The 69,945-nt window shown below is 41.0% G+C and overlaps 1 protein-coding gene across 8 annotated transcripts; it reads right to left on the bottom strand.

Annotated features, from left to right (window-relative positions):
- Nucleotides 1-20,907: 20,907 nt before the first annotated feature.
- Nucleotides 20,908-40,559, bottom strand: sema6dl (sema domain, transmembrane domain (TM), and cytoplasmic domain, (semaphorin) 6D, like). 8 transcript variants are annotated; one of them, XM_058089817.1, is made up of 21 exons: nucleotides 39,740-39,937; nucleotides 39,612-39,638; nucleotides 34,295-34,463; nucleotides 33,426-33,537; nucleotides 31,515-31,575; nucleotides 31,283-31,345; nucleotides 31,072-31,173; nucleotides 30,858-30,948; nucleotides 30,510-30,629; nucleotides 30,130-30,218; nucleotides 28,958-29,175; nucleotides 28,719-28,850; nucleotides 27,985-28,140; nucleotides 27,510-27,683; nucleotides 27,061-27,201; nucleotides 26,763-26,840; nucleotides 26,630-26,688; nucleotides 26,043-26,099; nucleotides 25,391-25,573; nucleotides 24,379-24,620; nucleotides 20,908-24,285 (listed from the first exon to the last, which is right to left on the bottom strand). In XM_058089817.1, exons 3-21 carry the CDS (start codon nucleotides 34,413-34,415, stop codon nucleotides 23,170-23,172), a joined length of 3,315 nt encoding a protein of 1,104 aa, XP_057945800.1. In that variant the 5' UTR covers nucleotides 34,416-34,463; nucleotides 39,612-39,638; nucleotides 39,740-39,937; the 3' UTR covers nucleotides 20,908-23,169. The 8 variants fall into 8 exon arrangements, with proteins under 8 accessions (XP_057945800.1, XP_057945798.1, XP_057945801.1 ...); XM_058089815.1 differs by lacking the exons at nucleotides 39,612-39,638; nucleotides 39,740-39,937 and adding an exon at nucleotides 40,269-40,559; XM_058089818.1 differs by lacking the exons at nucleotides 39,612-39,638; nucleotides 39,740-39,937 and adding an exon at nucleotides 39,944-39,998.
- Nucleotides 40,560-69,945: the final 29,386 nt, after the last annotated feature.

Genomic DNA, 69,945 nt, shown 5'->3' with positions numbered 1-69,945 from the left:
TCATTGTGCTGAACACGGTTCCCTGACCGCAGCACGCGTTGACAAAAGTCACCCAGTCACAGTGACCATCTGTCATGGCTGCAGTTTGTCCACAAGCTGTGGCTGCCATTTTGCTACCCAATAAATGTCACATGGAGCTTTGTCCTAATTATTGTACACCAGCAAGAGTCAGTACTTGGACGTGGCTCAGCTACAGTGGGAGTTTACTAAAAACATTGTTTTGTGAAGTAATTATATTGAAAATATACAATTTGTATTGTCTATTTTGATATCGTTCCAACGCTAATCTAATTAAAGAAATATTTTGAATAAGATCTGAATAAGCTCATGTTCATTTGAAGCAGTAACTCGAATAAGTTGTAAGTAGAGACATGTATACACCTTATTTGCGCTCTATTGAGCAGCATTTCCTTACAGTATTTTTGGCCAAAAGCTGGAGGGTACATTTCTATTCTTCTTCTTCATTGGTGTTTAATGACAGTTCGCAAGAGAATTTTCAATTGGATTGCAAAACAAGATGACAAAAAGAAGATACACTTCTAGCCTGAGGGAGAAATGATAGTTTTTCAGCATGTTTTAGGACAAATTGAAACAATGAAGTTCTGGAAGTGATCGTCATATTTACAGTACATGGAATAGGAACTCTGTGTGTGTGTGTGTGTGCCCGCCTGCAAGAGTCAAAAATCATCATTTTAAAATCTGTTTTGCAACACTTTAATCGCTATATATAATAATTTGTCTGCCTTTTTGTTTGAATACAAACTGTAAACAAAGTAAAAGAAGTTAGTATTTCTAGCAATGAAATGTACCTCAAATTATTCATGATGAGATTGGTCACATGCCCAAAATGCTATTCCTAACTATCTATCTACTATCTACTAACTATCAACCATATAAGGAAGTCCTCTGTGACATCACAAAGGGGCAGTTTTACCACACCTTTTGAAATGGAGCATTTTGAGACATCCCAAACTTCTTTCAGGACTCACTTCCAAATGTGCAAACCTCATTATATGAAACTTTGGCATCGTTTAACACAAGAATACAACATTCTAACTACATTTATAGGTCAGAAAAGTGGAAAAAGCATAATAAGTCCTGTTTAAATAGTTTGTGAAATGTGTAAAAAGGATAAAGGTGGTTTAGATTTGAAAAAGATATATGACCTTATCTATACCTGAGCTGTCACAAATTACTAATAAATGCTGGATGTGTATTCTCTTTTGTGGTAGAGGACAAAAAAGTGTTGTTGTTAGGCTAGAATGGCAGGCTTTGTCTCCATTTTCTATATGTGCAAGCCTGAGTTACATCCCAGTGGAGCTTCTTTTGTCCTGGCTTGGAGGAGAGCTGGTGTGTGGCTGATGCGAGGCCTACGCTGGGCAGCGAGGAAGTGAAACTGTGAAATAGATAGGACTCTGGCCTCAGGTGGGGTCACTCAGAACACCACGTGACACTTTGTAAAAACAAAGACGATTTTGGCCTCAAGCTGTATTGGGACTATGACACGAGACACACTGAAAGAGTTTGTTATTGTTCGACTTCCCTAAACCGCAGACGGGGCTCTTTGTGAGACTTTATTGGAAGCTTCAGACTGTTTTGGGATTTGTGGTTGAGGTGAGACTAGGATGCCACTTTGGGAAAAGCATAGAAGACCTTTTTCTTGCACCTTTCAATCAAGCTTAATTAGTGGTTTTTCATTAATTGACTGTAACTAAAAACTCATTTTGCGGTTATGTTTTCGATAAAACTTGACTAATACTTGTGCTAAGTACCATTGCCAGGCCAGTACCAGTTGGTACTCCAAGCATGACAACATGACATGTACATGACTTGTGTGAGGCGCCCAAAGTATGGCATGATCCCCTCTTCTGGCACCATTGGATGAGGTGGTCTCATCCAATGATTGACATGATGACATGTCCAATGTCATCCAATGACATGATTTCATGCACATGAACGAGTGTAGTGTAGCGTCAGAGTCATAGATTTATTTAATAGACACAATTTATAACAAAAATAATAGTCTCAAAATCACTCTAGAGTGACCAGAAACAAAAACAACTCTTGATCACCTGCAACTACGTCATAAAACTTTATCATTGACATCTGGTTCTGGTTCCCATTTTTTTTTAGGTAGCTAATACGATGCTAACAAGGAAGGACGTTTTGTAATAAAAATACATTAATGTTCATGTTCATGTTAAACAATGCCAAAGTTTCATATAATGAGGTTTGTGCATTTGGAAGTGAGCCCTGAAAGAAGTTTGGGATAGCTCAAAATGCGCGGTTTCAGAAGGTGTAGTAAAAATGCCCCTTTGTGATGTCACAGAGGAGCAGCCTTCCTTATATGGGCGTGGCTGTAAGCCAGATAAACTCTCGGCCCTCTACCAGCTCTGCTTCCCCCGCCCTTCCCCGAGCATTCACCTTCATTTCACAGTTCAACATCTTACTGTTACTCTGACTCAGACTCTGATGATAATATTTTATAACTGTAATGTTGATGATGAATGAAGAATCAAAAGGGAGGAATTCTAATTGAAATTTGTTGATTTCTTCGTCTTACTCCCTTTCTGTAAGTTAATTCTGAAAAGTTCTTTGTATTTATACTCTCTTACTTCCCCCACCATAATTTTAATTTGAAAAAGCCTCTGTATTTGCATGTCTGCCCCTCAACCCCCACTGATATTATAATGTAAAAGGTCTCTCCTTCCTCCACTGAAAAACAACAAAAATGAAATACATGTCTGGTGGAGAAGGAATCAGATCCTGTGGCAGACAGGAGTCGCCCAAAGCTCCAAGGCCTTTTGTCTTAACAAAGGAAGGACAGACATCCCCCACACCCCCCGAGAGAGTTCAAAAGACCTTTCTCGATTTCATTCTTCACCAGGAACGAAGAATTTCCACAACAGCATGTGCATGTGCTAAAATTTTCCTACAATGCGTAGCTTTCACGCTACACCCCTTCATGCACTTCCTTCTATCTGTCGAGTGTGCTAATACATGCAAATAATCCATGACGAGCTCTTAAGTGCACTTCTGCCACCTTGTGGCTCTTTAAAAGGCTTAAAACTGCTCTAAAAGTGACATCCATCCTTGTGCAGTTGCATCATCACCTCTTCAAACAAAAACACAGAAAATATGTCTAACTACATATTCATTCATTCATTCATTCATTCATTCATTCATTCATTTTCTACCGCTTTTTCATCACGAGAGTCGTGGGGGTGCTGGAGCCTATCCCAGCTGTCTTTGGGCGAGAGGCGGGGTACACCCTGGACTGGTCGCCAGCCAATCACAGGGCACATAGAGACAAAAAACCATTCACACTCGCATTCATACCTATGGACAATTTGGAGTCGCCAATTAACCAAGCATGTTTTTGGAATGTAGGAGGAAACCGGAGTACCCGGAGAAAACCCACGCATGCATGGGGAGAACATGCAAACTCCACACAGAGATGGCCGAGGGTGGAATTGAACCCTGGTCTCCTAGCCTAACTACATATTAAAATGTATAAATATGTCTTTGGTATTGGATGAGTTAAGCATGCATGGAGTCGGCCATGGCATGTCCGACATTTAGTGTGGAAGTGGTACATTTCAGCAACAAATATGACACATTTTGCTCCACTTTTGAGAGAAAAGGTGCTCGGTTCTGAGGTTGTGGGTGTTTATGATGTTAAATCTCAAAACCCTCCTTCTTTGTGGACATCATACCGCCTCTGACTGTCCCCCAAACACTTCACGTTGCTTTAAAAAGCGGGCTTCGCTACACAACTTAAAATAAAGTCTGTAGCTCTATGCCAATTATCCGTCAGTCGGCTACAGATGTAAGAGCTGGAAGTTTTATGGTTGTGTTATAATGTTAGCACTGTAAGCTCACTACTTGTCACGGTCGAGCTTCATTGCTTTAAGGTTCGACCCCAGGAAGCAGAGAACAGGACCAAATGCCGGTTTCCTCCCACATTCCAAAAACATGCTAGGTTAATTGGCGACTCCAAATTGTCCATAGGTATGAATGTGAGTGTGAATGGTTGTTTGTCTATATGTGCCCTGTGATTGGCTGGTGACCAGTCCAGGGTGTACCCCGCCTCTCGCCCGAAGACAGCTGGGATAGGCTCCAGCACCCCCGCGACCCTGGTGAGGAAAAGCGGTAGAAAATGAATGAATGAGTGTCCAAAACGGAAACCAAAACCCAGACAGGAAACACAAGCAAACTGTCACATGGGAACCCACACAGGGCGTGACACTACTACTACTACTACTACTACTACGACTACTACTACTGAGATTGCTGCCCCCTTTGGACACCCCTGGTCTAAATCTCTATCATTTTATAAGCCATCTAGCTGGTCATAAACGAGTGCAGTGCTGCTAATGATTTCAGCTGTCTTCACCTGATGGTTCCATGAGCTGTTAGAAGAGAAGTAATCCCCAAGCAGGTGCTTAAAAGAAGGCGATAGCATCTTGGTTTGACCACGCACAACACCAATGTACACTGATGAACCACCCACATGAACGCATTTCCCTCTCTCTCTTGACCATCCTACGTAAATAAAAGTAATTTACTGCCCCTGAGCACAATGGTGCCTCGCAGTTTCTGCACGGGAAATTCAACTTAATCAGTGCCGAATGCTGCTTGTGACAGCAGCTTGATCACAGAGGAGCGGTGTGGAATACGAGATTGGAAAGATGGCACACAACGAGGCAGGACACACTTATTTTCTGCTACATGCATGAATACACACCTACACAAATGCATCAACGCTAGTCTCCAACAACACATGCATTAAAAAAATATTCATGGATCTCCACACTTTTTTTTTTATTGCTTAGTTCAGATCTCAGCAGGGCAAGGATAATGCAAGGATAATGTTGTTTAGCAGTGAATAGGAAACAAAGCTTCTGGTCACACTGTTTCTTCACACATTTGCATTCATTTCCTGTCCTCATAATTATTTATTTCTCTGCATCTACTTCCCTTGGGAGCATATATGTGTGCCTTTTTTGCACCAAGGGGTATGGAAACCTTTTTCCTCAGGGATTAATCTAATAAATGAGCCAGTGTGCACGACATGATGTGTGAGACAGGTAACTGCAGGCTCTGATGGGATGTTTTCTTGTGATTTGTCCAACACGTCATTTGGCTCTGGTTTATGTTTCTTTGCCCTTTGAGTCATAATTGTTTGTACGTGTGATGTATTAACCCTGTTGATGTGTGTGTCTGTGTGTGTTGTATGAAGGTTGAAATGGGTCTGTCAGAAGTGAATGATCAGACTAATCAGGCGGAACACAGCAGACGGCAGGATTAAGATACACTAGAAGGAGAAAGCCCAAATATAGTCAAGGCCGCTATTTACCCCATGCTATTGTGTGATGTTGTCTTGTGATGTCCCGGGACAGGCAATTTTTCCGTTCAATTACATTACACTATGAAGAAAATTCATCATAAAACTTTGTTTGGTCGTGAGGCATACACCTACACCGTCTATTGCAGGGGTCTCAAACTCAATTTACCTGGGGGCCACTGGAGCTAGGGTCTGGGCAAGGCTGGGTCGCATCAGGTTTTCCAAAAAAAAACAAAAAAATAACGCATTTATTAAAAACAGAAAAATATACAAACTTTTTCAGTACTTTGGTGCCGATTTTCTACAATAAAAGCTCTGATAAAACATTCCACTGTTCTCAAATATCTTATTTTTTATTTTTCTGCACAAAATAAGATGAAAAATGAACAAATCAAGAATAAAGAAAATCAATCAATCAGTAATAAATAAATATAATAATAATAATAAAACTGCAAATAATAAAAACTCAAGAAACCACATATAGTTGGTGGGTAGACAAATTATTTTTTTCAGATTAAAATTAACAAAGCATTATTAGAGCCCTGTAGACATGACAAAACACGACTATAGTCACATTTATACTCTTTATTTACAACATATTGCGCAACTGCAGGGTCTTGAGACACATGCTAACTCGCAAACTAGAGCGCTAGCGACCTAAACGGTAGCCTTCAAGTTATTTCCTTTAAAATTAAATAGCCGAAAACTTGCCACTTCCACGCGGATAGGGAGGATAACCATTAACAGTTATTTAACTTTTAACATGAACATTAATCAATCGTAATATTTTTTTCTGGGTACATGATACCATACAGCATCCATATCAAACTTGCGCGGGCCGCACTAACATTAAACTTTCATATCAAGGCGGGGGCCTCAAACTAGTGTCCTGCGGGCCACATGTGGCCCGCGGGCCGCGTGTTTGAGACTCCTGGTCTATTGTATTCAAACTTACCAGTAGGCCTTAATAACATTAACTGTTAAGCAACATGAATCCGGCCTGACTCCTTGTTTACCTCCCATTCCAAATCTGACATAATGGAGCCCAAACGGACAGAACATGTGCAGAGGAGATTGTGTTTATCGCCTCCATCTATCCATTTAGTGATCCAATTACTGATAAATGTCCTTTGTTACAATCATTCCCTTTGACAAATATTGATGTTGCTTTGGGTTGGAAACAACTACCAGAATTAATGGAGATAATGCTCTTGTTCATTATCGTCTGTTGTTTACCTAATTTGATTGGACGATCACCTTGACAAAGGTATAACATGCCCCCACCCTGCCCACACTCGTGTTGTTGACGTGCGTGCAAAGGGTTGAAACAGCGGACGGTAATTGCCCTGAAAGGTGAATACACTCTGTGAAAGTTTAACATAGTGTTCTAAATTGTATTTCTTATCAAGATGCTGTGTATCACACCAGAGATAACAAAAGTATTATTGCATCTTCATCAAAAAGAGGTAGTTGTAAATCTTAATTTGTCATAATAAGTAGGGATACTCTGATCGATCGGCCACTGTTCAGTATTGGTCGATTTCTGTGAAAAATCAGCATATGCCGATAAATGCCTTTCAATGGTAATCACAAAAGCTTTTCTTCACGCTGCAAAACAAAAGCAATCATATCTGTCGTGTGGAACTTAACTGTCAACACATGCCATGAAAACTAGTATCCTGTTGGGGTAGCATGTTAAAAAGCAGTACTTTAATACAGCATTTGAAAAACAAATCTGTAATTATGACTGTATTATGACTTTTCAAGGCTCATGGTAGGATCATCAGTCAGACCAGCGCGAATGCAGTCTTGCCCGTATGTGCGTGACAGTCAAAAGGCTAAACAAATAACTAAATAAAATAATTAAATTAATTAGACCGGTAACCAGCTTTTCTCAGCTCGTGCTAGTGGTTTTCCAATGTACTCGCACATCCTTAAAGAAGACGTAAAATATGTTTTTATCTAAATTAAGGAGAATTTATGGTTCCTTTTTTCATGTCATATAGCCATTAGCAGGTGTGCAGCCTGGAATTCTGAATTCATGAAAAGAAATCATGTTGCCACCTCAGCCCCCCTCAACCCTAATTTTCTTAGTAATTGCCTATTTTTTGTGCCTTTTGCCAAAAAAAATTGCTCTGACTTTTCTCCAAAATGTATACTGAATCCATGTGATTGGAAAATTTCAGGCCTGGGTGATCGATATCGGAATCAAAAAATCCTGTTCGCACCATCCCTAATATTAAGACCTTTTGAGATTAACTAGAATAACTAGAATAAATTGAGTTTGCAATAATTGGTTGTTGATGATAAAACAAAGAAAGGTGGTGATTTACTCATACTCATTTAAAAACATTATCTAAATACATCAAAATACAACAACCATTACAATACAATACAATAAAATACAATGTAAACAAACTCAGATTAGGCACATCAAGTGAATATTGGGGCTGGAGCTGGTCATCGGTTTGAGCACAGACCTAAAACCTTGCTTTTTAATGCACAACACTAGACACACACAAACTAAAAAGCACGTCTAAAAACCTCAGGAAGGGCTTAACAAGAAGAAACTGATGTTTGGGTTGGTCACCTGTCCAGACACAGTCTCAAGTTCTTGTTTTTTAATGCACAAGATTAGACAATCCAGACAATGATATGTAAATGTTACACTTAGGGGGAAAATTTCAGAAAACAACAGATGGAATGATACAGCACTCTACAAGAAGCAATGAAGCCTGTAAAATTAAATAATTAAAAAAAAAATCCCCAAATTTCCAACTATAATGATGAAAATGGTAATATTAATGATGGTAATAATGATAAAGATTATAACAATAATGATAATAATGATAATATAATAACAATAACAATATTACAATGATAATAATAACAAGGGAAAACAAGACAGTGGCATGAACATGATCATATCTTGCAAAAAGGGGTAGGCATTTATAAGCTTTTGCTTCAGCCTACTCCTTTTGGGCTTGTGATCAGAAAGCTGAATACAAATGTAAATAATGGAAAGTTATATTTTGATTGATGTAAGAAATGCACTGTAATGTTTCATATATTTGCCCAAATAAAAAAAAAAGAATTAACCTTTTTGGGATTAACAACAATAGAGATGGTCAGTCAGCAGGACCTCTGTCAAATCCAATATCAGTACTTTAAACCTCACGAATCCAAAGTCACCCCAAACACTCCAACATTTTCACCAGGAAGCTGCAAAGGAAGTCCACATTTTTACATCCTGTTAGTGTAATGTGCAGGTGTCCATACAGTGTGTCATATCATGTTATCTTATGATGGCTGTAATAATGACATGATTAATTATTGATTAACTGTGTGGGATTGATTATTGATTAATTTTGTCTTTAAGTACTTGAGTCGAAATGGAATGCAGTATTTGGCTGCAACCAGCAGAGGTGCTGTTGAGTCAGTCTCAACTAGTTTGTGGTTTATAGAAGAACAATGTGATGTCTGCTATGGGTTGTTGAGCTACATCCATTCAGACCTTCCACACAGCATTAGTCTGTAATAGGAGTTCAGAACATTCAGCCAGGACTTCTCTTATCCCATTAAAATAGTTGATCAGTTGACTGTTAATTTTTATGTCACTCACTGAGATTTGTGTTGCATTGCAAGGCATTTTCCTTTCATGATTAGGATTTTATCACTCATCTTCTTCTCATTTTGTTCCTTGTCGCTCATATGGGTTCCTCTCTTCCTTGTCTTTGCTTCCTTCTGGAGAGCCGCTCTAATTGAACACGGGGTCGGTGGTGGTACAGAATCTTCCAGCTGAGTAGAGGAGAAAGGCTTTAATTCCAGCTCTCAGGATGGGACTGTGGCATACAATGGCCCTGCCATCCTCTCTGCCCCCCCATAGATTCCCTGCTGAAAGCCTTCTCCTCAGGCAGCTTTTTAATAGGCCTCCTCTAACCCCACACTGACGTTCATATGCACATACACACACATGTATCGACGCACACAGATACACGTGCACCTTTGGAACAAGACCCATGTACCCAGTACACACACACACCCGCACACACATTGAAGTCATTGACCCCCGTGTGTGTCTGTCACTTGTGCTGCAGCTCACGCTGCTTCGGACTGTTTGAAGAGCTCCTAAGGCTAGATGACAGCCTTTTAACTCTCCACATCATGCAGAGGCGGAGCTGCTAAGCAAAGGCTACTTGCTCCGACCAGCCAACATTGTAAGAAAAGCACTCAATAGTAGACTTTATGTGACTAAAGGTTTTTGGACTCGTTCTTCTCTGCCTTTTAAAAGCACTTGATGCGTGCTGATTTAGTAGCAGCTGGGTAGTTCCTGATTTGGAACTAACATCATTTCTGTCAGAAAAGTGTATTTGAGGTCAGCTGGTACTTATTTTAATGCTATATTTGTGTGTTTTGTCATTTGCTATACATTCATTCATTTTCTACCGCTTTTCCTCACGAGGTTTGCGGGGGGTGCTGGAGCCTATCCCAGCTGTCTTCGGGCGAGAGGTCGGGTACACCCTGGACTGGTCGCCAGCCAATCACAGGGCACATATAGACAAACAACCATTCACACTCTCAATCATACCTATGGACAATTTGGAGTTACCAATTAAGCTAGCATGTTTTTGGAATGTGGGAGGAAACCGGAGAACCCGGAGAAAACCCACGGGGAAACCCACCCATGCACGGGGAGAACATGCAAACTACACAAAGAGATGGGCGAGGGTGGAATTGAACCCTGGTCTTCTAGTTGTGAGGTCTGCGCGCTAACCACTCGTCCACCGTGCCGCCACATTTGCTGTACATGTCAAGCTAAATTGTGTCATGTCAATATATGTTTGCTCACTCTACAAGTGATTAAACAATGACGTTTGCGAATTATTAGGTTATGATATCCATGTTAACATGTCAGCATGTCAGTTAACTTATATAAGACTGGGATAGGCTCCAGCATGCCCGCCACCCTCGTGAGAATAAGCGGTATAGAAAATGAATGAATTGTTATGCGCTTATATATCCGTTTGGTATGAAACGGATATGAAATACACACTAAATCCACACGGGATGCAAATCTTTATAAAGGCACATGTCACAACGGCATACGTTGGCCCTGTCCACATCGAAACATTCCTGTTTTTTTGGCTCATCCACATTGTGCTGAATTAGTAAATAGTTGCATCCAGACAGGAACGGATCACTGAGTTAAAACGATGTAATACACAAGGCACACCAAACAATAGAAGAGGAAAGAACGGCTTGTATAGACTTAGAAGAAAAAATAATTACTTTTTTGGAGTACAAGACAAAATACTGTATCTACTTTTTAACTTTTATTTGCAATAAAAGTACAGTATGTGCAACCAACATTTCAACAATAAGTTGGCCTGCTACTTCTGCTTTTGTTTGTCAACATAAATGTAATACAATATTAATATCAAAATAAGGTGCAACCAACATCTCTTCAGGTGGAATTAACAGTAGGTTTACATACTTGCTACTGCAGGAGTTGCCTGGATGGTCAACGTGTGAAATCCCACGGCACCTTAGTAGGTGGTTGGTGAGATTTCTTATGTTGTCATGGTTTAAACCTGAAGTGTTTCCACACACTGAACCGCAATGGTGGCTTAATTATTTCTCGCTCACTGACTTATCTCCTGGTGTGTGGAGATGATGTCACAGACTGGCAAACATATCTTTAAAGCCGGGCTTAAATCTGTACATTATTTTAAGTCTGAAATTGATTTGGATTGATCAAAAGTTGCAATATGTATTCTTTATTATATATGTGTATGTGTGGAAGTGATCCTTGAGACTTTATTCTTTAAAGGGGACTTATTTTACACTTTTCTGACCTATAAATGTAGTTAGAATGCTGTATTCACATGCTAAATGATGCCAAAGTTTCATATAATGAGGTTTGTGCATTTGGAAGTGAGCCCTGAAAGAAGTTTGGGATGGCTCAAAACGCTTGGTTTCAAAAGGCGTGGTAAAAGTGCCCCTTTGTGATGTCACAGAGGGGCAGACTTCCTTATACGGGCATGGCTGTAAGCCAGCAAAGCTCTCTGCTTTCCCTCAAGCTCTGCTCCTCTGTTTACTTGCTAGCAATGGCTCGGTTGATGCCACCAAGTGGCGGATTTCCTTACATGGTTCATAGTTAGGAGGCAATATGGGGGTGTGACCAATCACAGCAGAGTGGGCATGCCCGGAGGTGGGCCGTGGGTGGAATAAATGTGTGACAGATTGGTTGCAAGCTGAAAAAATTAACAAAGAATATTGGAATTGTATATGAAAGGGATCTGTCAGTGAGGGAAATGACTGCGTGGGATGTAGGGAACTATTGGCCATGTTCTTAACTACATTTTAATATGCAAATTCTTAACATATATTCTCTTAGCAGTGTTGCTAAATGTGGCAACATATGCCCTCTTGGTATCATAAAAAGCAACTAGCGACAAATCTAGTGACGTTTTCTATAGTTGTTGGTGATTTTTCGGGTATTTGGGGTCGTAAAAGTGAAAGCATGTATTGATCTGCAGCTTCTCACTGAACAGAACAGGGGGTTGAGCGGCCCAACTCCCCAAAGCAGTTACAAGCCACCAGTGCATTGTCAGCTTGAGAGCATACTGGGTTCTTCACAACCATGATTCATTGCAACCACGAGGCGAAATAGCGCCGTGGTGGATCTCGCTGTTTTATAGAGTACGATCTAAAATGTAATAGTTTCTTCATCTTCTTCATCTCAATCTTCATTAAGTTACTACTCATACACTCAAGCTTCATTCGGAACTCGGTCACTTACCCATCAGTGTGTCAGAACGTGGTGGAAGAAAGATATGTGATCAATAAAACCAGTAGTCCTTATTGGATGTAATTATTACGTTGACGCTTACATTAAGAGGTGATGGACCAGATAAAATATTAAAACAATTTTATTTTGAGAAAGTGATGGCCAATTTGAAATTAACAAACCAAGAATCAATTAGCTGATTATATCATCTGACAACTACTTTTCTTACTGAGAAGTTGCTAACAGTGTCCCTTACATTACACGTTGAGGAGAATATGAATAAAGCAGTCATTGCAAGATTGTTGAGGCTTTTTATTCATTTTGTGCTTAAAAAAACAAAACAGCTTCATCTAATGCAGGGGTCTCAAACACGCGGCCCGCGGGCCAAATGTGGCCCGCACGACACTAGTTTGAGGCCCCCGCCTTGATATGAAAGGTTAACGTTAGTGCGGCCCGCGCACGTTTGATATAGATGCTGTATGGTATCATGTACCCAGAAAAAATTATTACGTTTGATTAATGTTCATGTTAAAGGTTAAATAACTGTTAATAGTTATCCTCCCTATCCGTGTGGAAGTGGTAAGTTTTTGGCTATTTAAGTTTAAAGGATTTAGGTTTAGGTTGCTAGCTCTCTAGTTTGCGAGTTAGCATGTGTCTCAAGACCCTGCAGCTGCTGTAAATAAAAAGAGTATAAATGTGACTATAGTCGTGTTTTGTCATGTCTACAGGGCTCTAATAATGCTTTGTTAATTTTAATCTGAAAAAAATATAATTTGTCTACCCACCAACTATATGTGGTTTCTTAAGTTTTTATTATTTGCCGTTTTATTGTTATTATTATATTTATTTATTTGTCACTGATTGATTTTCTTTATTCTTGATTTGTTTATTTATTTTTCATCTTATTTTGTGTATAAAAATAAAAATTAAGATATTTGAGAACAGTGGAATGTTTTATCAGAGCTTTTCTTGTAAAAAATCGAAACCAAAGCAAAGTTTATTCATTTTTCTGTTTTTAATAAGTGCGTTTTTTTTTTTTTTTTTGGAAAACCTGATGCAGCCCAGTCTCGCCCCGACTCTAGCTCCAGTGGCCCCCAAGTAAATTGAGTTTGAAACCCCTGATCTAATGCATTTGAAGACCAATGTGCATGTTTTTAAATACTAATTAGCCACATACAGTATCATGCACATGTGTTTCTTTTAAATAATATGTGAGTTTGTGCTCCTGGCAACAGAGGTGATGCGGTGCCGTATCCTTTCAGCCAAGGCTATTGGATCTTTGTTGTTGTGCTTTTGCCCTGAATAATAATTCTGCCTGCTGCAAAGAGTAGGGGTTGTTGTGCAACATCTTGGCATTCATCTCTTCCCTCCTCTCCGTGCCATCGTCACCCTCTGGTCCGGACTCCTCTATTTCCTCCCAGTCACTGTCTTCCAATCCCTCCGGCCTAGACATGTGCCTCGGCGACATAAAGGGACAGTGTTCAGTCGGGATTGGAAGCAGAAGAGACAGCTTATCTGCTCGGTGTGATGCCTATTTGCTATTGATCTTGACAGTGTGTAAGGCAGCAAGGCCACCTTTCTGTCTGTAACCATCTAGAGGAAAAGCAGGGAAACACACAAGAGTTTGTTGTTGCCGTTCTATTGGCCTCAGCATCCTGATCTGATTGATAAACAAGGTCGTTTCTGGGATGCTATACAGGCAGAAAATGAGGCGGCTGATGCAGCAGCCTGCTTGCAAACTGGCTCCATTTGTCAATGTGTATAGTGCATATGACCATTGATCTGCAGGGAGAATTAATTTGCTGTGGCACCAACGCAGGGGTGAGCTAACTTTATGTGGTTAGCTTGTGTCAGATCCAAGCAATGTTCAATGTTCCTGCTAACCGAGGCGAAAAGTGTAGCACACTTCCAAGAGTTTGACAACCCGATTGGCACACTTGCCTGCACTACAATCACAGTTCTTCTGAGTGAACTAAGTTTTGTGCATTGAAGTAACACTTTCAGTCCTGTTAATGAAATCTTGTACAGTGCAGGAGTCTGTCCAATGATTTATGTTAAAGCAATAATCAAAGAAACAACACTGACATAATAATGCGAAGGTCGTTGCTAGGACAAATCTGGATTATCTACTTTTGTGGTCTAAAACTGAAGCCTGGACCCCTCTTATTGGTGATAACTTTACTGTTTGGTCTACATAATGGCACCTTGTCAGTTTCAAGACAGTGGGCACGATCGTATATCAGTCACTGACGGTGTTTTTTTTTTCTGTCTGCTTGCTTCAGCTGGTGTTATAAAGTCTGGTAGTACTGAATGCAGTGCTTTTGATAAAAATACAGTCAATAAGGCTGATAGATTATTTCCCTGTTTGCATGAATCACTAACTTTACACAGCTCTTTAAAATAATAACAGTCTCAAGGATCACTTACACACATACACAGTACTTATATAGCTGAATAATAAACAATACATATAGCAACTTCTGATCAATCCATGTCAATTTCAAACTTATAATATAAATAATAATAAATAATATACAGATGCAAGCCCTGCCCATTTCTGGTTAAACCACACCCACTCCGGGTACTGATAAGGATACAGATCATTTAGATGAATGGCTGCATGGCAGAAGAGTGGTTAGCTCGCAGGCTTCACAGCTCACAGCTAGGAGACCCGAGTTCAATTCCACCCTAAGCCATCTCAACCGTGCATGCGTGGGTTTTCTCCCACATTCCAAAAACATGCTAGGTTAATTGGTGACTCCAAATTGTCCATAGGTATGAATGTGAGTGTGAATGGTTGTTTGTCTATATGTGCCCTGTGACCGGGCGACCAGTCCAGGATGTACCTCTTGCCCAAAAGACAGCTGGGATAGGCTCCAGCACAGATGTTACTCAAGTGATATAATCCACTTGAATTACATTGTATGCAGTGTATGCCACTACTGTTTCTCATGGTTGTGTATCATGTGACAAATAATGCCGTCCCGGTGCAACTTAATATGAGATCATGTTTGTTTGTGATGATGGAGGTGTTTTGGAATATGTATACACTAAATACAGTGGGGAAAAAAACGTAACATAATGCAGTTCACCTCTATTACATCCAAAGGAACTGCTGATTTATGTTAAATAGCTTGTTGTTAGCTGAAACATATTTATCACTGCGGTGATTATCCAATACAAGCCTATTTACTTCATTAAGTTGATCTCTGTGTTTTTGTGGCCTATGTGGGTCGTTTCCGAGAATTTTATAAGTCACATCTGAACTGTAATTAAAAGGGTCTTATGAAGGGTATTGCTCCGAGTGATGCAAGTGTTTTATCATTATTACACAGCCCTGCTCATCCTGCCACACTATTTGCCCTGAGGCCGGCCCATGTGCTTGTCTGTGTTTGACAATGAGGGGCTCTCCTAGGCTCCGGGCCCTGCAGGTAATGAGGACCCGTCTGCTGAAATGTGCATTTTCCCATCGTCCCTCAGGGAGGGGGTGTGTATATGAGAGGGTGTGGCCCGGCGTGTGTGTCTGCAAAGATGCGATTTCACACTGACAAAGCACTGTAATAGTAGGCTTTAGCCATGAAGGACTAGGGATAATCCATCGGTTAACCAACAAAGCTCCAAGAACACCGACACTCCAAACCTTCTAAAGGTTTTAAAGAGTTGGTGAGAGTGGAAAGAATAGAAAAATATGTTTTTTTTTACTAGATAATTTAATTTGAGGGCTTCATAGATTTTAAATTGACATAATCCTTTACCTTAGCATGTGATGCTCTTTGGGTGAGACAGTCCCTGGAAGAATTGTGTCTGCTAAGCTTGTTTTTTCTTGCTCAAACTCACTCCCTCCCCCCCAAAAAACACTCTTTCCACACCCACAGTGCGGAGTGAGCAGATGAAATCTTAGTGATAAATGCCCTTGCTTGCTGATGCTGGAGCCATGCCGGTGCATCTTAAAGAACCAGCTTGGACAGATACTCATCTCACTTTCTTCTGCTGATGCTTTATCTGGGTCTCTCACACTGGCCTGTCATTGGCACGGTTGATGCCATGCATTGCAGTCAATACACCAAATTTATTGAACCACCTTACCACCTCTCTGCATGTTAATATGGGACTTGATCCTCATGAAAAATATAGCAACTTTAAGGGGATATTTATTTAAATTGACAATACAGGCTCAAACTGCATCGTTGTACAGTATATTATATATAAGTGAATATTAGGTACAAATGTTTGTTGTGTTTTTATAAAGATGACAAAGTTGCAGTTGCCCTCCAAAAAAAGGCTGGTGATGTCACTTTACTGTAGAGCAGCTGCTTGTCCTCCTTTTGAATCAATTATATTGTAAAACAAATGACCATTTTTAATGTTTTTTTTAAAGTATGCAATCTGTTAATAATATTTAACTTTTGAAAGGCAACGTTCATTAATTTTCTATCACTTATCCTCACGAGGGTCGAGGGTGTGCTGGAGCCTATCCCAGCTGTCTTCGGGCGAGAGGCGGGGTACACCCTGGACTGGTCGCCAGCCAATCACAGGGCACATATAGACAAACAACCATTCACACTCACATTCATACCTATGGACAATTTGGAGTCGCCAATTAACCTAGCATGTTTTTGGAATGTGGGAGGAAACCCACGCATGCACGAGGAGAACATGCAAACTCCACACAGATATGGCAGAGGGTGGAATTGAACTCGGGTGTCCCAGCTGTGAGGCCTGTGCACTAACCACTAGACCGCCGTGCGATGCAAAGGCAACATATGTGATAATACATCCAAAGCCTAACTATGTTAGGTTACTTAGGAGCGGATTACAAGGAAAAAACACGTGCATTACTAGGTATATTAGTGTATTCAAATACTGGGGGTTAAAAAAAAGAGCAAGCCATGTATAGTATGTACATTCTAATGCAGAAGTAGTTGTTGTGAGGCAGGAGTGTGCATGGCTGTGAATCGTAGATTTGATATTAAGCTCTGGTCCTCACCGCAGAATATAATGTATGATATGACTTTCTTTATTCCACTACAATGATAATAGTACTTCCTGATAAATTGCAGGTGGCATCTGTGCATGTTGAAGGCACAGAAGCGGGCGGTCATGTTGTTTTGTCGAGGTTATCTGGAAACCCATTCACAGCAGGGGGGGAGTCTTAAACATTACATTATATAATAAAGCAATGAATCCGAGCGGCTGTAGCCTCATTCTGTCGCTACACTATCTCGCTCTTTTTGCATCAACGCAGCTGATTGGAGACCCTGGCTGAGCTTCAATAAAGTGAATGAATTGGAAAAAGTCCCCTGGATATGCTGTGCTGTTTTACTCCATTAAGCTCTTTTGCTTATAGTTTATCCACACCGCAAATGTTTGCATCTGCTGATGAAGTCACACCAGGCCATTTATGTCTGCAGTTTCATTCCACTGAATTGCAACAATGTCTCTCTCTCTCTCTCACTCTCTCGTCCTTGCTTTTAAAATCTTTTTTTCAAAGCAGTGTCTTCCATTCTCCAGCTGTCAACTCAAGTGCGCTTGGCACGTGGAGGAGCTCAAACCTTTTTTCACGCCATCTCACCATAAAAACTTGCCTTGTTATGTTATTTAATTATCCTATCAAATGAACATTGTCAGATTCTAATGCATCACAGAAAGCATATGTACTTGCTTTCTAAGCACCTTTCCATGAGGGAGTAATTGCTGGTTTCACCCTCCGGCTTTTAGGAAAAGAGGACAGGAAGAAGTACTGATTGATGGCTATTAGTCTAAAAACCATTCTCACATTTCTAAAGAGGGTGTCGGAGAAAGCCAATTAACAGAAATGGTCCAGGTCACTCTTGGTTTGTGTTAGCATGTAATATGTTGGACGTGTATGTTGGTGTGGTTGTGGATTTTACCGCATGCGGAAGCTGCCTGCTCGTGAATTTCAACTTTAGCAATGTACTTTTCATCTTCAGCATCCAAAGAAATGACCTCACTTTTCCACTTAATGTATGAGCTTAGCATCCACTTCATTTGTCCCTCGAGACGTGGAATAAGCACACACACAAGTCCTCGTCGGAATGACAACAAACTTTTTTTGTGCAGGAACAGTCTGTGCTGGTAATGAGACCAAGTGTGGCCAGGCGGCTGGACAAATGCATGAAACAGCTACAGAATCACTGACTGTTTGATTTGCCTTCACTAATTGAAAGAGACCATCTGATAAATTGAGAGGATGGGATGTACATCAGAATAGCAAGAGGCACCTCTTTGTTGTTGCCCATTGCCAAGCAAATCACACCCCAGCCTGTGTTGGAACACCCAGAGGGGAGAGTGTTTCCTGTGTGTGTGTGTGTGTGTGTGTGAGTGTAAGAGAGAGAGCTGGGTTGCCAGGACGTGTGCAAGCAGCCCCGCTGAAAGCAAATGAAGGAGTACTTGTGTCAGCATTCTCACAGCAGCGATGAGCCAACAGCTACAACGCTGCCCTTTTTTTTTCTTTCTGTGCAGATTAGTGAGACCACACCCCTTTCTTTATCCATTTATTTGACTTTACACGTGGCTCCTTTTGCAGTGGAATTGCTATGGTAAGAAATGTGGGGAAAAGATGGGGCCTTTATTTCACATTTTGACAGCCAGAAAGAATTGAACTTGTTTTTTTACACTATGCAAACATGCTGGTGCTGATGACATCACAGTACTGGTAGACGCTATAAAACTTAAATAACATGGCATTATGTTTTTTTGTATGAACTGCCAGACAGAAATATAAATGAGGTTACACTGCAGCAGATGTGCACCAAAAATATATATGAGGCAGTTCAAATGTGGAAAAAAATGTTTGTATGTATGTATATCTATTTGTAAACATATGTAACATCAAAATTCTCTAAATTTTAAAATAGGATTTGTGTAACTGTGCAATATCTGATCAACCTCCATGTGCAATATTAAGGGCTCTAAATGCAATATACTAAGTTCTATGTGAAGTATTTCCATAATGCCTCATATTAACTCACTAGCAAGATCTCAGTGTATAGACTGGTCATATATCTCATCTCGTTTCATATTATCTACATACTGTATTGTATATAACTCTGGAAAAACTGTTGATTTTGTTAATACTTGGGTTGTTTATGTTGTTTATTTTTCTATATTGTGTATTTTTGTACTGCTTAACTGATTCTGTACTCTTGCTGCTGTGCAATGCAAATTTCCCCACTGAGGGACGAATAAAGGCATATCTTATCTTATCTTATCTTATCTTAACATGACTGGGGATGTCACCTTTTCCATCAACCAGAACTATAATCATAATCATAATCATGTCCTTTCTATTAAAATTCAATTACCAAGATATCTATAGATACCTCTGCCATATATTGTTATGATTGATTAAAGATCTGACTATACAGTATTACTAACATATGATTTACTTTTACTTCTTCAGAATGCTGGCTGTCACATGGATGTTGCTCCATTCCACAATTGCTGTCTTTGTTGTGTGAAGTTGAAAAGGTAAGCTTGACCACATTTGTATTTTTATACATTTTTACATGTAGATTTTGGCTGCGCGGCAGACACACAGGCCACACAGCTAGGAGACCCAGGTTCGATTCCACCTTCGGCTATCTCTGTGTGTGGAGTTTGCATGTTCTCCTTGTGCATGCGTGGGATTTCTCCGATTTCCTCCCACATTCCAAAAACATGCTAGGTTAATTGGTGACTCCAAATTGTCCATAGGTATGAATGTGATTGTGAATGGTTGTTTGTCTATATGTGCCCTGTGATTGGCTGGCGACCAGTCCAGGGTGTTCCCCGCCTCTCGCCCCAGGAGAATTAAGGCATTACTAGATAACAATGGTGCTCACACAAAAAAACTGTATTGTTGTAATATGGGGAATTTACACACAAAGATCATTAAATAAAGATGTGCCCAGGCAAAGAATCCGCATGTTATCTTTTTACACCAGATCCTATTATTTTTAAACTACCTTCTCCATACTGTAAATTTGATTTCAAATTCCCAATTTGAATTAATATTCCTGCCTCTTCTGAAAACTGACATAATATTATACACCTTTTATCCAGCACCAAGGTGTAATGATTCTAGTTTTGCATAATCATGCCCACAAAAACATCTTATATATACACTATACTGTACAGTTATGCTCATGCCCATGTCCTAATGGTGTGGAATGGGTTTTAATTGTAACATACCATCCTTTAACACGACAATACATTATAACTACATTTATAGGTCAGAAAAGTGGAAAAAGTTCAATAGGTCCTCACATTGGAACGATTGAGATTATCATGTGATCTACACCCTTTTATTTTCCCCTTTGTTGTTGACATCTTACATCTTATCTATACTTCAATGTATTGTTTAGATGTTTATGTTGTATGCATCTAAATGTCTGCATGTCCTAGTGTGTATGCATTCCTTCACAGCTCATTAGTGGCTTAGATCTTTTACTGTGAGCAGTAGTTCGTCCAGATGTTTGGTGTCTGCAGAAACATTCTATTTTGGACAATTTCCCACATCCTTTTTGGTGTGGTTGAGCCTCTGCTTGCCCTAAACTTCAAAACAACCCCGCTCTAAAAATAGACAGAGGCTCGTAATCATTTTAAAGACTCTTGATGTTTTTGATGCGGTGATGCTCATTCAAGATAGAAGAGACCATACCTTGAGTCCATATTTATGTTAGAAAATCCAAACCTGGTAAGGTCATTTTGGACTCAAAAATATACCTAGAAACACCCATTAATGATTAGAAAATGATTAACAAATGTCTTCTGTGCAGTAATGTTTAATTTCAACTATACATGCCGTGTTAAAAAAAAAAATTCAACAAAAAATATGAAACAAAGAACATCCTTATTTACACTTTCACAGTACATCTTTACAACATTATCTACACGCTCAAATACTCTGGAGATAGTATATACTAGTATACAGCTGGCCTTGCATCGCCACATTGCGCAGTACTGTATTTAAATCAAAACAACATGACCAAAAACCTGGTTTTCTGCACGTAAGAGCTTCAACTGAATTTTAAAGGCTTCAATTTAGATTGCAACTGAAAATTGACACTTCATATTGCAATGTACAAGGCAAAGTTAAGCAGTGTATGTTGTATGTCTATGTTGTATGATGTATGTCACGCACAAAACAGAGCCCCAAATACTGCTTGAAGTCTTTACATACAATCATTACTTGTAAACAAAATGTGGCTTTGGGCTGAACAGGCAGCTGAGACTCAAGACAAAATTGCATGTGTCACCAAAGTGCACTGCAAAGTGATATCATCCCTCAATTCATCCCTACTGGCCAATAAAAACAAAATTTCGCCACTGTAATTGAGGGGAGTTGGAAATCATAACCACAACTAAGTTCCAAAAGATGCCCTTCGTGTGAGAGCTGTGTTAGTTAATACATTGGCTGTGGGCAGGATGTGCTGCATTGAGCCGACTGGTCCACAGTGCACGGTCGAAACAGCCTACATCCCACTGTCAAAAAATACATTCACTGTATGGCACGTCAATGCGGTAGATCAACACCATTCTTGTCAATACTAGCTTTGCCCATTAAAAAAAAAAAATTGTGTACTGTTGTCATTCACAATCGGAATCACTTGTTTTTTCTCATCACGTTTTTGATTAGGTAGTTAATTTTTAACACTTTTTGGCCCTATATAAAATTATTCATATAGTCAATGACAATAAAATACCAACAACCAATGACATCGCCAATATTATATACTGTGGTAGACAATTTTGAGAATAAGGCACACAATGCACAGATTCATGTTCACTCGCCAAAAAATATGTTTACTCCTTTATAGTATTTTAATATGTACACTAACTTGTCATTTCCAGCATGACTCATTCGGACACATTGGTAAATATTGTGTTGATTGTACACTTGACCACTCACAGGAAATATTTCATGGGAACTTGTGGCTTTAAAACCAATACAGAAAGCAAAGTCAGCTCTTACAGCCATGTATTTGTTCTAGGGTCAGACAAATTTAACCGATATGAGAGCACTATAAGTATTATTTGCTACATTGCGCCACCATTATGATTCCAAAAGGATAGTAGAGGTTAGAATTTTAGGTACTTTGTCAGTCTTAGCGGTGTTTGGTTGTGGAAAAACTTCACCTTTTGGCTACTGTTTGCATAAAAAAACAAGATGTGCATACCCACCTTTGGGTCATCCCACTCTGGTCCACAACAAAATGCATCAAACAGCTATGTCTAAAAACAATAGCAGCACATATTCTGAGAAAAATTTCCCAGTGAGTTAAGGAGTCCTTGTCCGAGTATATAAACCAGTGACCAACTTAATAGCCCAACCATATCACCTTGAAACACTCCCAAAAAGTTTGAAATCAGCCCCTACACAGACCAAAGTGACATATTTCAACTAGAGACAGCGTCTTGGGTCTTAGATGGATTTTAGGGTGCTGTGTCTGTATGGCACCGCTCTTTAGTGCAAAGGCTGAACACACGTTTTGCCTTTACACAACTCCCCCTGCTAACACACACAGTCCTTAACACACATATGTAGGCTTTCCATCCTTGTCTTTGTTGTATCTTAACCTAATAGAAATTAGCTTTGCTCTCCTCTGCCAGCACCGGCTTACTAACAAAAGAACGGCTACCTCTCTGTTCAGTTCACATTAGTGGGAAGACAGTGCTCAAAGGCAGTGAAAAATGCAACCCATTCTTCAAGTACGTATTCCACCGTTTCTACCCTGGTACCTCGGTGGCTTCAACTGGGCCAGATGTACCGTTGTCCACTGTTCATACTCACGACAAGCAGGATGGAAATCATGAGAATGAAAAAAACATCAGAGGAGTATCTTTGGCCGCATATGTGAATTTCCCTTTTCACTGAAGTGTGAGTCAATATGCATATCATTTAAAGGGGGAACACACCTCACGTTGATACACAACACTCGCTGGGGTCAACCCAATCTGTAGCCAAGCCGTCAGGGCTCAAGGCTATACTGTCAAGGCAAAGAGCTCACAGCAAATTGTCCATGCTCTTTTAATAGCTGTACTTATTGACCACTCTCATCTGTGGAGTCTGTGGTGAAAAGCCATTAGGTTTTGGGGGCACATCTGGCTTTAGCGATGGAGTCCTTTTAAGTCCTGTACGAGGGAGTGAGCCATGCCCACTGTAGCTGCTTTGTCGGGATAAAGATGGAGGATTGGCTGAGTGCATTCCTGCCCCCATCATTCCACAATGGGAGTCAAGTCTGGAAGGGGGTGTTGGGGGCATGTACCCCACTCTGTTCATACTGTGCTGGCGAGACACAGATACCCCCATAGTCACCGCATTGGTGGATAAAGAGTGCCTGTGTGAGGCACTCCGCTGGAGCTGGTAGCCCCCTCTTGGTCTCTCCAGGGTGCCACCCATACTGCTCGTTGGTGTGGTGGGAGTGGTGGACAGGGGGACATCCACCCGCTTAGTGGGGCTGTGCCTTGGCAGGGACGAAGAAGGAGAGTACAATGAGGCTTCGCGACTGGGCACCTTTGGGGGTAGTTCTGTTAATTCCTCCATAGGTTCCAGTGTCAGGTGTTGCCTTGGTCGGGGCCCCGTTCCCTCGTGAAAAATGGCCTTAGGGTTGGCCACAGAGTCATTGAGATGTTTCAAAAGGTCATTTAGTGTATTTCTCGCATCCACCGACCGCTTCTGGTCTTTCCTACTTCCTTTACCATCTGAATTCTTGAGCTTCTTTTCAGACTGATGTGGCAGGGTGTCATCTCCGCTGTCGAGATTTGGGTGGTCATGTGTGGCATTGGGTAGAACCACAGCACTGGGGATGTGTGAATGTCCTAAGGCAAGGTGAGGGTGGTGAGAGTTGGATTTGGGAGGACCAGGTGAAGACAGAAGAAGCTGAGGACTCTTGGCTGTTGAGTTGGGTTCTTTGCGGGGACCGCTGATCTTCCTGTGATCCCTATCCCATTGGTTCTTGATGGGCTGCAGGCCTTTCTGCTGAAGAACTGGAGTAGACTCTGGTGTTGGCAGAGCAGCCAACTCAGGGGGTGGACAATTATCCCGCAGGATCATGGTCTTGGTGTCACCATTGGGTGGGTTCATGTCTTTACTCAGCAGGTTGGTGGTGTACAGCTTAGAGGAGTCCCCGTTGGTCTGGTACTCCTGTGTACATGGACCAAACAACAGTAAGAATTAGTTTACTATACTTCAGTGAAGCCTCATGGGCCTCCCCTGTGCCAATGTTAAGAATCGTACCTTTACAGGGCTGTCGAAGAGACCGTTGAGCTTGACGAAGCTTCCAACAGAGTCTGAGCAGGATGGAGCAGATTCTGCATCCTTGTGGACGCGTCTTTGCTTTCGGAGGAATGATTCTCGATTACAGAAGACAATCAAACCAGCCAGCAGGGCACCCATGAGAAAAGCACCAAACACACATGTGATGAGGATGTTCATGTGGACCATCTGGCTGGTTTCACTTGCTTGGATATCCCACACACCTACAAACAAACAATGAAACACTGGTTAACCCCCTAGTGAGACAAGTCAAGTGTTCAGTGAACCGTTTCCCCTCCCCCAAATCACCAGCAGAAATGTGCATGTTTGTGTTGGAACACAACCATGCATGACTTTCTTAGACCTCCCCTCAAACAATGTACCCAGTCAATTGCAAATAGATCAGATAAGAAAAGTGGTTATTGGTAGAAGTGATTAGTCATTTGTATACATAACACCATCCATTTTGGAGATTGCATTGCAGTTTTGTTAAATAAGGTAGACTGCAACTGTTTCCTTTTATCCATGCGAAGCAACGGGTTAGAGCATCTTAAGAGTGACAGGCAAATTAATGAATGAACCTGCAGGAAGTTGCTCCAAGAATCAATGGGAACCATGTTTGCATTCGACACGTTGGAAGAGTCACTGCTCGACAGGTTTGTTAGTAACCACAGACATTGAAAAGTTAGTTCATCCATTGTGCGGCCACCAATTGGTTTGCTGCAGTGCAAGGCCCAGCCAATGATCTACCAGCCATGGTAAACTATTACTAGTGCTAGTGTTAGCTATAGACTACTCTGCAGAGAAAATCAGAGAAGAAGAAAAAATAAAGCAAATCATAATTTCAGAAAGGAAGAAAAACAGTGACACAATTATAGTGTAAAAGAAAAGGACTACTGATTAGATAACAAATTAGACAAAATGTATTTTTTTGGTTGGCAGTTCTCAAGATAGAATCAATGCAGCATGCTGGCTGCCTCCCTGTGGGCCTTACCCTCTTGGCCCCCTGGGATAGAGTCTAATGAATGAGAGGTGGCTGGGTCATCCTGCAGCACAAAGCCTGAGCCGTAGAGCTCTGGACCAGGCCCAGAGCTGGGGCTCTGAGTGGGAATGAGTACTGGGGGGGGAATGGGCCCACTGGGCAGTACAGTGACTGGCGCTGATGAAAACTCCATGTCTGTGGTGACAAACAAATTGTTAATAAAATGGACAAGACGTTGGTAAAGTCCTGTCATCATCCCAGTTAGTAGGCATGAGAAATGAGGATTTTGTAAGGTTAGTGATTCAATCATGATAAGGTTTAGACATTTTTGAGCAAACAATTTGGTAGGGACAAAAGAGAGGATACAGAGGTTCAAGAAGAGTTTGTACGCCACAATACATATACTAAGATGGGTGGACATGCAAGAGGGAGTGATCAGTTCAAACAGGAAGTGATGGGTGGAAAGGGAGTGAACCTCTCATGTGGTCTAGCAGATGGGTTTGTTTGTGACAGGTAAAATGAAGCGGGTAACGTTTTGTATTCAAGGTGTGTTTTGGTTGGTAAGATGATGATGACAAATGAGCGGCAGCAGTGGTGGGAAGACAGGGCTGGAGATGCTGAACTCAAGGAAAAATAAACCATTTGAGTAAAAGATCAAACTAACCAGAGGTAGGGTCGCCAAATGATTTGTAATCTGGCGCTGATGTAGTGCCCAAAAATGCTAAAAGAATTCAAAAGGACAATACATTATTATGAGGGAATTCATAAGTCAAAACAAAACAAAACAAAAAAACTGGTAAGAGTGCACTTGAGTAAAGATATGGAGCACTCACGAGCAGTATCCTTTTGTTGTAAAATAACGTCCTCTGGTGCTGATCAATACTGAGGTTCAGCTTGGGTCATGTTCAGTTGGTACATTTGAAGAGGCATCTATTTCAAAGCAATTTAAAATTTCAGGTCATTCCCCAAATATGATAAGGCCTCTACCATTTGCACCAGCTGAACATGACCCTTGAATGTACATGTCCATGTTTGCGCCTCACATGTGGCATTAGTTACCGGTGGCCATGGACGCACTTGTATGTAATGTGTGTGTTAATACCAAACATAGACTCATGTGGGGGGGCAAGTTACTGGAGTGGATACTGGTGTGAGTGTGCAGACATATGATGTGTGTGTGAGTTTGTATTGTTTTCCAAAATGTGTGTATATGTAAGAGGAAAGATGGACTGGTATGAAGATGACTCTTACCCTGACAGTCTCCCAAGTGGGCAGTGTTTCCTATTTCAATGTCCTGCTCATAGCTCGTTCTGAAAATGAAACAAGCGATGAAGGGGACTGCGCCATTTAATTTGTCTTTGTGTTAAACTTAGTTTGAACTCACAAATCACCAGTCTGTATTCTCTCACAGGCTCCGTGAGGTCTCCAGCCACAGTAAGGATCTCGTGATGCAATGCAAGACCTTGTACGAAACAAACAAACCAATCAAGTGAACATTGAGCTTAATTATTCTGGGAAGAGCACAGTCATTTGTGACTTGGTGAACATTAACCATGGTATTCGTGTGAAATGGTAACCATCATTATAGGACACTCAGTGGACAAAACAAAACTATTGAGTCACAAAGCTACAGTATGTACGACCACAGAAAGCACATATGAGTGCATTAATGCATGGCTTACTTGTGGCAGGAAGAATGCCTCTCACAGCGGCTCAGGGGAATGCGGATGACGCAACTTGAAAAGGCAACATAAAGGCTGTGCGCGTCTTGATCCACGTGCAGCGAGAGGACACGCTTATCATCTTCGTGATTAGACAAGCACCTGAAAAATGACCAAAGGTTTATTTTATTAGATACGTGTCTACTTTTCCAGTTAGGATTTAATCACTTACTGATGGAGAAGCTCAATTTCATAACTTAACAGGCTTTTAACACCTTCCACAAGTGTGAATGTGAAAATCCAGAAATAAGTAATTGCCAAAACAAACTACATGCACAGAAAACCGACAGACACTTCCATCAGTGAGAGGAAGCTCAAGTTAATAGTTGCAGACTCCTGAGCCAAAAGGCAGATAGGGAGAGAGAAAGCAAAATAAAATCAAGACAGTGGGAAAGTGCATTATGTCTTACTTGGCCTTGTTGAAGACGTCTATCTCCTCCAGAAGCAGACTGTCGTTCAGAAGCATGGTCGAGGTCTTGGCCAAAACCTTGAGGACAACTCCTGACTCAGAGCCGATGAAAACCATTGTGTAATTCTTGTGGGGGCCTGCTTCATTGTCCACAGCCAAGGCAGTCAGCCTGTACCTAAAAGAGAGACATCCATGCAAGTACTTAGTAACTTGTAATCAAACAGTTGTATTGTAGGCATATTAGTATTTTTGTTGTTGTATTTTTTTCTCTCAGCTAATATCTCCCACGGCCTACTTATTTGCGCTGTAGCTGCGTCACCTCTATTAGAAGGTGTGATTGTTACAAAGACCGATCAAAACAAGAAGTTTCCAGTAACAAGGTCAGCTCAAATGTTACAGTTTTTTTTAATTACATTGAATATGTGAGAAAAACAAAATAAAACACACAGTACAAACCCCGTTTTTAGGATAGTTACCTGACACGTGTCTTGGTGTACCAAGGCTCGTCCCCAATGGAAGGCACAGCTGTGTCCATTAGAGGGTGGGACTTAATGAACTGCAGCGTCTCATCCGGGAATTCTATGGAGCTCTTAAAGGATGCAGCTGGACCATGACCTGCACAGCACCCGGGTCTAGAATGCAGGATGCACATGCACAAAAGGGCAATAGGTCAAAAAGCAGTCCATATGATCAATGCACACCGGAAGGGGGATAATCGTCATACGAGATGGAATTAATGGAAAGTGAAATAAAAGGGCTGGGGAGCAGGTGCTTATTAGGATCACAAAAAAGAAGCCTCAGCTGGAAACATTAAATATGCATAATGTACGTGGTTATCTGCCATTAATAATTCACCAGGGCAATGAGGTGTTTTGTGCATTTTTTAAAAAATCTTGGACATAGGTCATGCCTTGAAATATACTGTATGTTGGATTAGCAGGTTAAAAATGCATTGTGTATAATTATGCCAAATGAATGATTTAACAATCAGCAGATGGTTGATGTGTGTGTTGGGTCATATCTAATAACCTGGTCTTTGACTGGTGGAACATATTTGATTTCACTGGACCAAGAAATAGGGTTAAGGAGAAATGAGCGCGTAGTTAGCAGCTGTTGGCCATGGAATAGTCGTGTTTATTGTCCCATTTCTAATGTTTAATGTATTTTAGGAGCATTTTGACACTGAAGGATTCTGAAGAGAGATCCATACCGAGGTTTGGGTAGCTTCTCCTCTGGAAATGGTGTCCATATTGAGTCAGCCGTCTTCTGCTCTTTAAATCGACCGTGGAAGACTTTCTCAATGTCAGCCATGGAGAAAGCACACACTGCTGATCCCGGAATACTGTTGTGGAACAGCACAGTGATTAAAGGCTATACTTTGTCTCGACATTACATTGCTGCCATTTTTGCAATTGGTCAATCCATCAGCCATAAACAATGGTAGCCCACCTGTTCATCTGTGTGGTGAACACACCCACCACGGATGGGACGCCGTTGATGTTGATGATGTCAGTGATGGACTGGAGCACGTCAAAGTAGAAGAAGGAGTCCCCCGGCACTGAGCAGTTCAGTCTGGCCTTCACAAAGGAAGTCCAATGTTTCTCTAAAACTCGCTGTGACCCACCAACGTCATTCTTGCAGATCCGGGCCACACGAGAGTATACGACCTAAAAGATGAGAGGGTTTAAGAGAGGACATTAGCTGGAAGAAGTGGAAGGCAGCCGAGTGAACGTTGCTAAAAACACTTCAGAGCACTAAATAATACATCCCTCCATTCTGTAGCAGCTCAGCGCGGACAGCGAGAATACACACTTTTACTTTGGCTTTACGAGAGCATGCTTTGAGGTCACCTATTAAAAAACACATCAAATGACTGTGACCGGCCTTATGCCACTAAGTGAATACGTCTGCTTCATTTGTACAGAAAAAAGCTATTTTGTGCCTTTTTTCACAGACGATTCAAACACGATAAAAAAGAGCAAGGCTTGCTTTCGACTATCGGCAAGTTTAAAAAAAATTTGGTGTTAGTACATTGCTTCAAAGCATTTCTTCAGCGTCTGATAAGACTGCAGTGATGTCATCACTTATACTACTCACTGCCAACTAGGGAAAATATTTTTTTCCAGGGACTGCCATGATATGCTGTGCACAGTTTCTAGTATTTACATTCCGTATTAGCAGTGTCATTTCATGATTTACCAGAGCAAACCATGCATCAAACAAAGTTGAGGTGTCACCCTTAATATTTGCAGGATGTTGGCCTCCTGAACCTTAGCCAGACCAGCTCGGGATGAGACTTGGTCAAATCGGAAGCTGGCATCAAACACGGAACATCCTTGCATTAGCATTTAGAGAGAGGCAGACACTGACTGTGCCAGCTCTGGGAGACAAATCCTCTCACTGTGTAATGGTTTTACATCAGGCAAACATTCCCAGCAAAACCTTGCTGTTGAAATTTCTGCTGTATTCTAATGCGGTGCACTGTAATCGTCTGAATGGGCACTGCCACTTAGGCCATTTGTGTCAAAAATGAATGCAATTGAGGGGGTTTAAAGCCTTTTTGGATACAGCATCTGTTCGGGAAATGTAGTGCATTAAACGCAGCCTTTATACTGTCTTACCTTGCCCAGATTGCTGTGCTCCACTGCAATCTCTCGGTAGAAAAAGTACACATAATTCCCATACTCAGCTGCGTGCAGGAAATGAGGTTCTGAAGGAGAGACAGAAGCAGAGAGATTGAAGTATATTTTTGCTTCGTCACCACCAGTGTGCATGTTGAATATTTCAGGGATTTGTACAAGGCTGTGTATGACTGGGGGTGACCTAGATTGCCTGAGAGGGAGCTGGCCATATCCCCTAAGGAGTTTGGCAAGACAGGAGAGCTCTCTATCACAAGCTAACCGTTCTAACACACACGATGCCTAGTGGCACCATGGCTATTTAGTTATGAACAGGTAGACCTGTACCTACAGCAAGGAAAGAACAAAAGGCACTTTCTTACCTTTGAGCCACTTGGAGTCGTATTTTATGGTCCTCAAGGCAGATCCATCACCCATACTGCGATAAATGACAGAATCGCTGGCCTGAAAGTCAGCAACTGTAGCAGAATAAAGTTTCCCCTCTACAAAACAAAAACAACATGTCAAAAAAAGCGCTACAGAGGTATTCATCTTTGGCTATTTTTCTCATTGAAAAGCTTTAATTGGCCAACTTGCTAGAGCTGCAGGCATATTTGTACCATGGCAGAAACACAGAGGTGATAATGAGTGCATAAGTAGGAACATATTCGTTCTGCAGCAAGACTGTGTGTTTCTGTGTGTGTGTAGGCGGCTGTGAGTTTGACCCTCACCGGCAAAAAGGGCAACGTTGGTTTGCTTGGAGTCAAATGGGCACCGTGCCAGTCCATTGATCTCTTCTCCATCAAACTCGAGGTTATCCAGCTGAAGGAAGCGCCATAAGCACACACATTTAACAAAGATGGTTGCATAGATATGTTCAATAATGTGTCCGGTGTATATACATCAACTCTAGACGATATATGTGTGTGTATGGTTGATACTAACCCTGTAGTATCTGCACATGGGGTTAAAGCCATTGGTGCCACAGATGAAGACCAGATCGTCATTTCTGGGAACCAGCACTTTGATGAAGTTATGGCACTCATCCTATAAACAAGTGTGTTGAGAGCCAACCATTGTTTTTTTGTTGTTTTTTTAAATATAAATATAAAGTAGCACTAAAGGAAAGTGAGAGGTTAATCATAGTTGCACTTACTCTGTGTTTCCCCTTGACTGCGCACATTTCTCTGTCAGCTTGGCCTGATCTCCACGTCAGCTTCTATGGAAGCAAACACACACTGTATCCCTGCATGCTACATACATCACACACATGCTTCTCTTGTTTCAACTCTCTCATTTTACAACCAGCCTAGTTTGTGATGAATGGCTCTGTTTTTTTTGTGTGCACTTTTGTGGTTTAGGGGAGCTGCTTGTGGCGAGAATCTTACCCGGTAAGGGATGATCTCATTCCTGTAGGATTCTCTCAAACTTACAAGGTACACCTGGTCTCTGTAGATGGACACAGAAGCATGATGTCAATATAACAGAAAAAGCATTGATACAATTTAAATGTGCAACAATTTGAATGCGCAACGGTAAACAATATAATGAAACATGGCCATTTGACCTGGTTTTCCACTCTTTTTCAGAGACACTAATGCATAATCATAAGCTCATCTGCATTGTTTTCCTGATTTTGTTTAGAGCTGAGCTCATCCCAGGAAAATCACATCTGTTGTAGATTCAAATAGCACTCACTTGCCTCTCAAAACACAACTTCTGGTTTTGTGGTAACATGACCTCTTCAGATTAAACAAAACCTTTGCCGGCAATGATGAGCACAATTTTTACTGTGTGTAAACAGGGTACTTTCTCAGTAAATTCTTATTTTTCCTAACCTGGCTACAGTTTCTGCTACATTTAATGAATCATGGAGCAGCACCACAGTAAAAAAAGACAACACAGTGGAAATTCTTATTTTTTTTAACATGAAAACTATGTTAAGTATATAAGGGATGCCCGTTGCAGTGATTGCAGAGGTAGTGCAAGCTGCATGTCACCGCATCACAACCTCGCTTTGTGGACGTCATATGACATCAGTCAGCTGACATTAAGCCCCCAAAACAGATGTCAACAACCACACATGGTTAATGCAACTTTCATCTTTATTATTCCAATTACGGATAAGCTGCCTATATCTAGAATACAAGTTATTATATAGCAGCTAGTTATGTAGAAAACAAGCTAATTGTTTCATGACTGAACACCATTACAAAAATGTGTGTTTTCTCCAAGTTTGTTTGCCAAGCTATTATATCATGATGAACTAATTGCTGATCGCTTTGTAATATGTTACCTTGACTTTGCATAATCCTTTTAATTTCTCAGTTGCTCACTTTATATATATACAGATATTAAGAAATTAGGTGGAATTAAATTTCTTGTCATTGTTTTAAATTGTGAATTACTGAATGTTATGAGTCCATAGGAAAAAATTCAAAAAGAACTTCTCCTAGACAACTTTATGAGCTCTGTGTGACACCAAACTGAGGCTCAGGTTTATTTCTCCTGTGTCTTTTTTTTTTCTCCATGGCAATAAGATGCACCAATTCTCAATTCTACAGTTACTATTACAACAAAGTACAATATCAGCCCTGTGTGTTTGTCACTTAAAAATAATACTGCTACCACCATAGCGGACACATTTGGAATAAATAAAACCACACTTTTGACATGCGCATTGTGCAAATGTATTTTTACAAAATGCCAACAAAACCATTTTAACAAGCTGTTATGCTGAACACCTCAAAATATATTTAAAAAATGATAGGAGAAACTCAGTCAAATTTAGAATTACCTACTTAGGATGACATCATTTCTTGTTTTGATGATGTGATGACATCCACAGTATATACCCAACTGGGAACAATAATTTCCTACACTTTCAGCCAACCCATTTGAACACCTACAACTGGCAGTATGATTTATCTGACATCAGTACTACATATGGATGTGATTACAGAGGCAGGAGGTTTTATACAGTAGATGTCAAGGTGATTTCTTGCTACAATACTGCTGGCTGGAGGTAAGATTAATCCCAATTCTCATAAATACTTAAAATACATGGAGAGATGCCAAGAAATCCCTGACAGAGCATCTGACCGGGTTGATGGACGGTTTTGCAGGATCAATAGCGACCATATACATCAGATGGCAGCCTAGAAGCCACAGAACCAATAACACTAAGAGCTGCCCCCCCTCCTCCTTGTGTCACTGTTTACCTGCCAAGATGTGAGTTAGTGAATTGGAGTGGGGGATGTGTAAAGGAGAAATAAGACATCTGCGCATGTTGAGTATACCTTCCAGCGATGAAGAGCGTGTCTTGTATCTTGGTCATCAGCTGAAAGTCAAGCCGATGCTGCGACTCGTTACCAGAGGGCCTGCCTCTAAACACAGGGTATCTCCGTGAAACTGCCAACACAAACATGCACACAATGCTCAGTACAGAGGTGGACACTCATGCAAAAGTGAATCATACACACTCGCTTGCTAGATTTAGAGTGCAGATTAGACATTAGTGGTATAACAGTGCATGCATTTATAATCTGATTTTGTGTGTAAGTGTCTCTATTTTGGGGGTTAAAGCTAACAGTCTCTGCAAAAGACAATGTTATAATTAATACTAATTATGTTTTCAATACTGCTGAATAGACCAATAATGCATAGTTCATTTTCTCAAAACGTTGAGAGAGGTGGGGTATGAGTCTATTGTGGCATCAATCTAGCGCAGGCTTGTATGTTACTCGATTGGAGCTTTTTCATGGAATGTCTATTTATTCCAAGTGCATAATACATTAATCTTAATGACAGCTTTCAGGCTCCTGAAGGAGGCGAGCGTCTATGAAGAGAGGTCGATCCAAATGATGACTGGTCAACCTTGACTGAGGTCTGTGCTCTACTGAGTGCCACTCTACTTACACAATGCACTTGCTTGACCGCTGTGAATAAAATTGAATTCAAGTAAGGTTATTATTCAGAGTGGTAGCATTTTGAGTCACTGTTTTGTTTGCACAGTGTGTCTCAATCTCGCAATTATTTTGGACGTCAAAACAAAAACTGCTCATTTTATAAATAGTTTCTGGTAAAAGCAAATACGAGTGGTGGGTGTTGGGTTTTCAGAGAGTTACTGAGATATCTACTGACTGTGTGTGTGTGTGTGTAAACTCACAGTGTGCGTCAACGACATCCAGGGGTGCGATGTCCTCAGGGAAGCTAACTGCGAGGAGGGTATGTGAGGCTGTTAGCATCAGCAGCAGCTCACTGAGCAGAAGAGTAGCTCTGTGGCCCATGGCTGCTCACAGACGACACTTCCTGTTTCACACTAGTGGAGATGCTACCTGGAGACAAAAAAAAACATTCCTTTGTTACTAAAACTGCCAGACATACTGTATAATATGGCTGCAGTCCTTCCAGCGTTTTCTCATATTTTTCCTTGTGTTGCACACCGAAATATTAAAAACATCACAACCTATCTGTTAAGACTTATTTTGATAGCTCATGTATTAGATGTCATTAGACTGTGCACGTTGTGTCTGGTGGCCGAACAAGCACACACATTGCTCCCCTCTTGCAATTTGATAACTGACAGAGCAGGACATTTTCCTCCTAGCTCCTCCTGCATCTGCTAACTAACGAAGGTCAGCCAACGGTCTGGTGGGGTGTCTCAGTGTGTGTTGGATGCTACGGAAGTTCACTCTGTTAGAGGCATGGCGGCCCTGCTGCCTCTGTACATCTGTGCTCTGATTGGTTTGCGTGGGGGCAAGCTCAACACCGATCAGCTCATTGCAACTTCATCACCATCACCAGTGCACCATCTCATGTAACCTTAGCTGACTTCTATTAGCGCCTTTGTTAGTTCTTACTGCTGCAGTATCTCCTTGGGGCCAAAGCACTTTATTGCACTGCAGTGATTCACTCCATCTTTGTGTTATGAGGACAAAGCCACGCTCCGTTGTTTTGACATTGTAGTAATTATGCAGTTTTTTTTGTTGTTTTGTTTTTTTTACAGCATGTGAATGTCACTATGATACGGGAAAGTGCAGGATATAATTTAGTGTGAGAGTGGCAGGAGTTTAGGTAGTATGCATGTGTGTGGAGGTGGGCTTTAGAGGCAGGCTGTGCCTCTAAATGATTGGTGTACATTTCAAATATTTATAAGGCAAACAAATTATTCATGTGGGCAAAGCCTGAACGGATATAAACAATTTACTGGGAGACGTCATACAGGCAAAGGCATGGATTAGCTGGGAGCATGCTGGGGTCCATGCACTCATTGGGAGCACATACATCAACATGCTTTCACATTATGTATCGCCAAGGCCGATACATGTGCACCCACACAAACAGTAATGATTCATTTTTCAATTAGCCCCAAAGCACACCTGCTCCAGTGTGTCTGTGAGCCCCGTCTGCCAAGCCATTAGTGCTTTGATTGATCCACACAGGAAGCAGGGCAGACCATATCGCCGCTACACTGCAGTGGTGTGGAAAATGTTAAAAATCTGGTGACTTTTCACTGACTTATTTCTTTTAAACTTAATACAATGCCATAGCCAAAATCACTATAAATGCACAAAACCATCTGCATGCCGGATTTTTGTTAAGTTTACGCCTGCCTGGTGGTCACGTCATCTAAATGCTGACACAAACTACCTCAAAGCCAACATGTTCATATTAAGCGAATGACATTTTTCCACTCCCTAATAATCCAATTCCCAGTCTGAATGGTAACCTTATAGTGTGTCACTTGGGACTGATTGAAGTGATGCTGAAATGGAACCAGCGTATAAGAGTGTTTTAGTCATTCACAGAGGAGAATTATAGCAATTCAGTACTCAGTGGGATACTGAGGCCTTCCAATGAGCAATGTCATTATGAGTAATGCTAGGTCTGGACCAGACTTACATTAGTCTGCTTAATAGTGAAATGAGGAGTTAGATGTTTCTGACAAACTACAGCGACTGCACAGGGTCAAACGGGGTGACTTTCCCCTCATTAATAACTAAGAAAGACAACGTTGGAGGAATTGTTATAACTATAATTATAATCAGATGGCAAATTAATCAGTGCAAACAATCAAGTTCCCATATATCGATGGAGACGAGGCGACTTAATCGAAATGAGAAATGATGATACAGCTCTCTTAAATGAGAAGCAGTAGTGCTCCTTAAAAGCATCTCTGGTATTTTTACTACCTAGCACCAACAAATGTGTTGCACTACAACCTGGGACAGGAATAGATACCAAATGCACAACAGCATTAAGAAGCAGAGCTACTGTATAAAAGGTAACTACACTGAGATACTGAGTATATCAATTCTCTCGTGCTATTATACAGGCTGCAGAGTTTGCATCAGCGCCTCGCTTGGATGTATTCACAGGTCGAATCTTGCTTGCTAGAATTTAGAGCCCTAAATAAGTAGAAAAAGACTTTCAACGTGTCTCACAAAGTAATTAAATAGAACAACAACCAAAGGCGGTCGCTCAGCACCATTACATCTTGCATGTTAATAGTCATACTAGAGAAGCAGAGGCTTTCCTCAGAACCTAAAGTAAAACAGACGACACCCAGAGGTCAGCGGTCTAAAATTACTTCAAAATCTCTTGCGAGCCCACAATGTTTTCTATTGACTATTCCTTTGCAGTCTCTGGTTCCTGCCCTGCAGTTAAGAGTGTGTGTACGTGTGTGTGTGTAAGCGTGCATGTACATATAGGCCTCAAACAAGCCCAGAAACGCTGGGCTTGTCACGCAACTCACAGCCATTCAGCCTTGCCTTGCTCTACCTCTGTTATTACAGGCTTTTCAATGTCCCGCAACCACGCACTTCCCCACTGATGTTGTTGGCTCAAACCCATGGTGTTTAACACTGGGGATGAGAGAGGAGGGGGTATGGGGGTCTGGTGGATTTGGTGTGGGGGTCCATAGCCCAATTCTGGTAGTTAAAGCTGAGGATTTAGTGTTGTGAGTCTAAAATGACAGATTAACACATATTCTCTCTCTGAGCTGCACTTTCACTGGCATATGTCAGCCACCAGCTCTCATGGACCGCACCTTTGGATGTCGTTTTGCAGGGAAGTCCGATTTGGTGCTCATAAAAGGATGGCAAACAACAGCGGTGCGTGAGGTTTTGTGCGTTGCGCCTGAATGTGATGGTTGGATGTAATCCCAGCATGAACATTATTGGCAGCCAGTTTGGAAAATCAGAAGCCGACCATTTTGAGCCATTACAACAACTGTGACACAAAAAAACACATTAGCAAAGACAAAGACTGCTGTCTGCAAAGGATGCACACAGCTTTGCAACTACTCAAACCCATTTCCCATTGGCCAAGTGCTCTACCACAAGCACTCAAGCCCCAAACAATCTTGTGGCTCAAAAAAAAATTCAACACAAGGTTTATGTGTACTTCAAAGACCAAGAAATGACTCTGGCTTAGAGCTCGCAGCACATATAGCAAGGCAGCATGTCCCAAATTTTGGGGCTTAAATTCGTCATGGATTCTTAAACATATTAATAAAACATACTGTTTCGTGGTTGAATATGGTACTTTGGTTTAAAACTATTTTATTCAATTCTATATTAGTCACCAGGTGCCCGTAATTGTTCCGTGAGACAAGCACCAGATGCGATTGATGGAAAACATTGCGGGTTTACATTATGTCACAAGAGGTACATAATAATAACAAGCTGGGCTACCGTTGCTGCTATAATCCATGATAAGTTAAAAGTCAACTCTGAATCCCGAGGTCATTTCCTGTCCTTTACAAATATTGTCTGACTGCCACTATGCTCCCCTAGGGAACGCATTGAATATGAGATATAGTTACGTCTTAAAAGGCCTTATTTTCTCTTGATTATATACACTATACTGGGCACAGAGTGTCAAGGTAACCGTATGGGTGTTATTTTACTTCTAGAGTGCTCTAATAGATGTTTTTGTAATGCCATAAGTATGGAAATATTCAATTTATAAAGGAAGGAATCCTACTTTGTGGAAATTAACTTATCATATTTGGGTCCGCAACCAATTATCAACGGATCACTGTACACGCACAACCAACCAGTGCCTCGTTGGATGTCTTTGAGAGTGCCTATATAGGTTCTATAGCATATATTTAGGGAAAATGTCTAGATGCTTCACAAGCAAGCTGGCGATGATTACATTATGTCCCAGGAGTTATTATTGTGTTTATATTCACTTCAGCTAGAAAAGTTTGAAAGGGGTATCAGCCTAAACTTTTTCCCTCCCTTTCTTGTGCACCTTGACAAGTGGAGGAGTGAAACAGGAAAAAGGTTGCACTCAGCAGTAGTTCTGCTGTGTTGGAGCACAAAGGGGCCAAACTGCAGGTGTGACCAGGAAACAAAGGGAGGGGGGGCTTTGGCCACATCAACACAATAGAGCCCCACCCCCGGTCATTGCTCAGGGGAGCACAGTTTGGGGGCTCCTAAAAGGGGTTTTTGAAGTAACAAAGCGAGGCAGATATAAACGTGTTGACTCTGCACTACAATTAAGGTGAAACTTTAATCACTCCGTCTTTTAAAGATTAAATAACTCTTGATTTCCAAGAAGCAGAAGCGTCCGTGCAGTCATTAACAGTAAACCCTACGGTTTAATGACGGTTGTTCCGGGTTACAACTGGCTGTTGTGGAGGTTAACTGTGGTCGTTCTGGTTGGTGAATTCTGACCTGGTGTCCAGCGAGGTGAAGCACAGCAACAAGCTGAGCTGTCAGCGAGCCCACAGCTGGTTCTTCCTATGTTTGAGAACCAGCACCGACTTTATACTGTAAAACACTGCTACTGTAGTATTTAACAAAACATTAGTACATGAGTGGGAATGCAATTTTGACAAATCAATGTTTGTCAATACAATGTATTATTGATTTTAATCTATGATTAATCAAATTCCCAACCATAGTCCGAGGTTATCCCTTCTACTTTGGCGCACACAAGCCTTGCATTCGCTCAGCCACAAATGCATGCATTGTCCGGACTCGGGTGTAAGGGCATTGAAAGTTCCATCCGTGGTAAATCTTTTCACAAGCCTTTAGTGTCCACATGTGGGACTGGTACAAAAGACAACAAAGAGGAGGGGACACAAGAGGAGAGACAACAGAGATGGGCTTTTCCATTATCCAGCAGGGACAGAAATGTGCAATATGGTGAATTAATTTAAAGGCACCATAAAGAGAGGACAATGAGCAATAGATAAAAGTCACAGTGTCCATTCAGCCCTTCTTTTTTAAACACAAAAACAGAGGGTTAAATCCTGGAAGGTAATGTTTGAAAACAGGTGAATACAAATTAACTGTAGCAACTGTTTCAGTCTATTTTAACGACATAATGATGCGTGCGTACTCTTTTAAAGAGAGGCATCAGTATACGATTAAGCCAATTTAGTGCTACTAAATCCGAGGTTTATCTTAAAAAAACAGTTTAATATTGAAAGGAGGGGCAAATACAGAAAAAAATCAGTGGACACCTACCTTGAGCCGACTGAATGTCATATTCCTCTGGTAATCCATTGTTTTAAAAAAGACCCGGTATGTATTATTCCTTTTATTTTAAGCTCCATTATCGCTTTAAATCCAGTTTTGTGCTACGTTAGTCTCACCTAAGCGTCTTTTTTGGGACCCTCTCGACTCGGTCCTGGGGGCCACCTTTTTGGATGTGAGAACTGACGGTCAAAGCGGATCTACGACCGCACTCTTCCACGTACTCACACACAGCTAACTTTAGACATATTTAAACCTATGAACACGGCTCCGTGACAATAACACAACCATAACAATAATGGAGGTTTAACGTCCCTACTCACGGGTGGAGCAAAGAAGAGCAGGCTACTTCTCCGTGTCGACCACTCTTTATGACTCATTCTAATAAACGGTGTGACGCCACACATCAAAGTAAATATCAGTTATAATGGAGGAAAAAAGACAGCATGCAAAGACTGACACTTAAAAGAGTACAAAGACAACCGTTAGGGTGGATCTTAAATCTAGACAAAGCACATTATCCAATGCAAACTCTTTTTTTGCACATGCACAAGCTTGATTTCATTACTAAAGATCTGCTCGCCTTCTTTTTCATTTCCTTTGGCGATAAAGTGCTTTAAAATATGCAAATTTCTGTAAATAACTCACCTCATCTGAATGCTTTATTATTGCGTATCCATAAACAGTAATCCCAAAAAAACGGGGTGTAAATATAGCGCGCGTCGCTCCAACTTCTCGGGCTGAGAGAAAAACAAACTAAAGCAGACACGGCAAATGGTGTAATTTGACCCGAGCACGGTCAATCCACGCAGGGAGAGATCCACGCTCCGCCAATAAGGAGCGCTCTTGCTCCAGTCCCTCCCCCACCATCCAGCTCTCTTCACTCACTCGCTTTTGGACCTCTCTGCCTCGCTCCTGGCTTCCTTCCTTTCTTTCCAAGAGCCACGGAGAGAGAGAGAGCGAGAGAGAGCGAGAGAGGGAGGAATAAAAACACCCCTCCTCCCTCCTGTGTGACCCTATATTGCACCCCCCCTGTGCTATACCCCCCATCCCCCAAACTTGAAGTCAGCAACTGCTCCTAGTTAAAACTCATTTTAGCCCAGTTGAGGCTCAAGCTGCCGCTGCTCAGTTAAACACATCTTTTAGCAATGTTTGGATTTGGGGAGATAGGGTTAAGCCCTTACAGTATTTAGAAAAGCACCATGAAAGTGGTGAAAGTTTCTTTTAGAAGTGGAGGAGGAAAGTTTGGCACACAATAAGGATGGCAACCATTACAGTGCACAGGGAATAACCACTTTAACCTTATTGGCCCGCAGAAATACTATACTATGATACTATGTAATGATACCTTATTATTATATGATACATTCTAGGTGGAAAAAATAAATAAATAAAAATAATAATGGGGCTGCATGGCGGACGAGTGGTTTGCACGCAGACCTCACAGCTAGGAGACCAGGGTTCAATTCCACCCTCGGCCATCTCTGTGTAGAGTTTGCATGTTCTCCCCATGCATGCATGGGTTTTCTCCGGGTACTCCGGTTTCCTCCCACATTCCAAAAACATGCTAGGTTAATTGGCGACTCCAAATTGTCCATAGGTATGAATGTGAGTGTGAATGGTTGTTTGTCTATATGTGCCCTGTGATTGGCTGGCGACCAGTCCAGGGTGTACCCCGCCTCTCACGCGAAGACAGCTGGGATAGGCTCCAGCAACCCCCACGACCCTCGTGAGGAAAAAGCGATAGAAAATGAATGAATGAATGAATGAATAATAATAATGACATGGATGCAATGACACTGCAGCATTTAGCCTGGGGCTAATGCTAGTGCTAGTGCTAGAAGCTGGCGGGCTAGAGAAGGTCTTTTTCCAAGCTGTGTCTACATAATCACCACCACTGCTTACCAGTACTACTTCCAGTATACTTCCAGTATCAACTTAGGTTCATATATTAACTTGAGTTCACTAACTTCATTAACTTGAGCTGCTAGCTTTGAGGTAAGATTCACTGCAAACAATAGTGCTTCCGTAGCACCTTTTGCATCTCTGAACACAACTATGGTGCATTCAGGAACTGCTTGAATGCGCAAAAAAAGCAAAACATTTTACCAGCGAAGAATAAAGACATAAACATGTAAAAATTGTGGACTTTGTAATCGAGGTACATGTATACTCTACATCAGGGGTGCTCACACTTTTTCAGCATGCGAGCTACTTTTAAAATGACCGAGTCAAAATGATCTACCCACTACAAAAATGCAAAATATCTTTTTATTTTCAAATGTATTGAGGATTATTTGTACGTACAATGTATGTTGATGTACCTTACATAACCAAATGAGCCAATATTGCAAAACACACATAATTAACTATTAACATTTTTTGTAATTACCTGAGTTTACTTTGATGACTTGCACTGAATTGAACCAGCCAGGGATGCATAGTCCGGACAGTAGCTGCTGATAGCCAGCCTCAAGCACACTTCCAAATGTTTATCAGTCATGGATAATATCTGTATCACAATATCCGTATAATATTCCATATCCGTATGGAAGTGATATGTTTTTTGCCTTTTTACTTGGTCCAGTTTTTGCCTTTTTACTTGGTCCAGCTTCTTCACTCATTTTAGTGACCATAAACTTTAGCGAGGGCTTAAAATCTCGCAATTCGCCGACTAGCTTAGCACTTTGCATCGTTGTTTACGCATGAGCGGTGACCTAAAGGTCAAAATTCAGTTGTCATCTGACTGGTTGTCCTGTATGTCAATCAAGTAACGGGGATGGATGATAGGCTGACATCGTAAGTTCTGCTGCACTTAGAGACGTTGTTTGATTTAATTGGTCGCCCGAAGGGCAACATTCAGTTGTCATCTGAATGGCTGCCCTGTATATCAATCAAGTGACGGCATTGATGCTGGGATGATATTTTTGTAATGTCACGCCGCGATCGACCAGCGATCGACCAGCGATCGACCAGTACCACCTCCGCGATCGACCGGTAGCTCGCGATCGACTTAATGAGCACCCCTGCTCTACATTTTACTTGCATTGTCATATACAAAATTATTACTAACTTAAATTAGGTGTTTTCTGCCCTGAATAGTATATTAAGAATATGAGGGAATCCGCTGTAAAGGTTCGTATTGGCTAAGTGTGACAAACTAAATGAATGTTAGAATTAATTCATTCATTCATTCATTCATTCGGGGTACACCCTGGACTGGTCGCCAGCCAATCACAGGGCACATATAGACAAACAACCATTCACACTCACATTTATACCTATGGACAATTTGGAGTCGCCAATTAACCTAGCATGATTTTGGAATGTGGGAGGAAGTCCCGGAGAGAACCCATACATGCACGGGGAGAACATACAAATTCCACACTGAGATGGCCGAGAGTGGAATTGAACTCTGGTCTCCTAGCTGTGAGGCCTGCACGCTAACCACTCGAACACCGTGCAGCCCGAGGGTTATAATTATACAGAATAATACATTTTGTGCTGTTTCATTTGTATTTACTATGCCGATCAAGCGTCTCAGTGAGTGTTGACCACATTCAAACAAATTCAGCATACTGGCTCATTGGTGTTGATGGGCTCACCTTGCCCATTTTTAATATTCCCACGTAGCCCACATGTGGGAATATTAATGTGGCATTTGGCTTTGCAATCATCTTTTGTCCTCCTAATTTCCACTACTACTACTTCATTGCTGCCCCGTGTGTGTACACTAGCGGCACGGCCTCAAATACAAAGCGACTGTATGCATGGCAAGCCTTTCTATCAAGCGTCTAGGTGATGAACCAGTGCGCAGTATCACCCTTCTTCCTTCATGCTTGGAGGCGAGAGACGAGGAAAACAGACATGCATGCATGGCAATGTATGGAGACCGGCAAAACTATCAGTTCATTTTAATTCATGTTTGATTAATTCATTATTGATTAATATTATTGTGAGATGTTTTTTTTCTGAATGAGAAATCCTGCTTGGGCACCCTTTACCCTTTATCTGAAGTCTGGACTATGCTCCTGTGCGGAGGCACCAGCATACCCTACATCACCTTGTTCCTCCTCCGCCAAACCCTCCTCCGTAGCGTGACGTGCAATTCCAAATATAATTTAACCTCATGTCTCTACGAAATGGCGAATAAAGGCTTGGATTGGGATTCAGAGGGCCGACAGCCCACTCTTTCAATTTTAAATCAACATTTGCAATAAAAGTAATCATTGCTCACTTCCAGCTCCAATAACAGTCCATCTCTCTTTAACTGCTTGCTCACGATGAAGGAAGCTAACTAGCATTTCGGTAAATAACTGCACGCCACACACTTAACCCTGACAAACAGGTACTAAAGGATCAAGACAGCATTGGCGGGAACAATGTAGCAAAATATATGCATGTCTTAATCCTCCTTTTCTTTCAAATTGGGGGTGTCATGGACAACAGTGGTTCAAATTGCCAGATTGTTGCAGTAGCCCAGTCATTGAATGGCTTTAATGCCATTGCTTCCGTAAAATACTTAATGATAAGTGGCTTATATCATAGTAAAAATAAAATACAAAGGATCCAAGTAATTAAAAGTCAAATCCATAGCGCGCTCACTCACCTCACTGATGCCGACTGCTCATGTTGGGTCTATTTGGCTTAATTTCAAAACTTAATTCATTCATAAAATACATGTCAATTGGAATTCCATTACTTCCATTACTTCACTAAATAAAATGAATACTTCGTAAAATGCACATAAACTATTATTTTCAGTATATTTTCATGACATTTTGAATGCAATATATATATAGTTTCATCTTCTAGCTTCTGCAATGATCCATCAATGGGGGTGTATACATACAAGAAAGAGCTGGTTTCCAATCTACTCTGTGTATCTTAATCCGACCTTTTAAAAGTTGAACACAATCATATTTAGGTTTTAACATGTTTTTAAAGTGATTACAAACCAATTTTGTTAATTTGCTGCAATGGCTGTTTGATTTGATCCTGATCGATAAAGGTGAACAAACCTAATTTACAGCACTGCAGACCACAACTCATTATTATTCTATCAACATTGCAATGTTGAATATTCTCTTGTCTTCTACATTTGCATAGTCATCTGGCCTTGTTGCATGTAAACAAGGACGAATAGGTTGCTCTATTGTGCATAAGGTTGTCATTGGAGGTGTCAGGTCATTCTAGCCGGGTCTACGTGGACGCACAATGGAGGCCCATTTGCACCCCATTAGAGATGCAAGTTAGCAGATGTGTGAGAATCTCTGTAGCGTACGCGACCATCCTCACCCACTCGCCAGTGCACACACACTCCCACACTCCGGACAGCCTCCTTTGTGAGTTGTGAAAGTTGCATCTGCATCTCAATGCTTGAGGAGGAAATACTAGTTCGCACTGCTGATCCCTCCTGATTCTACTTTGACATTTTATGAATGTCTTTGTCCCCCACTGATTCCACCCTCTTCCTCTCTTTATGAATAACAGTTTAGTTAACAGTTCTTAATTATATCTGCCAGTTTTATCTGGTTTGTATCAAATTTGCTTGGACCGTGTGTGACTTTTAATCCCTTTTTGTCAATGTTCCTTTCCATGCTGGGTTATTTCCGTGCTGTCCTGTTACCCTTGCTGAGGACTGAATCAGCATGAGTGGGAATGGGGGTGTTAGATCAATCACTGTGTCCAATGTTTGCTCAGACACAGGTACTGAGAGAGGATGGGTGAATAGATATATGGATTGATGGGCGTCCGGTGATTGATGGCTGTATTGATTGGCCCTTTTTTGCAGTGAATTGGCAGTTTCACTAGGGGTTTAATAGGAACATGATATGATATGTGTGGGTTTTAATGAGCAATGGGAGTCTTTTTCTACTTAAATGAAAATTTAAGTATATTTAAGTGAACATTGCACTTTTTTGAATGAGACATCACCCACAGTCATTAGACCTGTTGTGCTTTTTCCACTTTTCTGGCCTATAAATGTAGTTAGAATGTTGTATTCTTATGTTAAACTTATGTTAAATGTCAATGTTCCAGATAATGAGTTTTTTTGAAGTGAGCCCTGAAACAAGCTCAGTTTCAGAATACGTGGTAAAACTGCCCCTTTTGATCTCACAGAAGAGTGGACTTCCTTATATGGGTGTGGCTGTAAGACAGATAAGCTCCCTGCCCTCCCCCAAGCTCTGCTCCTGTGTTTACGTGGCTAGCAATGGCTTGTATGGGAAACCACATTTGTTTACAATTCCTAAAGACACCACCATCAGGCCCAAGTGGTTGGAGTTCCTGATCCCCTACCAGCATACCACACATATAGCTGAATACTAAACAATATATATAGCAACTTCTGATCAATCCAAGTCAATTTCTGACTTAAAATAATGTTCAGCTTTAAGCCCTGCCCACTTATGGTTTATACTCCACCCACAAGTACGGAAACAGATAATTTAGATGGGTGAACAGATACGGATACAGATAGTGGTGTACTCACTCATCCCTAGTAATAACTCTAGTATGATGCCCTATAATGTATCTGACTGTGTATCTGACTTGTATTGCTTGATGGCTAATGACAGTTGGAGGTGCAGTGGTGCACTAATAAGAAGAGAAGGTTGTGCACCATGCTTTGGCATGAAGTGTTCCATCAGATGGCTGCCTCCCAGGGTGGGAACAGTCTGGACTGAGACTCTGGAGTGACCTCTGATTGATTAAGAGGCCATTTCTGGCACTTGGCTGGCCCCAGGCACCATTTGTCACCTGACTGCGCTGTCCTGTTGGGAGATTTCTAGTCATCCAGTCTACATGTGGACCTTTACTCTAAATCCCCTACTCAGCCAGATCCACGGGGGCCACCCATGTAAAAAAATCCAGGCACTCACTCTAGTGGTCAGCTATTAGGATTACTGTAAACCCCAAATGGTATGTTAAAACAACACTTAATGCAACATAAGGAGATACTTTCTCTGCAGAGCAGTCAACATATATCCACAAGGAGCCATATTTTGTCAATTCCAAGCGCATGCATGTCTCATTATGAAGCAGCTCGCAATTTCTTCCATCCAATGATTGAAAATAAAAAAATAATTATAAAAATTGAAAATTAATGGAAAACATATTTAATGCAACAAATGGTGTATAATGATATACGTATAGTGTTATGATAGTAAATATTTAGTTTACCTAAAATTATGTACCTTATGATAAAATTATGATCAATTATGATTATGATTAGAAACTACAGTCCCTGCTTCTTTCTACTGGTTAGTACAAAATAAACAACACTTTTTAAAGGGGCCACAATCTTAAGGGAAAAGGAAACCTGTTTGAAAAGTCACTTCAACAATTGCATATTTGCATTGTGCATCAATTTGATGAAAATATATTCTTCTGCAGAGGTCATGGAAAGGTGACCCATTTCATAGCTGCCAACCTAATAAACACACAGGTCATAGCACTGAAATATAACTATATTTAGCAGGGAAATGACCTGAGCTCTGCCTTCTCATATTGCTGGTCCAGCCTCCCTTTTTTATGAGGCCATTTTGTTGATAAGGGAGGGTGAGTAGCATATCTACTCAGTCATATCATGGTTTCTGCCCTAAATGTAAGGAAATGGCCAAATCTGCATTACTTTGATGCAATCCTGCTGACTGCCACATTTACTCAAGGCGACGCAGGCGAATGTATGAAATAAATTCTGTAACACAATTGTATTTATTAGGGTTTTCTTGGGTAAAATGAGAATGCTAATCATATTCATAGCCAAGGCTGTGAGTAATTTGTGGCCGGCGATAAGCAGCCACATCAACGAGACCCACCGATGACGGAGTGACACACATGACATTTTCAACTCATTATTTATTGATCCCATTTCGTCTCTCGTCCAAATGTTTTAATCTGCCTGGCTATCGTCGTGCACACGTAGAAGAGATATAAGAAAATGTTCCTGGATTTGAGCAGACGGTGACACAGTTGCCCCCTGTCTTATTCATAAAATGGATAACGATGTGCCCATAATGCAGTGCCATCTTGACACCATTATAAAAATGGTCTTGGTTTAACTCATTTACTTAGTACGGCTTTTTGTCAGATGGAACTTTTAATGACAATAAATAGATTCCCCTGTTTACCGAATCATTCATTACCACCTTGATCCCATGATATATCTGCTAAAGCTATCAGTGTAGCTCCATTAATGAGTGCTTCAGACTTGAGCTGAGATGATGCAAGTCCCAGACATGAAGATAACGAGCCGACAGAGAAGTCGACATGTTCAGGAAGGAAGGATATGACTTAGTTGAGGGTGGAGAAGGATATGTTGGGGGGGTCAATGTGTGACCAGGAAAGGAAGTGGCGCAAAGGTTGCTCCTTTCACACGCTCTCACATTTGGTCTATTCTGGTGTGTCATGATGCTGGCACACACGTGCATACATGCACACACACACACACACACACAAACAGGTGCAGTGTCTGGCGCTGACTGTATGGTGAGCAGCTGTGTGTTGAGGAGCTTGTTGCACAGGGTGGTGGCCGTTGCATTCTGTGAACGTACCACCAGACGCAACATTTGAAACACATACAAAAGTCTGTGGGCAGCTGCAAGCTTCAAGCATCCGCTAAAGGACAACTGCACATACACTCACAGAATCTACCGTCTCCTCCATGGTATTTCATCTTTACGGCAAGTGGCGCTCAATCCAAATCCTAGGGAATTTGTTCCTGCCTGGCCCCTTATGTTGACTCCAAATGGTCTCACAGCCTGCCAAAGGGAGCACACTTATACCTCAACTGCTGACCCAAATATTTACCTACCCCACTCCCCGAGTTCCAGTCCAAAAGCTTGGGCGTTAAAAACACCCATCCCACCTCCCATGCAGGCCGTCAGTCGCCAGTTAAGTCTTCCTCGGAGCTGGGAGGCTATCTGGGATTTAAGGGAAAAGCCCTTTATCCAAGGACTTCTGTACAAGCTGAGCCCAGCAAATGTCTCATGTCAGCAAAACACATTAAATGCTACAAATACCTCAGTAGTGGCCAAAAACACAAAAAACTGCAATTAATTCATATTCTATATCACTTGTTATCATTTGGGTCACGTGAAAGCTGGAGTCTACCCCACCTGACTATGGATGAGAGGTGGGATAGACGCTGGACTACCCCACCAGCCAATCACACGGCACATCTTGACAAACAACCATTCACACTCACATTCTCACATATGGACAAGTCAGAGTCTCCAATTTAGCTAAAATGCATTTTCAGGGGGATGTGAGAGAACAACGGAGCACTTGGAGAACATGCACTTTCCACAAACAGATACCCAAACGGAGATTCGAACCCTCAGCTTCCGGGCTGGCCACTGTGTGGCAAGATCACACTTAAATATTAAACAAAAATATTTCTAACACTTTAGAGTTTGTACAGTATGTTTTTTATTTTGTTTTTGTTTTACAACATCATATTCACATTTAGTCCATACGGTTGTTACAAACCTATGTGTTCATGTTGTGTGCGTGGATGTAAAGACATGATGCTTATTAACCTTTAGGATGAATTGTATAGGCTAATGTGGAGAATTAAACAGCTTTGAGCAATGTCACTGACTTCTAGACTTAAATCAGGTGTCCACACACACCTAGCTTGGGGCAAGGGAGTGTGTGTGTGTGTGTGTGTGCCAGAGACAACAGAATGACCATGTCTGCATGTCAATAGCAAGTGCTTGGCTTTATAAGGCAAACCAGTATGATGGAATTCATTTGAGCATCTTCAGCGTCTATCACACCCACATCAGTTGCTCATGTGCATGCAGATGCTTTGAACGGCAGAGCCGTGTTTATTCACACACCCACACTGCTCACATCAGGCCCACAGTCCCCTGGCCGCAGACCCATTGCGTACAGGATGTATATGTTTATTACACGTCAAGTAAGCCCTTGTAATGAATGTGATTAAAATGATTGTTTTTATTGTTGGCGTAGGTTCTAATGGTGCTGAACTGAGGAATAATAATGATGAAAGCTGTTTCTACACCAGTATGCCTCTAGAGACAAACAAATCAGAATTTGACCAAGGATTTCTCAGTGCAGTTGTACACCCCTGAAATGTGTAATCACAGTAATAAATATGTGCATTGCATTGGCTTTTTAATAATTATTTTTCTGCTGATAAAGCACCTCGGTTGTATTGTATCTGTCTGGATTGTGCAGGCGTGTCCAATGTTGTGTCCGGCTTGTGTACGTCAGTGTGTTAGTCTCCCTTGTTAGATTGATGTGACCTCTGTGTGCTACACTGTTATTATGACAAAAGTCCAATAGCAATGAGTGAAAGATGCGGCCATGCCACCGGTCCCTTGATAAAGATGCATCAGGAGAGCCAGTATGGAGGAGAGCAACTGGAGAAGGTAATCTTGTCAGCTTTCAGACAAGCTGAAGCAGGCCCTACTTTGCCCTAATTAGCACACAACAACAACGAAATGTCTCCCTGGCACTCTTTGTACACACAGACGTTCTGCACTCAGACGTTATGGAGTTAATGTTTTCCAGGCTTCAGCTTAAACATGCTTAAACCTAAACTTTTGCTTCAGTGCCACACCTTCTGGTGGGATCAGGGGATAGATAAGAAGATGGATGAAAAGCAAAGACATGGAGGCTTGGGACTTTTCTGACATTATCATGTAATTTTCACCTTGTGTGAAAAGACTCTTTACTGACTCAAATGGACATGGACTTCGAAATTGCTGTTGAGACCATATTTTTGTATTGGATTTAGTAATTCTAATTGTATTAGATAATGAATTAGAGTTTTAGAGGGCAGTGATGTAATAGGAAGTTACAACACTACAAATCATAAAGACTTGTGCTGTACAGTATATTGTACATACTTTTATAGTTGAATGCAATTCTGCAGAGGCAACATCATTCACCCAATCTGAATGTGGATCAACAATAAGAATTAGATTAAATGATTGATTTACACAGAGCCCCACAGTAAAATATATTGTATGTACAACCTTGAAATACACACACCATACCAAAAAAAAAACAATGACTGTGTGGTGGCAGGACTGAGATGTGCAACCCTGCCGTCTGACCCCTCACAACTCCATTTACCGTCCCCGCCTCCCACACATGCAGCTCTTCAAGTGTGTCTCCAGCTAAATGGCGGAAGGGGGGGGCGTGAGTGTATCAGGTGTCTTTTAAAAAAAACAGTTGTCGGGACTCAAATGGAACATGACTTTATTCAGTCTAAATTGAATCCTGGTAAAAAACAGTGTGGCCTCTCAGCGCTCTCTCTGCCATGGAGTGGCCATTTGCGTATGGCTCAGAGAGATAATTTAATGGAACTCTATTAAGAGCTGTGTTTTTATGGGATTGATTTTTTCCCCCTGCTGTTACACAAATGAATATTTCGATACATTTGTGTCCTCCAGCTGTCATTGACTAAAGATAACATCCTATGTGTCCCACAGGTTGATTACATTACACCTTCTTGTTTAAGCAGCATCGCTGCTGTGATGTACAGTTGTCAAAATATAAGGATTAATAAATAACGCTGTTTTATAGTTGAATATGTCTCATTATTAGTAAGGAAATTTATTTATATCGAAGCATATTTGTATTTTTTCCCACATTTTCAAGCGTAATGATGGCTAAATTACGGTAAGCAGAATACAAATAGATGGCATTCAGAAGACACATTCAAAGACACTGTGAATGATATGTAGTTTTCTACACTGGTCACTAGATGCCAGTAATGTTACCGCAATGTTCAGTGAGACAAACAAACGTCAGACTTTTGAAATGGCTCTGCTATATTGGATAATAAAAGTATAAATCACCTTTGTACTTTTGTAAAAAAAAAAAAAAAAAAATTAAAATTTTAAATCACGGTCGGGTCTGGTACCAATTAACTGTGATAAACAAGTCCTAGACGTACTCACACAGCTGGTCGGGATTAAAGGTAAGGAAGCAGAATGAATACAGAGAATTTCTGAGTTAAAACAGTGCAGCTGGACTTGACCTTTGACCTGCATTGCCATCCATTGGATTGATAATATCAGTACACACTCTGTGGCTCAGAAAGTAGAGTTTGTCCAGAAACTAGAAGGTTGACGGTTCGATCCTTGCTCCTTCCAGTCACTGCCGTCGTGACCCTGGGGCAAAGCCACTTCACCTGCATCTCTGCTCTTCGTATCCTTAGACCTGAGATGTGCTGCCCAGTTATGTTGACATGGTCTCTGTACACATGGGCATTTTGGGCCCTGCTCCAGGGCATAGTATCTTTGTTGAATACGATGGACAGTCTATTTCGTCTCTATAAGGTGAGAGCCCAAAGGACAGAACAGGCAAACCATAACTTTAACACATCAGTCTCTCCCACCTAAAATATTTCACTTTACATAGTAATTCCTGCAAAGTATAAGGGTATATGATAATTAATAGCTTCTATCGCAGGGAAAAACCCTTTCTCTGCAATTTTTCCTCCTGGATGGAGTGCTGAAGAGGCTCAGCTCTGTGCTTCGTCCTACCTGAGGCTATAGACAAGTGCTATCTTGCATGTTAAATAAAGTTTTCTCCCCACTGAGCCGCTCCTCTGTGCCAATTCCTCAAGATTAATGGAATCTTCTCGTGCACTTCAAGTTTATGCCTCATCCCCTCTCTCTATCACTTCTTCACGTATCATTTCCCGCTTATCTTTGTTTAGTAAGGTGATAAAATTGGAAAAATTGTCGCAGACTAAGACAAATCACTTATGGCCATTAAGTATGTTGTGTGTCTGTGCATGGAAGAGACACTTTTTAGAGTGTGTGTTAATTCTGTCCCCAGCATGCTGCTATCGTGGATTAAGTAGGGTCATTTAACTGCAGCTTCAGATAGCAGCAGGTGATAAGTCACACCAATGAGCCTTAGGGCGTACTCACACTAGGGCAATTGTACTGTGCCTGGGCTCACTTAACACCTACAGCACGGAACGTTTGACAAGTGTAAGTGCACTGAATCGTGCACAGGCATGGCACGATTCCCCTCTTTTGGCACGAGAGGAAGACGTGGTCTCGGGCAGCATACGTCATATAGTGACTCTATTGCAGTGTATTGCTGTATTACTTAATGATAAGTGACACAATTCATTGCGTGTATCAAATACAGCGTCTCAGAATGATCTTGCGCAATTGCAACTACACTTGTGACCGTAATAAAAATGTGTCATTGTACACAATAAATAATCATGACTCCAAATCACTATAGAAATATTTCACAAAGGAGAAATTGCAGTAGAACGTCAGTGATGGGACGAGCAAAATTGTAGCACTGCTTCCCACCAGTTATCCTATCTGAATCCAAAATTATTTTTTCTTACTTTTATGATTATGGATTAGATTTTGATGTATTGAACTGGTAAATCCTTCATCAGTTGCTATAAACAGGGAGCTTTCATCTGAGATAGGCATTAAAAAATATGTCCGTTTATTGCAGGTTTGAATGATCTCACAACAGGCACAAAAATCTGAAATTCTACTCTGAACCTTCAACATCACTTCCTGTTTGCCACTCACGCTGCTCCAACAGCATATTTCAACTAGCTTATTAACTTTTATTATGTCTCTATATATATAACTGCTTTTTGAGAGAACATATGTGTACCTCACAGGACTATTTTAAGTTGGAAAAACACCAGCATACCTACAGTTTTCTTCCAAAATTTTGCAATTGATGAATATTTTCATATTCATATTCAGCTCTTACTGATGTGTATTTTCACAATGGTCTTGGAAAAGTGTGTTTTCAAACTGTTCTTACTGATACACGGTGGTAAACAGCAGCGAATACATTGGAGTACATTTAGACACAGTAAGCATTCATAACCATTTTTCACACATTTTGTATTCAGCCCAATTGTTTGATCTATAGATTATAAGGTAAAGTTCAATATGGTAAGATAAGACACTGTAAAAAAATAGTATGGAAACAGTTTTGTTGTGTTTTCATTGTCTTTAGGTTTCTTACATGCATTTGAAGAATTTATTTAGTTTGTTTATCTGGGACATATAACGGTTTTTAGTTTATTTGATTATTCTTATTGTATTTTACAGTAGCAGTATTCATGTTGACACTGCCCGTTTAAATAAACATTGGTGTGATTTATATTCTTTGTAAATTCTCTGTAATTTAACAGGAAAATTGTTAGTGTAATTTTACAGTAGTAAGTTGTTAATTGACAAGAATGTAGGAACTGTAAAATAACAGTATATTACTGTAATGTTTATACCCTCTACAGCACAGTACTGTAATACTTTTACAGTAATATACTGTTGTTGTCGATCACAGTAGCGCACCGTAAAATAACAGTTTGAAGCTAGCGATTCTAGCTGCCAGTAGTACTGTAATTTAACAGGAAAAGTTAGTTGTTGTGTAGTGGGCTCTGATAACGTTAACCATTCATATTTAGAAGATTGTGAATAAGTTTCCATGTTCTAGTTATGAAAATATCCAATTTACAAATATGGACTCCAGAAATGTGCTTATCACAGTCTAGTCTGGAACCAGTTAGCCACGGTAAATGAGGGATTACCGTAATATTTTGGCCACACGCAGCAATCCATACTGGGCAAAAATTGCACCCTAAAAAATGTATAATAATCACTTACCTTAATGAGTAGAAAATGCCAACCCCTAACAGGAGCTCTCAAGATAATTGTTTCTGATTTATAGGCAGGGAGACAGCCAGGCCAGTGACTGGTGACCCAGTGCCCTGAGCTTTCTCGTTTCTTAGGGAGGTAAATTTGCTGAGTTGACTTGACTGAGCAGGAATAGCACTGACTTTGTCACACACAGACATGCTACAGTTCTGTGTGGAAGTTTCAATCAGGTTCCCGTCCTTAAGTTTGCGACAACGTAACAGGCAATGTGTGACAAGAGAGATTACTGAGGTTCAAGTTCAGTCAAGAGCAGAATTGGGGCTGTAAACAAGGAGGTTTGGGGGGTTCATTCATTCATTCATTTTCAACCGCTTATCCTCACGAGGGTCGCGGAAGTGCTGGAGCCTATCCCAGCTGTCTTTGGGCGAAAGGCGGGGTACACCCCTGGACTGGTCGGCAGCCAATCACAGCGCACATATAGACAAACAACCATTCACACTCACATTCATACCTATGGACAATTTGGAGTCACCAATTAACCTAGCATGTTTTTGGAATGTGGGAGGAAACCGGAGTACCCGGAGAAAACCCATGCATGCATGGGGAGAACATGCAAACTCCACACAGAGATGGCCGAGGATGGGATTGAACTCCTAGCTGTGAGGTCTGTGCGCTAACCACTAGACCGCCGTGCAGTCGGTTTGTGGGGTTAATCACCCAAATATCTCTCAACGCATAGGTTTATAATTTGTTTTTTTTTAACATAGGAATTCAAAGTATCCAATTCTCTCAATGCCAAGGTTGACGTGCCCTAAATTATAGTGACAAATAGTCAAATAGGATCTATACAATGAGATACTTTATGCCGGTTCTCGATTAAAAGAGTTTTACAGTTTGATGTACAGTAAATGCCTGACAACTTTTATTTGAGGGTCTTTGATCTAGAGGCCAGACTTTTGAAGAAATAATACAGTGTACTTTCAATACATATATTTCATTGCAGAGAACAAAGAACAGCAAAAAAGGGGATCCTCATCTCATTCCTGAGCCCTTGTTTATCCCTGCACTGTGCTACTACTCATGTAAGTACTAAGTTTTTCTCCCTTCTGTTTTGTCTGCCACACAACCTGTATGTACATGCAGAGCCGTGACTGATGCAGAGCCAAGCCTTAGACTGACGAAGATGCATGTTGGTGAAAAGTGAACAGTAATGAACACTCCCAAGCACGTGTATGTGAAACACCCTGACTGTATGCTTGCGAATCTTGCCTAAGGGGGTCTGGGCTGCGGTTTGAGGCTTTTGAACATAAGGAGTGATTAGACATGAGGCAGACTACACTGTGTCTCACTAGCATGACTAGTCACGGACAGTCAAGGACAGCGTCAATGCTCCAGGGGTAGCTGGAGTTTCCCTAGATCATAAGTATGTTGTTTTTAGACACTTGGACATACATAAAGATCAAATCCTTGTTTCCACCAACTAGAACACTGATAGTTATAGTTAGTCCTGGTACAGATGGTCAAACGTAAACCAACCTTTACAACACGCCACCCAGTCCCAAACACCAAGCTATAGAAACAAACACCAACAGATAGATAAAGTAGACAGAAGGTTTCCTAGTCAAACATCTGATATTTCAGGCTGTGCAGTTTTCTGTAATGCAGTCTGTCCTGATTTGTGGAATGTGTAGTAAGGATGAGAATAGCTTGACAGAGGTGTCAATAGTATGTAAACACAGTCCTGCCCGCTGACATAAATAAATAAATAAATAAATAAATAAATAAATAAATAAATAAATAAATAAATAAATAAATAAATAAATAAATAAATAAATAAATAAATAAACATTTTTGAATTTAATACAAAGCAGTTCATGGGTGCTTTCACATTTTAATTACTTTCTCTGGTATTGATCGGTCCATGCATCGGGACGTTCCTTCCTACTGGTGCAGTTTGTGTTCACACTGTAAACACTCCAAGCATACCTATGGCGGTGTGAAAAAAGTGTTTACCCCTTTCCTGATTTCTTTCTTTTTTCTTTTTTTGCATGTTTATCACACTCAAAGAGAGTAAAAACATTCAAACCTACATAGCCTTGTGTAAAAAGTGATTGCCCCTAAACATAATAACTGGTTGGACCACCATTAGCAGCAACAAATGCAATCAAACGTTTGCAATAACTTGCAATGAGTCTCTTACAGAGCAGATTTTTGGCCCACTCATCTTTGCAGAATTGTTGTAATTCAGCCATGCGCCTTGTTTTAAAAAAAAAACATTCAGGTCAGGACTTCAAAGTTTTCATGTTGTTTTTTTCCAGCCATTCAAAGGTGGATGTGCAGGTGTGTTTTGGATTATTGTCCTGCTTTAGAAGTTAGTTTCAGCTAGAGGTCAGAAACAGATGGCCGGACATTTGCCTTCAGGATTTTTTGATAGACAGCAGAATTTATGGTCCCATTTACCACAGCTAGTCTTCCAGGTCCAGAAGCAGCAAAACAGCCCCAGACCATCACACTACCACCACCATATTTTACTGTTGGTATGATGTTCTTTTTCTGAAATGCGGTGTTACTTTTATACCAGATGTAATGGGACACCCACCTTTCAAAAGGTTCAACTTTTGTCTCATCAGACCATTAGGATTTTCCCAAAGGTCAAGATGTTTCTTGGCAAAATTGAGACGAGCCTTATTGTTCTTTTTGTTCAGCAGTAGTTTTCATCTCGTGAGCCTCTTTAGTGATTTCCATTATTTGCTACTTTGTCATTGCAGTTGTACTTTATTAGCTTCCCGAAGATCTTTTGGCACTTTCTATTGAATTTTACTTTTTCTCCCTTATGAGCTTCTTTTGTTATTATTAAAACATGCTGTTTTGACTAATATTTACATTTATTTGATGATCTCAAACATTTAAGTGGAAATCTTGAAATCACCTTTCAGACCACTGAATATTGGTCACAGCAAGTCATGTGACATTGGTCTTTTCTTATTTGTAATCAAAAATTGTAATCAAATATTGTACAACGTTCAGCAAAAACAGTTGTTTGTTGGTGATTTGAATAATGAAATGGCCAATCAAAAATGGGCTACCACACACCAGGATCCTGCCTAGTGGATTTTAAGAGGACGTAGCAAGCAAATTAACCATCTTTACTATCTGAAAATATATCTTGCTTTGGAATGAAGGACAAGATGCTAACCATGTATATGTTAAACTGGAAATGTGTTCGATAATCACCATTTTCATCATTTTAATATTTGTACTCTCATCAATAAAATTCAATTTTTGGTTTATTTTCCAGTTGGAGCAGATGGAGGGTTAGCTTTCACACTTCAACTGAATTCCACCATGGTACTTTCAAACCTTTCCAAATGTATCTGGATTGGGTGCACTGGCACATTACACTTGTGTTCACACTTACATCATGAACCAAATTTTGGGAATCGAGTCTACTGAACCTTGTAAAACCACCCTGCCAATACGGATGGCAGTGGCTCATCTTTGGAATTAGAAGTTGAAGTGTAAAGATTGCTGAATACAGTTAAAGGCGTGTTCTTCTACCACACCATATGACTGTACTCAGTCCCCCATTGGATAAAAGCTGGTGTAGATTCCTCACATGTTAAAGCATCAGGTTGCAACACACACCTGTCTCAGCTCAGTCAGGGCAATAACAGAGGGAGACGTGTTTGGGTTGAACTCTTTTTCGCTCTCTGCGGTTACTCAAACTTCCCTTTATTGCCAAATTCTACGTGCCACGCCTCCAATTGCATGATGCTTGTTTTGAAGGTTCAGTGGGAGGAGCTCAGCCCTCTTATGTTCTCTGTTTGGTCCCAACAACATCGGCCGTAATTCAAACAACACAGGTGGCCAGGGGAGTGTGACACTATTTGTGCAGGTCACTGAGGTCATGCAGCCTTTTTGAGCGCATTTTATTCTAAGATGTGGATTCCAGCTCTCCGTGCCGTTACTGTTTAATAACATTACAGTTTACATTGCCATGAAAAACAAGCTCTGCTTTTCATGTTTGAAGCTGAAAACCTCAAATGCATCATTGCTGTCTCCCTTCATGTTTGTTTGAGAGGTTAATCGTGTCAGGAATCCCTGAAAGTATTGCTTTTTTTTGTGTAACCTCCGCTCATCTAGAATCATTTAGCGCTTGTTTTGCTTTCTCTTTTTTTTTTTGCCCCCGCAGTGTGTGATGTAGGAAATGTTTGTCTTTTCAACCGGGTTCCGTTGTCTTTTGTGCGTCTTGTCTGAAACAGCATGTCAGCCAGGCAGGGCGGCTCTGGGAGAATGTGTGTGTGAGAAAAAGAGAATGAAATAAATAAAAGAGGGGTACGCCTGCCTACACACACACACACACACACACACACACACACACACACACACACACACACACACAGTCTTTGGCCAAATGGGAGCTGACACTCTGACAGGCTCTCTGAGCTCTTTATCTGGGCCTCTTGCTTCAGATTTTGTGTCCACCAGCTTGTGTAGTTGTGTGCTGCAATTCACATGCGCGTGCATGTGTGGGTGACCCCAACGGTGATAGTTGCCAGGCCCCCAGAGAGTTTTTTAACCCCCAAACAGAGTCAGACTCATTTACATTGAAATGGAAGAGTGGCAGGGCCTCTTTATGGACTGTTTGCTTTTGCTCTATAGAAAATCCTGAACCCCACCCCTCTCGTGCACACACACACATGCACACTAGATACATGGGAATGCCCTGCTGCAGCTCACATTTTGCCAAATGGTTTGGCGTTTTTGCCCTTTGAGTGTGTGGTGTGTGGGAGTGCCATGAGTTATGGAAGAGGGTCACAAGGGCCTTCTAGATCAGCTCTGTGTTACATAGGCCACAGGGCTATTAAGTGTTTTTCCACCTCCTGCTCTCTCACTCCTCTCCTACCCTTTTCTAATGACTGCTGGCCAAGTTTTGATGTGGAGTCCCCTGGGTTCCCCCTGAGCTCATATGGCTCCACACACCAGATAAATGCTGCCTGAGGCACAAGATGCTGGATCACAACTCTCTCCTTCAAGAACGTCATCATCTTCCGCAGAGGAAGTTCTAAATCTGGCCCCAGATCAGTGCACAGACAGAAAGGGCTCCCAATGTCGGCGTAAGCTGCCAGAGAATCCACACGTCTAATTATAGCATGCAGGAAGCGAGTGGGAAGGAACCCCAACATGGCCTATACAATTATGTTTCTGTGAGGGAACTACTGGCGGAGTATAGCGTATAGAGCTTTAAGCTAAATAAACTTGCCCTCTTGTCCAGGTTAATGTACTATTTCCTCAACTCTCCTCTCTCACCTTCCCAACATATCAAAATTGAAGCCGGGTGTGGCTTTTTGAAGTTAAGTCCAAGAAGAATAAATGAAGTCTCTTGTTGCCATCTTTCTGATTCTTTCTTTGAATTTTTTTTCTTCGTTACAATCAGGGCAACTCAACACACGACACGGCTCACAATTACGATAATATTTTTACTGTAGCATAATTGTCGTGCACAGTCATTTCCACACTAGATAAGTATAATTTAATATACAGAGAAGACATTTATGACAGCATCAGAGAAGAAGGAAAGTTAGGAGTCTGTATACCTCGATTGATAAAATGATGAACTACATTTCACAGCATGATCCTAATAATCAGCTACACTTTTAATAAGGACTGTCTGTTACATTTTCGGAGGTGTGTATTCAATACATTTTGCAGACAAATGTGAAGGAAAATACTTGAACGTAACTCTACTTTGCTATCAGTCCACACAATATTTCATTACTTTCTTAGTCATAAGCAAACATTTCCTTGAGCAACTCAAAGTCATAGTTCAAAATTAAAGTGGATTGCACTGTTGTATTAATGTTTAATCATTCTAAAAGTATCGTACCTTAATGTGGACTTTTAACTGTGCGTATTTGTAAAATTAAAATCTCATCTGATTCAGTTCAAAAGTTGTAACAAACATTGTTCCATTCCCAAGATAATAATGTTTGCTCAGTCAACAGGAATGTAGCATTCAGTTACAAGGCTGCAAGGCATTATACATTATATATATATATATATAAAAAATATTCACAGCGATATCTATATTTACTGTGGGGGTCAGGGGCGGCTATATACAGTATACAGGCTATAAAAGCTAGGGATGAATGAGTACACCGCTATCGCTATCTTTATTTGTATCTGTTCGGCCATCTAAATTATCTGCATCTGTATTGGTACTCGGACTGGGCGGGGAATAAACCGGAAGTGGGTGTGGTTTACGGCTACATTATTCTAAGTCTGAAATTGAAAATATTGTGTGACTGTGTGTAAGTGATCTATAATACTAATTAAGTATACTTATTACAGAGCACATCTTTCCTGGAACCTTACAATATCCTGTACCGATAAGTTAGAGCAAATTTTATACCAGAAATAGGGCCTTTGACACCTATTGGTATTTATATTATATATTATATATTATATATTATATGGACTGCTATATATGAGATACAAAAATAAAAACTGAAAAATTCTGTCAACTGAGTATCCATTTACATTTTTATGCAGTGTATTTGTTTTCACCCCACACTAACCACAATGAAAATGTGTCATGTAGTATTTCACACCCTGGGCAATCACAGGGCACATATAGACAAACAACCATTCACACTCACATTCATACCTATGGACAATTTGGAGTTGCCAATTAACCTAGCATGTTTTTGGAATGTGGGAGGAAACCGGAGTACCCGGAGAAAACCCACGCATGCACGGGGAGAACATGCAAACTCCACACAGAGATGCCGAGGGGGAAATCGAACCTGAGTCTCGTAACCGCTCATGATCATATATCGTTGTACATTATAGCACAATTTTTTCCCAGCAAAATTTGTTATTGTGACAGGCCTAGTTGTGACCAATCAGGGAAGACAGGGATCTCATGACACAACTATAAGAAACCAAAGCCCACATTTACAAAAACATCAATTGATTCAACACAGCAAACTATAGGTATGGAAGCACCCTCAAATATCATGAACCATCCATCCATTTTCTATGCCGCTTGTCCTCACCAGGGTTTCAGAGGTGTGCTGGAGCCTATCCCAGCTGACGTTCGGCGAGAGGCAGGGTACGACCTGGACTGGTATCATTCATCCATCCATTTTATATGCCCCTTATCCTCATTAGAGTCGTGGGGATATGCTGGAGCCTATCCCAGCTGACTTTGGGCAAGAAGCGGGGTACACCCTGGACTGGTCGACAGCCAATTGCAGGGACTGGTATCATTCATTTAATTCATTTTCTACCGCTTTTTCCTCACGAGGGTCGCGGGGGTGCTGGAGCCTATCCCAGCTGTCTTCGGGCGAGAGGCAGGGTACACCCTGGACTGGTCGCCAGCCAATTGCAGGGACTGGTATCATGAACCAGTTAAATGGAAATTTACTGAGCCATTCCTTCTCTGCACAACACATGCTCAGTAAAGTAGGTAAAGTAAAGTGAAGTAAAGTAAGTTCAGTAAACCAAGTTTACACAAACTTGAATACCACATGGTGGTCTATTAACAAACTAAAAGAACAAATTGCCTTTTGCCTTTTGTGGTCTCTCCCATTGATTTGAGCATCCGAACTTGCCTGTGCAAGTGGCCACTTGAAAAGGCCCACGAGTCTACGAAACAAGGACAACAATTCCCTTTTTCTTTCGTCAAACTTTGAATGAAGTACTTGTGCTGCTTGGAATTCAATGGTTGCCACATTGTACATCAGTAGAGGCATTCCTCACACAGGAATGCACGTGTGGTTAGTTTGACTTGATGTTTTAGGATAAAGCAATCAGTTTAAAGCAAAGTTATACATGTTTTAGCCTCACACCACTTCCTTTTCCTGTCAAGGATGAGTCATTGTGTGTATATTTGCCTGCTTGTGTGTGTAAGTTCAGTCATCGCAGTACGAGTCACCCAGCCTCCCTTTGATTAGATCCAGATGGAACTTTTTTCGTGGAATTGTCATAAATGTGAATGAATGTTTGGTGGCACGTAATGGCAGCATGTTACCATCAGTATGCCCAAAGGCAGCTGTGGATGCAAATGTAGATTACCACCACCAGTGTGTGATTGTGGAGTGAATGAATAATGGGTTTTCAGTGTAAAGCACTGAGCACTGAGTGACTAGAAAGGAGCTATGTATATAAATCCATCCATCCATCCATCCATTTTATATACCGTTTATCCTTACGAGGGTCCCGGGCATGCTGGAGACTATCCCAGCTGTCGTTGGGCGAGAGGCGGGGTACACTGATGTGTCACTGATTCTTGAACATTGGTGGCGAGAACATGCTGATACTGACTGGAATCCATACGACCTTCAACTTGAACAAAATTTCCAGTGCCTACACTGGCCACACAGCCCCACAGCATGATGGAACCACCACCAAATGTTACTGTGGGTAGCAAGTGTTTTTCTTGGAATGCTGTGTTCTTCATCCACAATGAATACCGCCCCTTGGTATGTCCAAATAACTCTAATTTTGTTTCATCAGTCCATACTACCTTATTCCAAAATGAAGCTGGCTTGTCCAATTTTGCTTTAGCATACCTCAAGCGACTCAGTTTGTGGCATGTGTGCAGAAAAGGCTTCTTCCGCAAGACTTTCCCGGAGTAACTGAATAGTTGAACGATGCAGAGTGACTCCATCTGCAGTAAGATCATGTTGTAGGTCTTTTTGACTGTTTTCACCATTTTTCGCCTCTGTTTATCTGAGCTCAAATCTCTGACCTCGCTTTTGTAACCTTTATACTGTCTTTTTTGCTGTTCACTCCCGCAATGCAGCCTCATATCTCTGTGGGCATATGCGATTATTAGTGAAGTTAACAGCTGCTACCGAGTGTAAACAATGGAGCAAGGGGCAATCTACAAACATAATGAGATGAACACACAAAAAACAATAGGGAACTAATAAATAAAATCAAGTCTATATCGATATAAGCGATATGCTTATTTTTGACATCGTGCTTGAAATAAATCTTGATAATATAAAAATATTCATATGTTGCCCAGCTCTACTTTAATATCTAATAACACAGCTGAACCGCACTGCACCGCAACATTGGAGCCAGGAAGCCGAAAGGCAGAGCGGGCACGTAGGTGAGAATATCAGTCGACACTGATGGCATGGCTGCACGGCTTCTTCTCTCCAGTATATAGTCTGTCATCGAATGCCTCACCTTTTCGTCTGCTGTACAGCAGACTGCCCCTCACTTGACGTATGTACAATGTGGGAAATGGGCATTAAGTTGTGGGCAGGGCTTTTTGCCAGCCTGGAAAGGCAAGCCGCTATGCAAAATGTCACAGTCAATAAGGTCAATAAGGCAGGGCAGTCTAAATGGTCCGGTATTTCATCATGAACTATTGCATCCTTAGTAAAACCATGCCACAGTGTTGCATGCACGCAAAACATACATTGACCCAGCAACACATACTGCCATACTTTGTCCAAGTGTTCTGAGCTGTGACCAACAAACACACGAGTGTCCAAGCAAGAGGGCTTTCATGTTTGGCCAAGTGTTCTGCCGCTCTTTGGATACAGGACACACATAAACACATCCAAAAACTAAATCTACTGAATCAGTTTCTTGAGGTAACATGTTTTCGACTATTTATGGGTCTCAATATCCTGGTTGTTTTTGTTTTTTTCTTTATTGATTTTTCTTTTTCATTTTCTAGTGAAAGCTGATAACTTTGGTCTTTTCTCAAGAGCCATCTGCCAGGGCTTTGAAACTAAACATAACATTCAAAATATGATTTTCTCATTTCTCATTTCATTTTCAATTTCGGATCAATATTTGTTCCTGCTTGTGCTTTCACATCAACTACCACACTGCTGCTTTTTCTCCAACAACATTGTGCACTGAGGTGCACATGTTAATCACACGTCAAAAATAAAAGTGTTGTTAATGTTATACATATTATATGCGTTATAAACACCTTTGGCAGTCCTAGTTATGATACAGGCATGATGGTGCAAGAATAAAGCAGAAACTATGATTGGAGTCTCTCAGTGTCATATTTACAACAGTAAGTCATTATCTCTTGCAGAAAACAAATTTTTCAACATGAACAACCAACAATTTTCTTGCTGCTTCCGAGTGTGGGCTTGAAATGTCTCATATTATCATGAATTATTACTGTAACCATGACAAGTAGAGTTGCATAACAAACAATAATAACATAATCCAAACCACCATGTTTTCCCAACCCTAAAGTGGCGTGTTCTTTTCACTAACCACACCTCAACTGTCTTGCTGACACATCACAAAACATATTTTTTTGTTGTTATCTGTGACTTTGCAAAGCCTCCTATTGGCTGGCAAACAGTCCAGGGTGAACCCTGCGTCTCGTCAAAGTCAGCTGTGTCCCTTAGTGAGGACAAGCAGCATAGAAAATGGATGGATGGACTTTGCAAAGCAGAGCACTTCCTGAAGTGACTGGAAAATGCCATGTACTTCAGCTCTATATTTGAAAGCACAAGGCCTCCAAAGAATCCTCTGTTGTCTGGACCTAGAATGTATTATGAGAACAGATGCCACCCTCATCTGTGGTCGGCCTCTCTTATAATCAAAAGGGAGGTCTTAAAATTGAACAAGTGCACTCCAATGTTCCAGCCCAATATACTAACAGCATCTCATGCAGCCATCAACAAGTATGTTTACTAACATGAACCAAACTGACAACAAAACATGAATGTTTTTCATGTATTTTTACAGACACTACCTCCATGCAGGTCGTTTCAACCTCAGCATGCTTTTCGCTAACAACAAAAACTGCACACATTGATCAAACCACTCACAAATGATGACGGCTATTGTATTATTGAGTTAACTTGGATTATTTTTTTTGGACAGATATAACAATGTTGCTTTTTTCAATTGGCCTATAAACTCAATTAGCTATGGTAATGGTTTTATTTCATTTGAACATGCATCAGATTACAATTGAGTGCATCACATAATCAGTTCACAGCTACTAACAGTGATGGGTGGTGCATTTTATACCTGGGCCTTCCATTTTATACCTGGGGACTTAACTGGAGACCCGGGCTCGAGTCCCCCCTCTGGCATCTCTGTATGGAATTTGCATGTTTTTTCTCCAGGTACTCCGGTTTCCTCCCACATTCCAAAAACATGCTAGGTTAATTGGCGACTCCAAATTGTCCATAGGTATGAATGTGAGTGTGAATGGTTGTTTGTCTATATGTGCCCTGTGATTGGCTGGCAATCAGTCCAGGGTGTACCTTGCCTCATACTCAGACAGCTGGGATAGACTCCAGCACGCTTGAGAGGATAAGCGGTAGAAAATGAATGAATGAATAATTATTAGTGGTGTCTTAGAATAGACGACTATTAGACGATTTGTTTCGGAGGTGTATGATTCAACTATCAGTCACTCCGTGGAATCATATAAAAATGTAATGTTACCAAGATTGTACCATTCTGATGACACAGGGGTAATTTTATCTTACCTTTGAACAAATACTACAATTTAAATTGTGATTGTAGGTCACCACAGATATCTTTTCCGGCCGTGACTGTACACCACTGGTTAATAATAACTGGTTAGTGTATTTATTTGTTATTTGTTCACTTGTTTATCGGTTCTTCAATTTGCTGCTATTTTATTTGTTTCTCTTATTTTTGTGCAGGCACCGCAATGAAATATTTCCACCTCTGAGGTTGTGGATGAGAATGAGTCATAGGCAGCAGGCACTGAAAAGCCTGAATGGAGTTATTAGTAAACACATTTATCTTCAGGATATGCCTCTGTGGAAAGGCACTCAAGTCTGTGCCAACTTGCACTTGTTTCTTATCTGCAACTAAATGGAAGTCGAGGCGACAACCACAATTAGGCGGGACAGCACAGGATGGGAGAGGGTCACACACATTGTAATTACTCTGTCACCCCAGCGGGGCCATTGACACTCAAGTACTGGATACAGATCAACTAACTCACCACTGGAACAAATATACGCACCATTAACATCAAGATAAATGCACCGTTTCTGGCAAGTCTTCATGCGAGAGAGTCAGCAGTAATTAGTGTCAGAAGTCAGCCATGTGCTCAATGTGTAGTTATTGTGCAACAAATAGTTTATTGTATGTGCTTTTTTCCTACCCTCTCATACAGCATATGTCCACTAAATTAGGATTAAATTGTTGACCTGCAAGGCAGGAGCAGTATAAGAATACCTCTCATTCTCTCATTTGTTTTCCTGCTCTCGCGAAGAGGTGAAAACAGTCCAAGTTATCCCAATATTCCGTTGTTATTGCAGAATAATTCCAAACCAAAACAACAAAGTTGGCTAGAGTGTCCTTTGAAAACAAACCTGACCCCTGTCCAGTGCAATATGTTTATTTATCCTACAGATACCAGCTCAATGGCTCCGGGCTGATGCAACCTTCTTCCATATTTCATCCATCTAGCATGGATAAACTGACCCTGACAGTCGTGCTTTTGAGCCTGAAAGTGTGTCACAATATGCTTTTGTGTGACTGTGTGTGATAAATGTTAAAGCGGTGACAGAGCATCTCAGCCTAGAGCGTCCCTTCAGAAGCTTGTGCTATATTCAATGATTGAACTCTCCTTTTCCCCTTTAGTACCGCCACTATCTGTCCTCAAAGTCTTCTCTACAGTTTGAATACCTTCTCTTGTTGCCCTCCTTTTTCTTTATCTGCCATCCCAGATTGTAAATAACAAAAACAGCCTACCTCCACAGACATATTGATCACACACATATCATTCGGTGGCAGAAAAAGATGGTGATTGATGGTCTCTCAAAGACTGGATGCATTGCAGCTGTCTGTGTTTTTTAGATGTGTGCACGTTTCCCGCTGGGCCCAATATATTTCTGGGATATTTACACTTAGAGTTGACTGATAACATAATTAAAGCTGTGTAGTGATATGTAGCAGCTGTGTTTCCCCTGCACACACCAAACTGGTCAGTAAATAAAAGACTGCCCCGAGAGGCGCTCCTGCAACACGACTTATGTTTAATGGAGCCATACATACTGTACAACAACATGTGGTGGAATACTTGGGGATCATGACAGTAGATATGTGTGGTATCATCACAATGACACAAAACACAGTAGGTGAAAACTTTTTTAAATAACTTTTTTACTACATGGGAAGTTATTTTGTGTTTGGCTTCTTGCCTGGCTGTGTGTGACTGGCCAATCACGGAGCTTGAAGAGTGAATACATAATGAGCATTTTCTTTCAACACGAATACCTATAATGACGAAATGTACTCGTTTCATACCTGTATCTGGCAAAAATGCATTATTCGTAACGGAGACTTGTTTATAACAAGTAGTTCATTCATTAATTTTCTACCGCTTTTTTCCTCTCAGCTGTCTTCGGGCGAGAGGCGGGGTACACCCTGGACTGGTCGCCAGCCAATCCCAGGGCACATATAGACAAACAACCATTCACACTCACATTCATACCTATGGACAATTTAGAGTCGGCAATTAACCTAGCATGCACGGGGAGAACATGCAAACTCCACACTGAGATGGCCGAGGGTGGAATTGAACCGTGGTCTCCTAGCTGTGAGGTCTGCACGCTAACCACTCGACCACCGTATCACCCATAACAAGTAGTTAATTTCTTTAAAAAAAAACACATTTTTATAGTTTTGCAGTTACAGTTTTAGACACTTTTACTTTGATTCTTGAATCTTGAAGATTTTGCCTTCATTGACCTTCTTTTTTTAAACCCTTTCTTATGTTTATAATATAATAAATAAATTGGAGGCTAACTAGTTTGCTCTCTAGCTTGCTAATGTTTAAAGCCATGGTCATATTTTGTAGCCTGCGCACAGTTGAGCATTCATTCATTCATTTTTGACTGCTTATCTTCACGAGGGTCCCAGCTGTCTTCAGGCGAGACGCGGGGTATACCTGCCTCCAGTGAAACTTTAGATTTTGGAATGTGGGAAGAGCTGGAGAAACCCCACGCAGCGGTGCCCGGAGGAATCAAACCCAGATCTCCTCGCTGTGTGGCCTGCACACTAACCACTCCATCACTGTGCAACCAACAGTTGGGCAATGTGGTGTAAACAAAGAATAATAGGAGCGTAAAGGTTACTATAGGGGTGTTATAGGGTGTTACTTGGCTCTAATAATGGTAAAGTATTTAGTGTGTCATTAACAGGTTTTCTATATTCAATTTACTAATATTGAATCCTCCTTTGCGATTTACTTATTGCGTTCAGGGCTAGAACTAATTAATCACAATAAACGAGGGACGACTGTAGACGTTTAAAAACAAATTGTACAAAAAATGTCTGTATTTTTCACAATGACAACTTAACTGCTGAGAACTGGCATAAATTGTCTTTCAGGCTGAATAACATGCCTGGGATTTACATAAAATATATATTTACATGTCTGTAGTGTGTCCACACACACAAAAGCCGTCTCAGAGAGGCAATTAACAATTTATAGTCATGTTGTTGTTACAACAGGCTATACATTGTAGCTAACGTAAGTAGCTAAACTTAGCCACATCGCCATCATGAACTGACAACAAACATGTTTTACATCGGGTGTAGTTTATGTACTCCAAGCAGGAAGAGGGCCATCTCGGCAGCCACTCTCATCTATGACATAAAGCAGCTTTGATAAGCTGCTCCTCTTCTGCTTACCCTTCATTTCATCATATCTATTTTGGGATGGTTTTAATTGGAAATAAGGCATTTTAAATTAAATTTTGTAACACTGTTTGATCTCACATTCTGTGTGATAGTTGCACTTTTGACACTGTTTTGAAAAGTTTTTTAGTCGGTTGTGCTTACTCAGGAAAAAACAGTAATGCATCATGAGAATATTTGGGACCCCTGGCAAAAAAAAATGGGTGCTTTTAGAATGAATTTAATTTAATGTCTTCACATTTGCCACTGGCAGAATTTGTTTATCTAAAATGATATCTCATCTTATCTCATCAAATTGTGGCCTAAACCATGATTCAATTGATCGACAGGTACATTGTCCACGTGCATGAACAGCTTCCCTCACTGTTGTTTGCCCCGCCGGTACAGTTCGGTTCATTGCACGACAATATTGGTTGTGTAGGTGAGATGCTGATAATTATATGAGCTTTGCAATAGTTCCACATTGGCGCAGCAAGATAAATGCGTAAAATAAAGTTGTTTGCACAGTGTGGAGAAAGATGAAAGATGAAGCAGAGAAGACAAGAGGAAAGTACACAGTTTTTATCAAAACTACCAAGGGTGTCAACCTTTTTCATAGTCCCAAGTACAAAAACAAGAGACAGGCACTCTTGACAGCAGCATGGCTGTCAGTGTCAGCAGCAAAGGTAGTTCTCAGGATGAAGCTGAGCCTGCGAGTGATGCATTTTATCACAAAGATGTGAGTATTAAAGTGATCATCTACATTAAATATTGCTTAATGTTTGTATCAATTACAGTAAAAGTGTTGAAATGATCCACTTGTTGGGTAATAATAATCCCCTAGGATCATTTGAAGGAAATAGGCACATTTTTTCACATTATTACTTGGTAAGACGAGTGTTAAATTCTTGAAGAGACATTTTTTAATTTTTCCCATCATCCGCAATCTTTATGAGACCTGAACACATATCTTAAGAGAGGAACGCTACACCTAGCATTAACGTTTTTCCCAAAACAAA

This window comes from Doryrhamphus excisus, chromosome 12, assembly GCF_030265055.1.
Source record: "Doryrhamphus excisus isolate RoL2022-K1 chromosome 12, RoL_Dexc_1.0, whole genome shotgun sequence".
Classification (NCBI taxonomy): domain Eukaryota; kingdom Metazoa; phylum Chordata; class Actinopteri; order Syngnathiformes; family Syngnathidae; genus Doryrhamphus; species Doryrhamphus excisus.
This window is presented reverse-complemented; position numbering and strand designations above follow the sequence as displayed.

What these genes read in the sequence shown, in the direction of transcription:
- sema6dl (XM_058089815.1), bottom strand. Translation starts at nt 34,415, where the DNA reads ATGGGCCACAGAGCTACTCTTCTGCTCAGTGAGCTGCTGCTGATGCTA. An exon ending in AGCACAGCAATCTGGGCAAG is followed by an intron (nt 29,176 to 30,129) that starts GTAAGACAGTAT and finishes CTCATCTTTTAG; the next exon opens with GTCGTATACTCTCGTGTGGC. An exon ending in TATCCCAGGGGGCCAAGAGG is followed by an intron (nt 24,621 to 25,390) that starts GTAAGGCCCACA and finishes GTTTGTTTGTAG; the next exon opens with GTGTGTGGGATATCCAAGCA.